The sequence below is a fragment of the Lemur catta genome, chromosome 13 (genome assembly GCF_020740605.2).
Source record: "Lemur catta isolate mLemCat1 chromosome 13, mLemCat1.pri, whole genome shotgun sequence".
Lineage (NCBI taxonomy): Eukaryota > Metazoa > Chordata > Mammalia > Primates > Lemuridae > Lemur > Lemur catta.
In genome coordinates, this window is record NC_059140.1 from 58,161,867 (window position 1) to 58,233,955 (window position 72,089).

At 43.6% G+C, this 72,089-nt stretch overlaps 1 protein-coding gene across 1 annotated transcript; it reads right to left on the minus strand.

The window, feature by feature from the left end:
* Nucleotides 1-15,447: 15,447 nt before the first annotated feature.
* On the minus strand, nt 15,448-37,218 carry OLFM4 (olfactomedin 4). Its single transcript, XM_045566890.1, has 5 exons — nt 37,012-37,218; nt 32,051-32,203; nt 25,280-25,492; nt 24,116-24,275; nt 15,448-17,521 (listed from the first exon to the last, which is right to left on the minus strand). The coding sequence occupies exons 1-5, from the start codon at nt 37,198-37,200 to the stop codon at nt 16,710-16,712; spliced, it is 1,527 nt and encodes a 508-aa protein (XP_045422846.1). The 5' UTR covers nt 37,201-37,218; the 3' UTR covers nt 15,448-16,709.
* Between the last annotated feature and the right edge of the window lie 34,871 nt (nt 37,219-72,089).

Consider the following 72,089-nt stretch of genomic DNA (forward strand, 5'->3'; position numbering starts at 1 on the left):
GGAGCCATGGTTATAGGTCTGACAGCATCCAGCAGCCAGACCTGCCAGCAGCTCCCAGGGGCAGCTGTGTGCCTCCAGGAAGAGTTCTGGCTCAGACATGGCTCGGGTGAATCCTGGTTCTCTCTACCAATGTGGAGCCAACAGGCAGATCTCGGACTCTCTCTGAGTCTCAGTTTCTTCATTTGTAAAATGATGATTCCTACCCTTGCGGATAATTGTAGGAAGAGGGTGAAATCTGTGATACAAGTAGGCACTCTGTACAGTGCATGGCACCAAATAGGTGTGCAATCAATTCTTTGAATAATTCATTCATTGATGGAGAATATTAACTAAGAGAAGTCTCAGCCTGGAGATGGGGGACGCCCAAGGCCGGTTCTTGTGATGCAGGTTAGTGAAAATGTTTAGGTGTCAATGCATCTGTAATCTGAGATACTGAGACCTGAATTCTGACCTAGCTCCTCTGGCACCCTGAGAATACGCTGATTAACTTTTCTGAGCCTTGACTACACCAGGTTAGAGCCATGGTTCCCACCATCTCCACAGGCTTGTTGTTTGTAAGTAATAAACCGGTACAAGGCTCTTGACTCTTAGGAAATGCAAACATATCGCACAGCCCTGCACTCAGCCCCTAGTAAGCAAGCCATGAGTAAGGGGTGGCTTTTACTATTATCCTTTTTTCCCCTCTAGATTCTAAGCTCCTTGGAGTCAGGAACTGGTTCAGTTTTGCTTCTAACTCTGTCCTCACATCCTTAACACAATACCTGACAGATGGGGAGGCTCAATGAATGAAGGAAGGAATTAATGGCCTCTCTGGTGTTTTTCAATTCTGAGGCATGGAGACTGTGATGATCAGTACTGTTTATTTCATTCTAATGGCTTTCAATAATTTCTAGTCAGATGTAGTGACCAGTTCAAGTCAGAAAGTATTTCAGCTATTGAGTCTGATTGTATTGTCTCATGAATGAAAATAAATTAACATTTTTTCTTTTCTTTCCCAATCTAGTTATTATCTCTGTGCAATAATTGGGACTTGGAGAAACTCTATGTTCCTTCTTTATTAGTGTTGACCAACGAGCTTGTGATATTGAATGCATATTAATAATTAGTATTGATTAGCTTGATTTACAGGGTTGGGCGCATAGCTTTATGCTGGGAATTCTGCAAATTTTCTTGATGGCAGATGCTGACGACAGAGGACAATCTGAATCCATGACCACTAGGAGTTTTTTCGTGATCAAAGACCCACATGTCTGACCCTGCCCAAACTCATGGCTCTAGAAGTAGAAAGGAAGAGGAAAGTGACCATTTTTAAGGTGCCAGGCCTTGTGCAGGGACTTTGCATTTACGTAGCAGTAATTTGTGCTGCCTACCAGATAAATATTTCTGGTTCTTATTCTGGGCACAGTTCCCTGACCCTTTGAAATTAGGCTTAGCCACATGACTTGCTTTGGACAATGAAATATGAGTGGAACTGACACATGTCACTTCTGGAATGAAGTTTGTAGAGCCAGCGTGCTATTTTGCACACTCACTTTCCGTCTGCCATGGCAATGTGCCACATGGAGGAACCTCCCTCAGCCTGGGACCTAGAGTGAGGATGGTCTCGAGCAGAGTCCCCAGCTGATTGCCCATGAATATGTGGCATTATCAGGAAAGAAATCTTTGGTGGTTTAAGGCACTAAGATTTGGGCAGTCATTTGTTACTATAGCATAGCTTGACCTATTATGACTGATAAAACATGTTGGCTCATTTAATTCTCATAAAACAAAATACATGAGGTGGGCTTTGGGAGACAATTCTTCACAGCTCTGATGCATTCTGTATGTCTTGCAAGCATGTGTTCCAAAATATCTTCTCAAGGACATCTGCATAGCCAGTAGCCTGGAAAAATAGACGTAGAGTCTCCAGCCAGAAGAAAGGGAAAGCATGCTTATTTCCCATTTTAAATTTAGGATGTCTAAGCTTGGACAGCTCACTGTGTGCACAAGCATCCATCTGAGCCATTTCAAGGAGGCCTGATACAAATATGGTGATGTCTGTGTTTTGCTGTGCCATGAATAATAAAGTAGGTGCATCCTGACCCAAAGTCCCATGACTTCCGCCAGCATCTTTGAAACTGTGGCAGGCCAACCAACATGTTACCTTGAGGGTAGGTAAAATCTCAGACTTTTTACAGTTCTTGACAGTGGGTATTAGCATTAGCATTTTACACGTGATGAATTGAGCCTCCGAGAGAATAAGTTACCCAAGGTCACACCACTAATAATTAGCAGATCCTCTTTTTCCCATTATTTCTCATGCTTGCCATGAAAAAAATTAAAATTTCATTCACTCCTGTATTCCTGAATTCATTCATTGATTTATTCAATTAATATCTATTAAATAACTACTTTATATCAAGCACTAAAGCGAGAGTACTGTTTTCTAGAGTTATTTAAAAATTAGCACTGAGTTCTCCCACTATAACCAGTTTTGATGCCTAAAGTACGACATTTGAGAGTATCTCTCTCCTGGCATATACAATACCCATTTTCCACTGCCTTTACCCAGCAAGCAGATGCCCTGGATAGTATAGTAAGGAGTCAGGTTTCCCACAATTTAACATCAAGAGTACATTTCACCTATTGGTACAGTAATAGATCTCAGAGATTTGGAGATCTCTAGAGAAAGCACAGAGTATAGGTAGAGGCAAAGACCTTTGGGGTCCTGTAAATTACTTGCTACTCAGCAAGGGCATTCCAACCTGAGCAAGGACTTGACTTGATTCCCTGCCCTCTCCTATGCACTGCAACAAATACAGCGTAACTAGGCCTAGCATATGTAGGCTGCAAAAGAGGTTTGCACATTCCCCCGCTACAGAAGCCTTGGGGTCATAGCTCCCAGGAAAACTGAGCCAAGGCTCACATCCACCCCATCCTTAAGTCATCCTTTTCTAGTGGGATATAGTGGAAAGGTCTTGGGCCTATCGGTTCAGCTCTTGACTCCAACTCCAATCAGTGATTTTGTGATTTCAGTGATTTTGGTTTAGGTTTTCTTTAACCTCTCCAAGCTTCTATTTTCTCATCTATAAAGCAGGAAAATAATTCCTAATTTATAAATTTTTTGTGAAGATTAATAAATGATATTCCATACATAAAGCACAGTGTCTAACACATAGTAGGCTTTCAATAAATAACAACTCACATTATTACCATCATCATTTTGCTTGGCTGGGTAGACAAAACATCCCTTTGGACCAAAAAAAAAAAAAAAATTAAAAATTAGGTGCAGAATTACTGGCTGGAAGCCAAAAGGGGAAGATAAAGCATTATAATGGCATCTCCTGGGAAGACAATAAATCCAGTCAGCTGCACCGTTCCTGCTCTTTGGCTGCTCGAGAGGAGGGCTGCATCGGACGACTTGTCTCAGAACATGTGAGTGTCCAGCACGTGCAAAGCACTCTGTGGAGGATGTGAGGGATATAGACATGAGGCAGGCTCAGTCCTGCCCTCCAGGAGTTTATTCTCCACTGAGATTGGGACAAAGGGAGGATTTGACAACCAAATAAATCAGTCTAATATGAGACAAACTGAGAAAAGGGAAGACCATGTAATAGGTATTCATACCAGGTGAGCTTTCATTCGGGTGAAGGGAGTTAAGACAGGCTTCGTATAGGGGTATCTGGGTTGGGCCCTGATAGTTAGATGAAATGTCAGTGCAGAGACCTGGGGGAAAGGAGGGCAATTAAGGCCAGGGGAAAGTAATGAGTCTGACAAGGATTGGGTCCACTCAGAGAACAGAGAACACTGAGGTTTGTCGGGAAAGCGCAATGGGGAAACCAGGAAACAGTCTGCACAATGGATGGCCTTGAGAATACGCTTCATCTGGTCATCAGTGAAGAGCACCAGCCCCAGAACTATGTCTAAAGAAGATTATTCTGGCAACTACATAAAACAGGTTGGAGGAGGAAGAGGTTGTCAGCAGAGAGACCAGTTAGGTAAGTATGCAGCAATTTAGGCATGAAGGAAAAGCCCTGAACTCAGAGGAGCAGCCATGAGAATAGAAAGGATGATTCCAGGAAAGGTAAAGATTCCAAATCCAAGGAAGGAAAGGGCTGGCTTCTGTAGGGAAGAAAGCCTAGCAGTGGTTAGCAAGGGAGGTGGTATAACAAGGCGTGTCCAATCTCCTATCCCATAATGGCCCGAATTTTAGTTTTAAGGTTTCCCTGAGGTCCCCTTGGCCGAAGGGGTCCATTCAGTCTGTTGGGACCATAGGATTTTATTTTTATTTCTCAGGATATTTAATAGATGAAAGCATGACCTTCAGGAACTAGACTCTGGTTTTCTGCCAAGTATTTCACCTTTTATGCCAATGTCATCACAACACCAATGCCAGGAACTTCTTTGTGGTGGGAGGAATGTGGATTATAAAAGGTCGAAGAAAACTACTTTCCATTTTTTGCAATTAGCTAATTAAGTAAACTATGTTAAGTAGTTAACACTAGAACTAGTCATTAGAGTTTGCAAGTAGATTAAGAACAAATAAGAAGGTTTTTTTTTTTTTTTTTTTTACTTTGTAATAAAATGAAATGAGAAAGATCTGCCCATTTTCCCCCTGGAAACCCGAAGTCTGTTAGTTTGACAGGGAGAGCAACAAAGGGCAGGCACAGTGATGCTCACCTGGGCTCCTTATCCAGCCCAGCCACTCATCAGCTGCCCGAGGACCTTGGGTGAGTCACTTTCCCTCTCTGGGTCTCAGTTTCCTTATCTATAGAACAAAGGGGTCAGTCTAGATGATGTTCTGGTTCATTTCCACTGCTGATTATCTCCTCTTTTATGCATCTAAGACAAAATCAGTATAGAGGATAAACCTGTATCTGGAAAGGCGAGTAGACAAGCAGGCACAGGGATCCAGCATTTCACATGGCCTTTCTACTCCAGGGCCCCTGCCTGGAAGCCCCACCTGAGATAATAGGCCTTAGCCAAAGCTTTTTTGCAATAAAGCAGCCCAAATGAGGGAGCTGCTAAGAAGGAAAAGAGGGGAGTCAGGTTAGATGGAGGATAGGGTACCCCAGGGATTGCCAGATTAATTCATGCCTGTGCTTCTTTTACGGAACTGTGAAGAACACTGCATTCGGATTCCTTTTTATTTTTTCCTTTTTAAGCATGTCTGTGGGACTGAGTTCATAATCCTAGAGATTGCTAAACTAATTTATAAAATGAGAAAAGGGAGTTATTTTCTGTGCAGGTAGCATGATTCACCACCCCCCAGTAATGCAGGCCCTGGACTGGCAGCACCAGCTTGCTTCTCCTCCACATTGATTGATATTCTGCTCACAGCGCAGCACACAGGAGAGTCGAGGCCAAGCACAGCGGATGCACCATAGAAACAGGCCACGAGCAGACCATTTGCTGGGGGACAGACCTTGTTTACCCTTTTACTGTTTGGAGATAGCAAGAAACAGAAAGAGGAGCAGGCCCTCAGCAGTGGCTGAAAGACAAACACCTGTACAGGATCTACCTGGAGGAACTTTAGAGAAGAGAAACATAACCCTGCGTTGCTTGGCCCCTGGTAAACCGAACACTCTCCCTGTTCTTTACCCAACCTTACTCCTTCCTTCAGCAACAGTAACAACACTTCCACATTTTGTGAGCCAGGAGCCAGGCCATGCTTGGCCCTACGGAGTATGCTAAATTGGATGAGTTGGGCCAAACCTGGGTGCTGCCTGGTAGGTGTATATAAACTGAAACTAAATAAAAGATGAATTGTGGGCATGCTACCTTGGCCGGAAGAGAGTACATTTTTCTCTTCCACGAACCTCTTCCTACTCCACTTCAAGGTTCTTAAACACTAGAGCTGGAAGACAGGATGAGGAAAAACTGGTAACTAATCCTATGGGTCAGACATGGTGCTAAAAATTGGAACATACATCATCAGTTAATCCTCACAACTACCACATTTCCTAGTTAAGGAAACTGAGACTCAGAGAGTTTAAGAAACTTGACCAAGGCAACATAGGTCATAAATTGTGGCGCTGGGAGGATTTGAACCCAGATCTGATTTCCCCCAAAACCAGATCTGTTGCCATTATGCCACACTCTCACCTCCCACGAGAATGTGGAGTGCTTGCCGTATTGTGTGTGTGTGTGTGTGTGTGTACATACTTCTGCACACCCTGAAATGTGAGCACAGGTCAGCCCAGCAGAACAAACTGCCCAGAATCTACCTGCAGTAGATTCGTCCATCTTTCCCTGCTTCCATGGAGGGAGATGCACGAGTTATCAGCCTTCATGGTTGCTGAAGCTGGAAGCAGACGTAATGTGTCCTCCTCTACTTCGAGTACCTCTGTCACACGGTATCCCTACCACATAGCCACACCTTCAGCATGTGGGACCCAGAAAAGTTCCACTTAGGCCATTGGACCATAAATAGGCTAGCCCACCATGCCATTTTCCCAGAGCCTTTGGCGGGCTGCCGTGGCCTGTAGCTTTAGTACTAAGTGGGGGTCACAGCCAGCATCAGAGGCCTGAAGAGTGGTCAAGGACCCTGGGACCGCGAGCTCCATTTCAGTCTAAATTTTTGGTGCAGCTTGGTTTCTCTTAGGCTTGCCTTAGTTTTTCTCCCATTGATTCATGTATTTGCTTGTCATCAAACTGCTATGTGAAAGTAGAAGTATGTGTCTTCTTGCAGCTTCCCCAAAACAAAACCAGAGACAAGGAAGAGATAAAGAGAAAACAAATGACCTTTTTTCTATGAGGTGGATAGGGTAATTATATAGTTTATTGTTCAAATTGGAACCCTTCTGAGAGTGAAAGGGGCCCACTGTTAATAGTTATACCGGGATAACAAGCATGAACCAGACCGTCCTAGGCAAGCCAAGATGTCACACTGCCTGGGCAGAACGGAAGTCTGAGCTAGCAGGGGCCGTATCACTGCTGTTTTCTGTGTGGCATGTGACACATTAGGAGGTGATGGTAGTCGTGGCAGTGGTGGTATTTTATAGCAATATCTATGAAAAACAAGAAGAAGAAAGCAAGGGTGTTTTCCTGGGAAGGGGTAGAGAGAGGAGGCCCAGCAAAGGTAGGAAAAGGCGTCTTTCTCTCTTACTGGGGTGGGGAACCTGCGGCCTTAGGGCTACATGTGGCCTTCTGGGTCCTTAAGTGCAGCCTTTTGTCTGAATCCAAATCTTACAGAACAAATCCTAGATTTGTTTTAAAAATAAAATAAAATATAAAAGATTAACAAAGATGTATTAATAAAATAAAAGGATTTTATTAAAACAGAAGGCCACAGGTCCCCCACCTGAAGACCCTCGGCTACCCTTAGCCCTGCTTCCCTCAAAGTCTTCATGCTCCCCATTATTCAAACTTTTTAGGCAAGGTTTAAAAAAACAAATCATTCTGAATATATTCTCTTTGCCAAAGATATTTGCATTTTAACTGTGAACAAATCCCTAAGGCGAAGGAGTGGCTCTGGACAGCCTGGAATCAGAGTCGTACACCAGGTGGGCAGAAGCCTACTGGTTCTCCTGCGAGGTCCCTTCATAATGAAAAAGCACCTCCCCCTCCTTAACTTTGCCAGAGGGTTTAAAAGGAATAACCTGGCACTCACGAATATTGAATCCCTCGGATTAACTGGCTCTAGGCTTTGTCGATACGAGGTTAATGAGACACAGACGCTGGGGACACCTGACGTGCCAGGCTGGCAGCCTCACCTGCTTGGGAGTGGGCCGAGGAACACATACCTCTGCGATGCCCCGTGGATGCGGGGGGGCTGCTCCAGAATCCCTATTTCCTGTCGGCAGAAATGAAGTTTTTCCCCCGGTCGGCAATGATGACAGCCATGGGGACCAGAGCTCTGCTGCTGGCCGGGTCTGCAGCCAAATGACAGCAGAGCAGCACCAAGAGCGAGCTTCCAGGGTACTTCTTGATTGGGTGCGCGGAATCCAGAGTCTACTAATGGCCATTTAAATACCAGCACCATTAGCTGCTTCGCTGTAGAACTACCTACCAGATGTGTAACAACCATATTTACTGGTCTGTTTGCAGCTGGCTGTACCTTCTCTGGGCTCCTACCCCATTCATTCAAATGGCTGTTTCCCCATCTGCTTAAATGAGAGAGCTGCGATATGGCCCCGGGACATGTTGTCTGACACTCGAACCCACTGGATGCCAAGTACAGGGTCAGGAGGGAGAGCAGCGTCGAGGTCAGATGACTGCAGCCATCTGAATTTTATTAAAAACAACATTTAAAAAGAACAACCATCCCATTGCCACCAGAGTACTTTATTTTTCTGCTGGGAGAAGAAAAGCTCTCTGAATGTTTTATTCAGCAAGAACTAGAACACTGTTATTATAAACTTTCTTTCCCAAACGAATTCCCTAAGCTTATGCTGCCAGAATTCCTCCTCTCCAGGGAAGTTCTGCCTTCACTCATTGACTTCTCAGATCCTGCTAGAAAATCTGCCACCCGGGCTCCAGCAAACAGCCATCATCTCAGTGGGGCTGTAGAACTCATCGCGGTGCAGCCCTGCCAGGAATGGCTCTGAGAAAACCAATAAACCGTGTGGTATCATCTGAAAGAAACACAACACTACCGTGACTTACCAGGATTCTCTTCAGGTGGAGATCAGAGCCTGTTGAAGGTCCCCCTCTGCACTGCCACCTCAGGAGTTCTGGGTAAAGTGCCACCTCCCCAAAGCAGCAGCCTATTGGCCAAATGACCCCATAGGTCGTCCCGGGAAAAATATCAGCTGGTATTTCAGGGATGATGAGCAGGGGGAAAATAGGAGACATGGAATATCTCAAATTCTGGAAGTTTCTGGGTGGTTCCACAAGTAGATGAGATTCTTACCCAGAGGCAAAAGAAGAACTGAGGAGCCTGACCCTCTCTTGGGACACTGACTGGCTGTGCAGGACCGTGAGGCTCTGATGGAGTCTGCGGAGGGGCTCCCCTTCAAAAGCCCATCCAGAGGGATCACTGTTGGAGAAACTCTCCCCTATTATGGTGGCATCAGGGAAAGCTACCACTGGGATGTGAGCATTATTTAAAAAAAAAAAAGTGACAAATGACCAGAGGATAAAGGAGATGCTAAAAGAAGCAGTGACCAAAGACACAATGGGAGCTGCAGGAATGGTGAAAGTGGGAGTTACCAAATGAAGTTGTGCCAGTTACTGTGTATTGGAACTGCCATCCATTTCCAACCTCCTCTGTCATTTTCCCTGTGTCACAGGGAAAGGAAGATTAAAACTGCATTTCCCAGCCTCCTTTGTAGATACAGTTCTGGGTACATTTTAGATTCAGTCAACAAGATCCACTTATGTTAGATTTGGAAGGTGAAGGCTTCTGGGGCATCCCAGGGGATGAATGACCACCAGCAGAGGTGAGTGTTTGTGGCAGATGGACTCCATGTGATATGGTCTGGTACCAGTTTGGGAGTTGTGGGAATGACACCAATGGTAGTGGCAGTTGCAGTTTCTTGATTTCTGGGTTGTAGGTAGTAGTGTGACCTCAAAGTCAAATTTAAATGGCAGCCTCTAGTTCCTGCACCTCCAGCCTTTCTGGTGATTTTGCAAGCATCTAATTCTCTGTATTAAGTCCTTTTTTTCTTGTAATACTTAGAGTGGTAAGGCAGACTGGCTGGCTGATTAATGACCCCTTTTCTTTTCTCCTGTGTACCCATTAGACTCTGTGTTTCCCAGCATCCCTTGCAGGTAGGTATGGCCCTATGCTAATAGACTGTGAGGGGGAATGTTGGACACCAGTCTCAGAATGGACCTAAACCAGCCTCTCACATAAGATCTTTCATGTTCTTTTCTCTTCTAGCTGCTTGAGGCAAATGAGCACAGTGACCTTGGAAGCTGTATGTGGAGATGGAGGAGACACAAAATGGGATGCGCCTGGGTGCCTGAATCACTGCTTGGAGGAGAGTCACCTTGGAAGAGAAGCTCTCTCCTATCATGGTGACACCAGACAAAGTCATGAGTAGGGTGTGTAAGTGGAGAAGAAAGGTGCTGGGAATGAGGGAGATGTTAAAAGAAGCAAAAACCAAGGACAAAATGTTGAAAGCAGTGGTCACTGAAGTGAGAGAAAATGTGCTGTTGTGCTAAGCCACTGAGAAGGTGAGGTGTACCTAATATAGCAGTTAGCATACTCCAGTTAAAAGAAGGTATTTCTGTTCTCACACTGAACCCGGACTAAAAGCACAGCCACCAAGATGAAAGACAGAGTAGACGGGTAATACCTACATAAAAACATTATTAGTCACAACCGAAAAGAAAACATGAGTTGGCAGAATCCAACTAAAAAGAGAGGAGACTTGGTAATTATATGAGGTAATGGGTGTGTTATTGAGCTTAACTGTGGCAATCATTTCACAATGCATACATATGTCAAAGCATCACATTGTAGACTTTGAAAACATACCATTTTTGTTTTCCATTATACCTCAATAAAGCTGTGGGGAAAAAGAGGAGATCTGAGAGACTTGGAGTCACTATAAATTTCCTAGGTGGAGGTACAGAAATCAAATTCCTTTGGTGGCATATAAACCCTGGCCACAGTCCATCATTTCATCCATCATCTGCCACCTTCCACATACACTGAGCTCCAGCCAAACCACCTGGAAGCTCTCACACACTGTAGGTCTTTCTTTAACAGTCCCAAGAGTGGCTGAGGTCTGAGAAACCATCCTCACAGTGGAACTCCTGGCTCTAAGAGGTCAAGGGGCAGCACCCAAGGAGAAGCCTCCCCTTTGGACAGATGGAAGGCCATCTTTCTCCACAATGAACCTTGATTCCAAGGGCTGTTCCCCCTGAATGAGTTCCAGGAACAGATGCAGATCTCAGAGACAAGTGGGCACATCCGAGCTACAGATGTGGGGCCTGGCAACCGAACTGACAACTCAAATAGCATCTCACACCAATGAGCCAGGCCAGCTGGTCCATTCCTCTGGCTAAGAGTATGCGTTAGAAATGTGCCTGCCTTTTAATTTCTGATGTGTCACAATTTACCCTTTTGTTGTTCCGGAACATTCTGGAGCACAGGAGGCTAATCACCCTTCATGGTGTGACATCTGTTTGAGATGACCAAAGGCTCAGGCCCAGAACCTCCCTACGTCATCCTGAGGGCAGTCACAGGATGACAGAGGATGACGCTTTCCCTTTCAGTTGTTCACAATCAGAAAGAGGAGAAAAACACACTGCTAAGGTTAGTGATATAAACAAATCCCAAAAGGTAAATATATTTCACTGACAGTGGAGTACAAAACAAGTGCCTTTTCTGAAAAGACTGATGCTCTTATTGGTGACAGCAAAGCGAGTAGAAGGCATATGCATTTGTTTGAGTCTTATTCATAGGGCTTGATGAAAGCCAAGCTTCATTTAGGCTGTCAGTGGCCCAGAAGAAATGGGAAACAGGTTCAATTCTGCTGCTCCCATTGGTCTATGTTTAGGAGCCAAAGCAGAGAAAACATCAGCTCTTGACAATGAATCTTGGAGTTGAGGTCAAAGAGAGAATGTTCCAGCCTTTGGAACTCGTTTGTGCCAAAATGCACCTGCTTCAAAGAGTCACTAGTTGCAAGAACGATTACAGGAGAATATGTAAACTCCGATCCCAATTAGCTTTATATCTTGTCAACCTAGTGACTATTCTGAACCTAAAATTCAAAATGAGAACCAGGGATAAAAACTCTTTGTTAAGGGCAGAGCATGTGCCAAGGACTTTACTGGACATTTTATATACTTAATATTATTTAATTCACCCAACAGGACTCTGAGGTTAGTGGTTTTATCCCACCTTTTTTTTTTTTATAGAAAAAGACATTGAGGTGGAAAACCATACCATGCTCGTGGATTGGAAGAATCAACATTGTTAAAATGTCTATACTACCCAAAGTAATCTACAGATTCAATGCAATCCCTATTAAATTACCAACATCATTTTTCACAGATTTAGAAAAAATAATTATACACTTTATATGGAATCAGAGAAGACCCCATATAGCAAAAGCAATTTTAAGCAATAAAAAAAAAGTGGGAGGTATTAATTTGCCAGACTTCAAACTATACTACAAGGCTGTGGTTCTTAAAACTGCCTGGTATTGGCACAAGTGCAGGGACACAGACCAGTGGAACAGAATAGAAAATCCAAATATAAAACCATCCTCATATAGCCATCTAATCTTTGACAAAATAGACAAAAACATACTCTGGGGACAAGAATCCCTATTCAATAAATAGTGCTGGGAAAACTGGATAGCCACATGTAGAAGACTGAAACAGGACCCACAGATTTCACCTCTCATAAAAATCAAATGATGGTGGATAACAGATTTAAACCTTAAATGGGAAACGATTAGAATTCTAGAAGAAAATGTAGGAAAGACTCTTACAGACATTGGTCTAGGCAAAGAATTTATGAAGAAGACCCCTAAGGCAATCACAGCAACAACAAAAATAAACGAATGGGACCTGATTAAATTAAAAAGCTTCTGCACAGCCAAAGAAACAGTCACGAAAATAAACAGCCTACAGAATGGGAAAAAATTTTCGCATACTACACATCAGATAAAGGATTGATAACAAGAATCTATTTAGAACTCAGGAAAATCAGCAAGAAAAAAATCAAACAACCCTATTAAAAAGTGGGCAAACGACATGAATAGAAATTTTTCTAAAGAAGATATAAGAATGGCTAACAAACATATGAAAAAATGCTCAATATCCCTAATCATCAGGGAAATGCAAATCAAAACCACAATGAGATATCACTTAACTCCGATGAGAATGGCCTTTATCGAAAAGTCCCAAAACAACACATGTTGGCGTGGATGCGGAGAGACAGGAACACTCATACACTGCTGGTGGGAATGCAAACTAGTGCAACCCCTGTGGAAAGCATTATGGAGATACCTTAAACAGATTCAAGTAGACCTACCATTCCATCCAGCAATCCCATTATTGGGCATCTACCCAGAAGAACAAAAGTCATTCTGTAACAAAGACACCTGTACCCGAATGTTTATAGCAGCACAATTCACAATTGCAAAGATGTGGCAACAACCCAAGTGCCCATCAATCCACAAGTGGATTAGTAAACTGTGGTATATGTATACCATGGAGTATTACTCAGCTATAAGAAATAACGGTGATACGACATCTTTTTGGTTCTCCTGGAGAGAGTTGGAACCCATTATATTAAGTGAAGTATCCCAAGAATGGAAAAACAAGCATCACATGTACTCACCAGAAAATTGGTTTCCCTGATCATCACCTAAATGCACATCGGGGAAGGATACCAATTCGATATCAGGCTGAGACGGGGGGTGGGGGGAGGGGATGGGTATATGCCTACATGATGAGTGCATTGCGCACCGTCTGGTGAATGGTCATACTTGAAGGTGCTGACGCGGGGAGGTGGGGGTGGGGGGAGGGGATGGAGGTATGACTACATGGGGAGTGCCAGGCGCACTGTCTGGGGAATGGACACTGCTTGAAGCTCTGACTCAGGGGGATGGGCGGGACATGGACAATATATATAACCTGAGCTTTTGTACCCCCATGATGAGCTGAAATAAAAAAAAAAAAAGAAAAGAAAAAGACATTGAGTCTCAGAAAAGTTAAGGCGCCTGCCCAAAATCATGCCACATGTAAGCAAGAGAATCCAGAGGCAAATCCAATTTTGCACGATTCTGAATCCTGTGCTCATAGTCACGCTGTGCATTCATTCATATCAGGACTCACTTGGGTAGGGAGGCTTGTGACACAGGGGCAGAGATGGGAGAACAAACCTCGAACAAGGACGGTAACAAGGAAGGCTTCATACTTTGAGAGTGCTACCAGGCAAGTTCAATCGATGCCTAGAGCTAGACCCTTCTATGGTCACTCCTGGCCACTAGGGAACACTTATAAGGGCAGTAGGACACCACAGCTCTCCACGATCACCTAGCCAACCCCAAGAAAGATGATTAAAAATGCAAGGATCCCCAAGAGCACTGTAAATGCCCAGTTACCCTATGGGGTAATTTTTAACCCACTAGTTCTCTTTTTTGAAAAAGCCAGACTCAAAAAGCTACACAGGACATATATATATAAAATTCCATGTCCATGATGTTCCAGAAAAAGCAAAACTGTAGGTATGGAAAACAAATCAGTAGTGGCTAGAGGCTGGAGGGTGGGAGTAGGCATTGACTATAAAAGGACGTAACTTTTTTAGGGATGATGGAAATGTTTTATTTCCTAATTGTGGTAACCTTTACATGACTATACATTTGTCAAAATGCATTGAATTGTACACTTAAAATTGGTAAGTTTTATCACCTGTAAATTATGCCTTGTGTAATTTATATTTGTATGTACAATTTATTTTTATATTTATGTGTGTAATTTATATTTATAACATAAATATATGTTATATATATATATATAAAAATTTCAAACAGGCACTGATGAATCTTGAGCTAAAATTTCCATGGTGTGACTGCATTGTAGTAAACCCAGCAGCCTGAATTCCTCAGCCGTTCAACCTTCCCAGTGGGGAGATTTCCTGCAGGCAGCCGCTGCAGGCTGATAATACCCCACGTCCAGTGGGAAGGAGTTTCAGAAGTGAATTTTTTCAGGCAAATGCTTCTGTAGCAGTTCAAATAAGAAGCTCGTCGCTAGGGTTACCTTGGCTCCCTGCCTCCTCTCCTGAATCTTCAGAGGTCACACTGTGTACTTGGTGGGAACATTCATCTGGAAAATTGCCTCGAGCCACATGAAATATAACATCACTGTTTTTAACTTATATCTCACATGACGTACATGTCTTTATCTTCATATCTTGTTGCACTTTGAAGGCCATATCTGTCTCTACACTCAGCCCTGAAAAAGACAGGGAAAAGTCTTGACAAAAATACTAAATATTGTAGCTGCCACCTGGCTCAAAAAGCTGGGCGTGGATGAAAAATGAGCATTTCAGTAAGACTGACTACATTACCCTAGTCTATCTGTCCTTCCAACTCTAGGTCACCTCTCCCCCTACACGCTCTCTTTGGTAAAGGAGCTTCTCTTCCTGATAACAGCCCCTCTGCTTTCTGCCCAAGACCTCCTGTTTGAGGATGATCCAAAGGCTTCTGGCCCATGTTAATAGCTCATTTGGAAAAGGAACATACGCCACATAAATGTAGTCTAGCATTGGAAATAATCAGATCAGTCATGCAAATTACTAAGTACATAAGGTCATATCCCAAAAGATAATAGGGCACTCTCGTACAGTAAAAGCTGCCAGAAAGAATGGATTTTAAAGGGAAAGGAAAACTAAAGAGCCAGCCTGACTTTGGACTCTTTTAAAAGTTATTGATATTATCTGCTGTGAGGTATGTGACCTCCTGGCCGCTGGTGTTTTGGGGGTGCCTCACAGCAAGATGTGAACTACTCTGTTACGAGGTTCTGGGGTACTTTTAGTTAAAAAGTAAATAAAACAAAAGATGACTTTTTTTTAAGCACATTTTAATTATTCATTAAAAGGGGAGGAGTAAAGGATTTCAGGAGCCAATCTTACAGACTAGGACTTGACCATCAAAGGGAAATGGACCAGCACCAGACGATAAAGCCATCTAAAAGCACAGAAGCACACACCCCTGCAAGGTTTTCAGCTACTGCACTGCTTTACTAGATACTTTCAATGGCTTTTCTACATTGCTTCTTAGAAAAAAAATAAATTTTCACTTTCTGACAAGTTCCAGGCTTAAACAAAGATAAAAATTACATGAAACAATTGATATGATTTAATACAAGTCTCACATATGCGCCAAGGTCTTTATTATGTAACCAGAAATGTCATCATTTTATCACTGCCATCTGATTTTCTTATAGTCTTAGAACCATGTAAATAAAAGTTCATGATGAGATAAAAGAAAATTAATTTTTTAATCTTATATTTATTCCATTGAAAACTAGTTAATTTTTTGTAAAAGCAAGCAGTAGAGAGGGGGTAGGAGGAATTGGTTGGTAAGTCTGATTCTAATCTTCTGAGCTGCCTTTGGAATGAAGTTATGAAGTAGAGGGTTCTACTGACTTTTACGAAGGTGACAATGAAAGAAAAGAAAAAAAATCAGGTGCCTCATTTTCAGATCCTTCTGGGATTTATTTACAGCATACAACTTAATGCATAAAACAGCCTTTCTCCTGAAAACTCAGAGCACTTTACAGATATAAGTATGCCAAATTTACTTATGTGCTACGTATAAAGCATCATTCCAGGAGCTGGTAAGAAAAACAAAGTTGGAGATTTGGTTCCTCAAGGCAGTGCAGATATTAATCTGACTAATTAAGCCCCAGATTCCTTCCAGCATGGAAGAACTTGCAGGGCTATGCAATTGAAGACCAGTCATTGAGCAATCTCTCTTGTGCAAAGAATCCCCAGAAACCATACTAAGTTCTCTCAAATTCCTTAATTTCCAGATGTCGCATTACTGTAGGCTTCATTGAATCCATAATGGCCCTAAGACCCCTGACAATCCCACCCTGGAAAGACCTTGTTTCAGTTGAGAAACACATCCCAAGAGGCAGATGGCACCCAAGGGAACTCATCAAATCAGGGCAAATATCCTGGGTCTCTAGCATGGTAGAACTATGCACCTAAATACTGCTACTAAACAAACACACTTTTAGATTCCCTGAAGATATCTAAATAAGAAGAGAAGACTATTTTTTTCCACAAACATTTTATTTCTCTTTCATTCTAACACCTAAACAGCTTCCTGGGGTTCCTGCAGGAAGATCAGATCATAATTCAGAAGGTAACCATCATTATAGACATAAAGTTTCTGGTCAAAAGGGTGGTAGTTAATGCTCTGCATGTTTTCTTGCATCTTATGTATTGTAATGTCTAGCTTGCCCTCTTTCCCTGTGTTTGTGTCATAGTAGTAAAAAATCTCTTCTGTTCTGGTGTTCAGAGTACGGGTGGCATAAAGAACCCCACATACCACGAAGGCATTAGAAGCAGATGGTTTATACTGCTTGGTATACCAAGTGTTTAGCACCTCAAGTGTGGTGTCATTGAGTTTACTAATCACCATGTTACCAGTGCTGGCTTCAGTTGAATAAATCACCCACAACCCATGCTCATCCACAGCCAAGTCAATATCTTGCCAAGCAACATTAGCATATGAAAAACGGTTATTATAAGCAGCACCAGGGAGAGTTTTAGTCACAGCAACCGTGTTGGTGGTCAGGTTAATTCTGGCAATGTTCCCGGTGTTGTACCAGTTCACATACATGTTGTTCTTGTAAACTGCTGTACCACTACCTTGGCCATAGGTAATCCGATTTTGTCGAGCATATGCATACAATAGCAAGTCATCCAGTGTGTTGTGGAGTCTGTAATATTCCAACAGTCTCGCATCTGTATTCAGTGGCGCCACCCAATACAGCCCTTTTCCTGGATGCTGGGGAGAGTAATCCCGACCCCAGGCACCATACTTGTAAGAAAATCCTCTCCAGTTGAGTTGAACCACAGCCGGTCTGCTGATGTTCACCACACCACCATGACTGCAGCTCCCTATACAAACAAGAACATAAAAGGGATTTCTTAGAGAAAATGAATGACAGGATACAAATAGTTTAATATCCTAAGAACCAAAGGAACCCATAAATATTTTTCTCCTGTCAAGGTTCAATGACAGCAGCGATTCTGATGGGAAAGAGCCAAAACCTCTGCTGTCAGCTCTACAGAGAACTGCCTTCTGCTTCCATGGATGGGCTTTCCATCTGGAAAATGGGGGTAATGAAACTGCCAAGAATCATATTTTAAAAGCTTGAAGGCCCAGAGAGAGAAAAGAGGGACTTGGTGAATCAATATATTTTCTGGTATCAGAAAGCATTTTGCAAATATTGCCCTGTTACATTTTTTCTCATAGAAAAATCAAGAAAGCAAGATGATTCCAGAATCCTACTCTATTTCCATAAATCCCAAAGGTGCTGTTCACCTGGTTCAACCCCAGGGAGAATTATGATGAAGGACAAGATTGTCCTGGGCAAGTCTTCTTGTCCTACCTCATTCTGCACTTTCCTGGGACCCCAAGTGCACATCTGCACCAGGTACCAATCCTGCTGTCAGCTATTCTCAGTAGAAGAGGTTTTAAATATAGTACTTTATAGATCCAGAAAGATGGTGGAATCTATGGTGGGATTTTAGCCTTGAGAAGCCATGAAGCTATTTTTGGGCAGTGCTGCCTGCTCTGTGACCAGTGCTTAGCCCATCACATAAATCCCGTGGCGACTGTCCCGCTGCAGAGTTATGAGGTGAGTCCTGCTGTTCATAACCCATATGCTGCAGTGCCACAGAATGACAGGCAAGTATTTCATCCTTCACATTCTGACACTGTCATTGTCACAGCGTGTACAATCAAGTGGGACCAGATCCACTGGTCCATTGACTCTGCATTTCCTGAAACACTTGGGTAAATGACTCAGGCTGGGCAATGGGCCCTTCACATCGCACTACCTCTGAAACGTCTGCCAACCCAGAGCGTTTATGAGCTATAAAAAATAAAATAAAATTCTGCCAATATTTTTGTAATAACTATCCAGAGAGTGAACACACATTTTCTGGGATCTTAATAAATAGTCTTTCAAAAACTGGTGAGAAAGTTTATTGGATAACAAAGAAAATCCAACTTCAAGTACATTTGTGGTCATTTTCCCTTATCCTGCTGCTTTAGAGCAGAGCAGAGATGAGGAAAGTGCAGAACATGAATCGCTGGATCTGGTGTCAAATGCTTGGCAGGAATCAAAGAGCCATAAAGACACACAAGGTGAGCTGGAGCCAAAAGCAGAGCTCCAAAGGGTTGCCTGAGATTAACACCGTGCGGGGTAAGGAGGGCAAGGCCTTAGTCCCTGAGTCTCTGCTGTGTCCAGCATTGAAAAACCCATTGCTTTTCTTGCTAAACACTTCCCCTCTCCACCCTCCTCACTCAAGGACTGCTCAAAGGTGAAACCGTTACTAGAAATTCTGTTTTTATTTTTCCAATCTGCTGGGGCTTTTTGGTCCCAGAATTAAATACATGCTTCTTAAATGCTCTCATAAATCCACAGTTGGTGAGAAAGCCAGCCAACCATACAACAGGTAGAGAAATGAAACCACTCTGTACCCAACCTCAAATAATTTTGCATATCATTAAGCAGAACACAGTCGCGGGTTTATTTTAATAATGCATGTGCCATTTCATAAATAAAAAAGCAACGTGTGTTCAGCCAAGAGACTGCTCTCCACTAAAGAAATAATAAATAAAATTATAAATTATTATTTCTTCTACTAAAAGTGATCTCTCAGATGAATGCTTGTTTGCTTTTGTTTATGAAACAATGCATGAATTATTAAAATGAAGTTAGCGGTGTGTTCAGTTTAATGATAACAAATATTGTTCAAGTTTCCATATGCTACAAACTGGATTTTCTAGCTAAAATATCTTCCTGAAAACTTATTTATTCAACTACACTTCACTCTGAGGAAAGTCACTTTTTTTTTACCTTCAGATTAAAAGACTTAGGGATGGTTTGCTTCATTTGAATCTTGCCTTTCTGGAAAGGAAATATTCCAAACCAACAGCAACAAAATATTTAAGGAAAATTTATGATGCGTATAACTTATTCAAGCATTTTCATGAGGATAAAGATAAACTATTCTGTCCTAGACGTAGAAATCTTTAGACATGAAGGAACCAAAATAAACTGCTCAAAAATTACTATCACTACTACTATTACTATTATTCTAATAGTACTATTACTATTAATATTAATAATTATGTAGTAATAGTATATAATATTATTAATAATGGCTCATCATTTCATAAGTTGACCAGAAAATTAAAATTGTACCCAGTATAAATATTGAAATTGTATGAAACTCAAATTTCTGTTCCTTACCTCCCAATCACTCCTAAACACTCTCCTGTTCATTTGTTATCCTCCCTTTATTCTCTGTCCCCTTTGGGCCATTTTTAGGGCCCTGGCTACGGCTGAAAGGAAGTGGAAATAGGGACAAGAACTCAGCATTGTGGCCAATGCTACACATGTGGCCACAACAGTGGCAGACCAGCGAAAAGGCTATGGCAGACCTCCCCGACTCCAGGCAGCAAACTGAAACTGACAGCCAGCCCAGTGCCCACTGCTCCTTAGGGTCCCCATCCCCCACCCCATCTTCGCTGAGCTTCTCCCCACCCTCCCTTCTCTCACTCTGCTTCCCAGCCCCTTCCTTCATTTCAAGGTCTTAGACACACTTCATTCCCCTGCTACCCTTCCCATCCCACCTTTACCCTGGCCCTGGGGCAACAACCCATTGCCCAGCCATGATACGAGAATTGTGAAAGACCAGTGAATCATTTTGCATTTGCTGGTGGAAGAGAACACAGCACAGAACTGTCACGAGCCAGAGTACCCTTTTAGCTACTCCACAGGCAAAGAAGCAAAAATAATTTGGTGTTAATCAGGTAGGAGAGTTGTTGGAACTTCCTTGTAACTCCAGAAATCACAGGTGCACCTCTCTGTTAGAGCATCTATGGAAGGCAGCCTGGTACGATGAAAATATCACCAGGTGGAATCTCATTCAAATCCTGACTCCAGTACTTACTGTGTATACTTGAGCAAGTTACTTAACCTTCTGAGCCTTGGTTTCCTCATATTAAAAGAAAAATAGTAATACCTGCTCTGCAGGACTATTAGGAAGAATACAAAGAAGGCATGCAAATGTAACTCAATGCATGGTAATTATCATCATTATAATCACATCATGGTACAACCAGAGGATTACATGGCTGTCTCCTTTCCAGGATAGTGGCCTCTGGAGGTTTCTTTACCCATCCTGGTAACCCCAAATACCCAGAACAGGGCCAGCCACACGATGGTACCAAATTATGTTTTCAGAATCGAGAAATGAAAGATTAATCAAATCACCTAACTCCAGCTTAACCTTATTTATAAAACACTAGCCCTCAGTCCTGCTACATATTTGATTTTTCAAAGAGCCTGATTTTCAGAGAACATGATAGGAGGAACCCTCTACACAAATGTAGCCTTGGTTGGCAACCTCTTCATCATGCAGTTCATTAGATAGTGTCATGGTATTCTGAAAAGATTCGAGGAAGCCCTGTTCATGAGACTTTAAAGTAGTCTAACTTAGCTTTTTAAAAGTGTCATGATTAGTAGCATTTTTTTAAAGCCAATAATTATGTGCCTGCAGAGGAAAATTAATCTTGGATCTATTAATGCACTCTCTCACCTGGGCAACTGAACTTTGTTTGAGCCGAGAGAAGAATATGATTGACTTATAAGAATTAGGCAATTAAAATGATCATAATTATAAAATGATTAAGACTAAATTGACTGTGAAGCATTGGATATATGCTACTCAACACTCTGCTCTTCTCCAGGCTTGAGATTTTAGCAGGTCACCCCATGTCTTTCATGCCCCATTCAGTCACCAACCACTTACTGACTGCCCACTGTGTACCAGCACAGAGCCTAGCCAGCATCCCCAAGCAAAATGGTGATCGGCCCCCAAGACTTCCTGTCACGTGTGGCCTATATGCAGGCAGCTAGATTTGGAGGAAAAAACAGAGAGAGACTGAAGTTTTAAGGGGAAAAAAGTTAATGAGTAGAAGGCCAATTATTTTAGATGAGAAAGTTCTATGAAATGAAGCAGAAAAGGAAGTTATTTGCAGCAAAAACCAAATCTAAAGTGTATTTTATGGAACCTGAAATACATGTTCTTGCTCTAAGTTCAAGCTGACCACAGGGTTAGCAAACTGTAGCTGCAAGGAGGAGGCCCAGAAAGCACAGAATTACTTTAGCGCTGAGACTTGCATATTAGTCTTTTTTTGTTCTGTGCAACTCTGCAGTGAAAAAAGCAGACAGGCCAGATTTTAAAGTCCCATAATAGTGAGTAACTTTAATTAAAGTCTCCACAGGCTCACAACTTTGCGGTGCCTGGGGATTTTCCAATTCTGCATTATCAACCAATCCAAACAGAAAGAGAGCAAGTGAAAGAAATTGATTTAAAAACATGACCAAAAGTCAGTTTAATATAAACATCATAAATATAATATGAACAAAGCTGGCGGAGAGCCAGGTGGCTTGGCAGGGATTCAGGTACAGCCAAGGTTGTGGGAAAGTGAGTGGAAATCTGGGTCCAATTTGCTTAAACAACACAGCTGAGCAGGGATGGATCACCAAAGCCTAAGTGTGAGGGCCTAGGGGAAAGTTCTGGAAAAAACAATTTAACAACAACAAAAAAAAAAAATCCAGCAGACTCACTTGCTTTGCTCCCTAGATGCTAAGCAGTGCATTTTCTCCCCCACTCTCCCCAACCCTGACCCTGGGTGGGTCAAGACTACCCAGCACTGTGGGTCCGGAGCTGATCAGGAGAGAAGACCCTTGCATTGCAGCTTCAGCCCTGTCACTAACTGTCTGTGTGGCCTCAGGAAAAGCAGCATCCTGGCCACACGAGTCGCCTCCTCTGAGACACCATGGGGCTAAGTCAGATGGCCCTGAATGTTAATTTAATTACCTCCTGCTCTACAATGTCCTCATTCTAAGGGATACATAGAAAATTGTGCCAGAGAAATCTATTCCCTAAGGAAGATTTTCTTGGGGCAAGGGGTCATTCAGGTATAATCAGTTGTCACAGGCAATCCTGCCTCAGTGAGCCCCCACGGCCCAGCAGATCCAGTTCACATTTCTTACACATGTCTACACCACTGATCCCAGATCAAATGTAGTCTGAGTTTAGTACAGAGGACAGACTGTGGTCTGTGCTCTAAACCTCCCCTGTATGTCATACTAGGACAGAGCCCTAGTTTTAGGGGGAGGAGAAATAGTCCCCTAAGCAAGACCAAGAGGCCTCTACCTATGGCCAGATCTGACTGAAGCCTTGAAAAAACCACCTGTATGTACGGACAAGGATCCAGAAAGGCCAGTCTAAAAGGAAACAGGAGCGAGGATTAGAACTAATTAAAATAAAAAGGCTGTATGATTTGATGAAAAGATACAGTTCCCATTCAGGCTGAGATGCTCAGGCCCTGCAGAGAAAAGGTCCCCGTGACCTCAATGTCTCCGAAGGACGGGGCTGAATGCTGCGGAGAGGCTGCCTTTAGTTCACGTGGAGGGAGCCGCTGCAGGGCACAAGGATCCCGCCCTGCTTCTGTTCTCAGCAAGGTTTTCAGTTCAATTATCATCATTACTAATAACATCTATTGCCAGTGTCTAAGTGCCAAATATACAGCTCTGAGCTTGGCAAATGTTGGTTCATCCCCACAGCAAGCCCGCAAGGCAGGTACTATTATTCTCCCATTTTACAAATGGCAAGATTAAGGATCTTTTTGCTTCAGCTGAATAGCCAGGAAGTCTTTGGGATTCTAATGCTACGTACGCTCTGCAACCCTACGTTCTATGGCCACCAGTCACGGGCATGTTTACAGGTCGCCCACCTCTGTGCTGTCCTTAAGCCCAAGTAAGATTCATTAGAGAGTGACATGCCATCCCTCCCCTCCAGGAACTCACAGTCCCAGAGGGACAGCAAGACACACCCACAAAAACCACAATATGTGGGGGCCATTCCTTCAATCCTTAAGGAAGCCCAGGCCACACAATATAGCAGGTGCTCAACATGCATTTCATGTCGAGAACAAAGGGAAAATTAAAGAGGAGAAAAGAGAGCAGGAAGTAGAGAGGAAGGGCAGGAGTATTCAGGGCATAAACCCAGCTAATCAGGTAAGTGAGCCAATTAGGCCTTATAATTCACAGGAAAGTGGATGCCACACATACATTCTGGAGGCTTTCCCGCAGGGCCCCCATAGCTCCTCCATCACCATACAGGGTTTTTTTCCTGTTAGTGAATGTGAAGGGAATACATGTAACTTGTGGGTTTTGTTCAAATCAACTCACTGTGTGTGCTCTTCCTCTGTCAGCCCCAGAATAGGAGAGTACGCAGAACTACTTGCAGTGGAGGGCGGGGTAGATTTTAAACATGGAAGAATCAACCCAGATCTGCAAGAATCCCATCCTTCTTGCTTCATCATTACAGTCCCAAATCCCTTCCCCACTGCACTCATGCCTCCTGTGGGGCCTGGCTCAAGCAGTAAAAATGTGGCACACTTACCCGGAGAGGGAGGAGGAGGGGCGGCAGGCGACCCTTCCTCTTTGGAGGCCTCACACTCCTTCAGCTTTTTCTTCAGCGCCTCGATTTCTCGACGAATGGCAAGGACATTGTTTTTGTCTAGCGACTCGAGCTTCTCTACCAGGAGAGTCATATTCCTTATCTAAGGAAATACAAATTCAGAGTAGCTTTATATTATTGTGCGATTTCTTTCATAAACATTCCAGGGCTGCATTTGTCATTTAGTGAAACATTGCTAAGAGAACACACCAGAGATTCTTCTGAATGGTTTCATTTGGAAGCATACATTTCATGGTTTAGCATGAACGCCTGTCAGATCTCAGGGAGATGTGTGTGACAAGAAGAAAATGGCAAAGATTTTAACAGCTTTAATAATAGAGCACAGGCTCATTCTAAGCATCCACAAATGTCCATTAAAGTCCATTTCTAATAACCTTCCCCTATAAACTCGTGTTTACTCATGTGGAATTATAATTAAGTTCCTAATGAATGGTGAGAGTTAGAGAAAACCTAAATTCTAAAATATGTAACCAGAATTCTCTGTTATAGCCCATGTCATGACTGTGCTAGTAAATTCTTGTTGATATAAATTACCCAACCATAACATTAATGTGATGGTCTTTATCCACAGATCTTAAAAGGCTTCACTAAAACACACTCACAAGAAATTTCCTAAAGGGGGTTGCCAGTATATGGAGAAGGATTCCAAGAAGGATCAAGGATTAAATGGTAATTCAAAAGAAGAAACAGACCTTTTGCAATCAGGTAAATTGTGGATTGCTAGTCCCATGAGGATAAATTCAGAGCAGAGAGGACACCTGATCTAGCTTGGCCATGGACAGTTGTTCAAATTCATGTCACCTCGTCACCTCCTTTCCAGAGAAGTTCAAAGTCCATTTGGTTCTGGGACAGGATTGTGACCATTAGCCAACATCTGCTCCTAAGTCAATATAGTCCCAATGTGCTTAACTTACTATTCAAAGACAGGCATCCATCCAAAACAGAACATGGGATATGCCACGTGGCCATGAGACAGTAGAGAATTAGAAGTTGGAAGAGAGAGATTCATATCCCAGTCCTAGCACTTGCTTATGGTCACTGAAGAGAATTGATTATCATATACTAAGAAGTGAGTTCTCTCCTTACCTCCACTTCCAGCTGGTTAACAATTTCTGAGCTTCCAACAAAACTCTGCTTCAGGTGAATGATCAATTTCTCCATCTCCTTCACTTCCAACTTGATCAGCTCAAAGTCCAGTTCAGTGTAAGAAATAGTATCCTTCTCCATGACCTCGATGCGGACAGTCAGGTTTAAGAGTTTCTTTTCATACACACTGATTAATTGGACGTATTCCTTCACCTGAAAGGGAATCAAAAAGCTCAAGTCAGTTCCCAGAGTGATATCACACCGCTTTCCTCCAGCCCTTGAGGACTATTTGATTCCTGAAAATCATTGTTGTTTGTAAAGAGATGGGTCAAAAATATATTTAACTAGATTTTCAAAAATCTATCAAAATACAAGTTAAAAAGAATTTATTACTACAATTGGGGGGGAAGTGGATTTTGCACTTACCTACACTAAAAATAGCTTTTCTTCAGAATCATCATTTGCAAGTATATTTTAATCTCCATTTTAACATTTGAAGACATTAGCTCCCCAAACTAAACTGGTTTGTATCAGAGTCTCTTGCCATTCCTCCTCCCTCAACGCACATACTCTAAATCAGGGTTTCTCAACCTCAGCACTACTGACAATTTGAGCTGAATTGTTATTTCTTGTGGGGCTGTGCTGTGGATTGTAGGATATTAACCAGAATCCTTGGCCTCCAAATGAAAATCCCAACCCAATTCTGACAACCCAAAACGTCTCTGGACATTGCCAAATGTTTCCCGGGGACAGAATCACCATCGCTGCCACCACTCTTCCTCCATTTAGAACCACTGCTCTAAATCAAAGCATTTTCTAGAAGAGGAAGAAAGGCACTAATTAGAATTCCTTCTTTGATCACCAGGCAATGAGTTTTGAGCCCCTCTACCTTTTACAAGTGGCATAAAGATTCAACCTACTACACAATATGTGAGTGTGTGTGCGCTGTGAAGTGCACGTTTCATTAAGTGCGCCCACATTTATTCCAAGAACTGATTATTGCAATCAGACCTTTAAATTACACATTTGTTGCATATATTTGAATGTCTGATCATTAAGTTAAAATACTTCCAAAAATCCCCTTGGTGGTTTAGTGTATAATTGGAATCTCCAAATGGATATTTTAATAAACACAGTTGGTGGTTTTTTTCCGTATCTGATCTCTAAAAGAAATGTCATGGCTTTTTTAAGGACCTGCTCATTAAAAGTTTCTGGTTTTACATTCTTTTTAAAAATTTGAACATAAGTGATACTTTGCCCCAAACTACATTAATGTCAAGTAGCTGATCCACAGTGCCTGGATGAATTCAGAGCCAGATGTTGGCCTCTAATCCTTCTAATACCAAAGGCAGCCCTAACTTCTGTCATTTTAGCCCTTCTACTTAACCCCACTGTGCAAATTAGAGTAGACTCATAGGCTACAGACCTAAAGGGCTAGGGCTTCAGGCAGAGAGGATTTTAATGAAAGTTGAAAATACAGCCCTTGGCACTGCTAGTGTATCTCCTCGGGCAACTGATGCTCACTGCCATCAGATGTACCATCACTTGGAGGCTGATGAGGCTGGTGACATTTTGGTGGATAGGAGGGTTAAAATAAATATGCAGTAGCCCCTCAGTATCCAAGGGGGACTGTTTCCAGGAACACCCCTCCCCGACCATCCCCACCATAGATACCAAAATCCACAGATGCTCAAGTCCCTTATATAAAATGGCAGCATCCTTTTATATAACCTACACATATCCCCCCGTACACATTAGATCATTTCTAGATCCTTTATGATGCCTAATACAATGTAAATTCTGTACAAATCATTGTCAGACTGTATTTTTAATTAGTATTTTTTATTGTTGTATTATTTTTATTGGGCTTTTTTCCTGAACATTTTCAGTGTGAGGTTGATTGAATCCACAGATGCAGAATCGAAGGAGATGGAGGGGCGACTATGTATAAAACCTAACAAGTCCCCCTCAAGAGTACACACAGCTATAAGGTGGCCAGGTTTCAATTTCTAAAAAATCGGGCATAAAACTTTGCCTATGATAAAAATAAATAAATAAAGTGCCAATCCATTGCAGAAATGGGAGTCTGAGAAATGAATATCCTTGTTGGCATTTGGCTTTGCCAGCTCTTGGAACAAATGAAACACCCTCAGCTTTCCTGGAACATTTTTGGTGGCACATCGCAGCTGTTGTTCTACAGAAATGAGTGATTCAACTGTCAGCCCTGCTAAATAAAATGTGGCTCTCCCAGATTCTCACAGAAAACCAAAGCATAATCTGGAGTTTGCAACCTGTGAGCATGTGTGGTGTGCCTACCCTAGTTCAGCCGCAAAAGGAAGAGTCCCTGAAGATCTGTTTGGGAAAAATTGTTGAGGTTCTTTCAGCTGACATTTCAAGGAAGCTCAGTGGTGATATTCAGGAAAACTGGAATCATCCATGAGTTACAGAAGGTGGGAAAGAATTTGAGGATGAGCCAGAAAGGCTTCACAGTGTGAGCTTTACTAGTTTAAGCAAATTATTAGTACACACCTTTCCCATGTATGGATCTGTATCATTGAGTTGGTGTGACAGTTCTGAGAACATGCCAGTTCTTCCTGGAAGGTGTGGTCTCAGTTGAGGCAGCCCTGCTTGCCCAGAGGCGTGTCTAGCACTTAGTGCATTCCTCCTCTTCTAGAAAAGGCAGTCATTCACCACAAAAACAACCTTCTTTTTTTGAGACAGAGTCTCACTCTTGCCCAGGCTAGAGTGCCATGGCGTCAGCCTAGCTCACAGCAACCTCAAACTCCTGGGCTCAAAATATTCTTCTGCCTCAGCCTCCCCAGTAGCTGGGACAACAGGTGCATGCCACCACACCTGGCTAATTTTTTCTATTTTTTGTGGGGATGGGGTCTTGCTCTTGCTCAAGCTGGTCTTGAACACCTGAGCTCAAGCGATCCTCCGACGTCGGCCTCCCAGAGTGCTAGGATTACAGGCATTAGCCACCACGCCCAGCCATAAAATGATGTTTTAATCAATGACAGACCACATATACTACAGTGGTCCCACAAGATTATAATACCATATTTTTGCTGTACCTTTCTATGTTTAGGTATATATAGATATACAAATACTTACCATTGTGTAACAATTGCCTGCAGTGTTAAGTACAGTCACATGCTGTACAGGTTTGTAGCCTGGGAGCAATGGGCTATACCACAGCTCCTAGGTGTGTGGTACCCATCTAGCTGTGTGAAAGTACATTATGAACTATGATGCTCACGGTGATGAAATCGGCTAACAGTGCATTTCTCAGAATGCCCCCCCTTTGAGTCTTTAAGTGATGCATGACTGTATTTAGATCTAGAGCAGTAGTTCTCAATGGAGGGTGGGAGTGGGGTGGTGATTTTATCCCCAGGGAACATTCAGCAATGTCTAGAGACATCATTGTTTGTCACATCTTGGGGGTGAGTGTGTGCTACCTGCTTGTTGAGGCCAGGAACACTGCTAAACATTCTAGCAAGAATATGGGTCTAGCCCTGAGGGACGCAAGCCTATATGACATCTTTACCTTGAAGCTTCTCATGACTACAAGTTTGAGAGTTAGAAGGTTCATCTATGTTTGCTTTTAAACCCCCAGTCTAACATTCAGAGCTTTCATTTTATTTTGTGTGTATGCACTTACTATGTTACTGATGTAGAGTAAAGTTTGTTTGGAGGTTTGCTTTGCAGTGGCTGTTATTGCTTCTTATAATAAATGCCATCTTGTAATAAAAAAGAATGTAGTGCAACTGGCTATTAAGCTAAAGAATTAGTCTGGTTCATGTTTCTGCCAGTCCCTCATAACTTGTGATCACAACTATGGCCAGATTATTTGAAATAAGTAAATTTACTTTGCACCATATTATTATTTTCAATATATCTTTTAAAATAAATATAACATATGAAGTATTTTGGAGCTGGACCACCTGGGCTCAAATATGACTTCAGGACTTAATAGGGCAATCACTTAATTTCTCTAAGCCTTAGTTTCCTATATACTAGGGGTGATGATCTTGGGCTTAAGATTATTGTAAAGATTAGAGATAATGTGCATAGCAAATGGAAATCCTATAAATTACGAGATTAATAAACACTGATTTCAGTGTTTTTCAATCTGACCTTTTAATTTACTATATTTCACTGCACAAAACATTGCTCAATCAATGTTGTTTATTTATGGGTTGCTTTATTGTCTCCCAGGCTACCTCAATCTTGTCACGCATGAAGATCTATTAGCAAAAGCATCATATTAAATAACTTGCCCCAAAGACCAAAAGCCTCCAGAGAAAGAGAAAATCCTCAGCTGCCTTTTGTGCCGTCCCCTTCCTAAGTGTAGTCACAAGAGGATGTATCATAAAAAACAGAAAAGTATAAAATGCTTTCTGCATCTTATGCAGAGGCAGCTCCCTGTCTTCTGTGTGTACTGGCAGGTAATGAATCAATGTAAGGCAGTCAAAAAACCTTTGCTACTGGCCTGCCCTAAATAGGCATTCTCCCAGGCCCCCAGGTAAATGATGATTTCCAAGGCAACCTAGGAACAGCTATAATAATTCACCTGGAAATTCAAAAGCCTCCAGCTAAAGAGATAACTTTGGATTTGAAGGCATTACTGACCTATTGCATCTCTTCTTGAGTCTGCCCAGGAAGATGAAAACAGTATAACCAAAAGGAAAGAGACCTGGATGGATGCAGAAGACCAAAATTCCCAACCTGGCTTAACCAGCCAAGAGAGGAATGATCTTGAGCAAGACTCTTTACTTTTATGAACCTCAGTTTTTCCATCCCTAGAATGGGAGGGGGACCACTCGGCCTACCTGCCATAAACGGATGCTTGAGAGGAGAACAGAACTGGAAGCATTTGGAAAGGCACAAACAAAAGCTGCTACTATTATTGTTGTTATTATCACCTGCCACACCGGATTGATTACGTAAATCCCAGCTGGCAAGTCCATTTTTTCTTAGGCGTCAATCACAAATTTTTTTAGGACCAGCTACTGACACTTTTCAGAACTAAAACTTTTCCCACCTTTCCCACCTACTCTGCACTTCTTCCCTGCCAATTATTAACAAAGCAGATGCTACCTGCCCCCTTACAGGATCAGAATTAAATGTCCCATATTGACAAACCTGGCAAGCCACATACTCTCCCTGAAGCAGCATGAGGTTTCAAACTGCCCTTCACACTGCAGCTTGCAAAGGCGACATGCAAATCAGTAGCTTCCGCTATTTCAAAGCAAATGACTCTAACTAAAAAGATCTTTACCTAGGATTTTCCTCTACTTGTTATGTTTTTATGCATAACTTCTTATCTGTACTTGATTATGCTGGAATAAGGCTATGAATATTAATGGTTAGAATTTATAATTTAGCGCTGTGCCTTTTCTGCTGATTAATTCAAGGACACTTTATTTCTTAAGAAGCTAGGTTCCTGGAGTAGTCAAACACATTTTCCTGGGCACTCATTTAAACCCAGAATATTTATCTACCAATTCAGGTTGAAAGTAAGGTCTCAGCCTCACTATAATTTTTGTCTTAAAGGATAACTATGTTGAATGTTGAGGTGGCTTAGCTCAAATTTCTCAGGAAAATTTATTTTGAATCTTGTAGTCAAGCCAGAGCTCCCTGTAAATTAATGGAGTTGTACTAAATAATGTATAATGTGATTATAGCCTAGGTTGGACTTCACCTGTGCAGAAAATAGGAGCCTTTTCTAATTGATTTTTAACTTGGCTGAAAAGGTGGAAGAGGTCAAAACTGGAATGCCAAGTCACATTCTTGCCTGATCCAGCTCAGAGAAGGGCAAACCCTTTAGGATCACTCCCTCTGACTGGAGAAAAGCGGTAATCAGAGAGTTCCAGCCAGAGTTTTTACCAAGACTAAAACCTATTAGTCTTGATTCAAATTCCCAGGGAAGCCTTCAATTTTGGTCTAATGTTGGAGACATTTAATGTAATGTTCCTGCTGAGACAATAGAGGGTAATCACCAAGAAAGAGAGGGAGAGAGGGAAGGAAGGGAGCAAATTGTACTAATTAAACAGGAGGGAAAAAAGGGAAAGAGAGAGAGAGGGAAGGAGGGTAAGAGGAAGGAAGTTTGGGGGAGGGGAAGAGGAGGAAAAGGAAAAAAAGGAGAAAGCATCATCTAAAAGTAAGAGAAGACCAAAAAGAGTCCAACATAAAAGAATGAAGAAGGAAAGGGAAAGAGAGCTTAGAAGGGGTGCACAAGGGATGGGAAAATGAGGTTTATAAAGGTAATGAAGTCTGTTCCCCTTGAAGCCATGGGAATAAGAAATGGAAGGAATCGGGAATGTAATAGGAATAGAAGAAAGGTGAAAGAGAAGGGAGCCAGGCTAGAACTAAAGAGGATGGAAGAGAGGAGAGAAAAGAAAGCAAAGCTGGAGGGAGGATCTAGACCAAAAGGAAGAAAAAACAACAAAACAAAATAAAAACTGCAGGTTGGGGTTTGCAGGGTGAGCTCGAGGCCTCTTCCCAACTGCATGAGTACCACAGTACTCCAGTGAGTTTTCATCCCTGGCATGAGTAATCTTGACCCCGTTTTCTTCCTGTGCTCTCATTTTCCCTGCTATAAAGAACTCCGTAGGTGTACTATAAAATAAATGCTAAAACCTCCATAGGATACAAATGTGCTGTCTTCGATACCGTGAAGAATGGTTGCTCATAAAATCCTAAGTTAAAAAAAGCTTTGTTTTGTTTGTTTGTTCTTATCAAGATCCTGCTTCAAAAGAAAATGCTTACTTTAGAGAGCTCTTTCTCAAACTTCTGGGAAAGAATGTGAGCTGTGAATTCCAAGCGTTCCACTCTGTCCGCGGGAAAGGTGGTGTCTGGCAGGGAAACGGAGCACTGGCAGGTCCCACGGTCATCCACGGAGCCGGTGAAATTGGAAAGTGACTGTAAATAATAAAAAGTTGAACGTCAGTAATAGGCAGGAGAGGGAGCTTTTTGCCAACTTGAAGGACAGAAATTGGTCTTTCAAAAGAAAACTTAGAGGGAAGCAAACGGAGTCCAATACACAATGAATAGAATCATAGAAACAAGCTAAACTGCCATGTTTTCACAGGTGGTGACCACACATAGCATTCAGCCACCTTTCCACCTGCTGGACTAAACCACCCTGTCAGCAGCCTTTACCAAAAGGACGATTCTCCATTCTTGAGGAGTCTTAAAAGAAATTATTGCTCTCTCTATGCAAGGGAAGGGAAATAAAGAAGCAATGAGAGTTCTAAGTTTGAATTTCAATTCTAGCCCTCACTAGATGTGAACCCTCCTTAAGTCTTTCATGCATCTGTAAAACAGAGATAACCTGCTTCACAGGTTGTCCTTAGTAATGTGAGCCAAGTCCCTGGCACAGGGCAGGTGCTCAGTAAGTGCCACTTTCTCTTTCCTTCTGTTACTCATTTTCCTTTCCTTACCTTCACCCCAACCCCAATCCTCTTCCTCCCACTCGGAATGAGAGAACCGTCAAGGATGTGGCTACAGTGAAAATATACAGCGCAAATTCATATCCTCTCTTCACCTGGGAAATTGTGTAATTAACATCCTTCAAAATGCAAATAAACCAGCCATGTGTTTAAAACTGAACAGTGTGTATGTTTGAATGTTTCGTGCAAAATTTTTTAAATAAAAGTTTTCCAGCTTACCACTTGCAGAAAAGTCATTTTAAAATATTTGATGTTTCTTTAAGATATTCAGGCTCACACTTCGGTGCTGCTGCATATTTTTAAATGACAGATTGGAAAGGTGCTATTTTTCTTTTGTCCCCTTTGAACTTCCCCAAGGGGATCCCGGCACGATTAACATTTTTTTATTACTACTATTGCCTTTCAGAGTGACTCTTGGCAGCTGACTGGCTGTGCCTTTTAATGATCTCATCTGAAGACCAATCCAAAACTCACCTGTGGAACATCAGCCTGAAGGGAATTTTTATGAAACTACTAAGGAGAAAGCAATGGTTTTCAGAGTTTGAAGAGACTCGGGCCATGCCTCTCAAAGTTCAGGTCAGCTGGCTGCAGCTAAGGTTGTGTGTTCTGTGCATTTAATGTCTACCAAGCTGAATGACTCCTGAACTCGCTGGGCCTAGACACTTCTATAATCAAGACCCATTTTATCAGTGATCTCTCAGCCAATCTAGGCATTCACAACTAAGTTTTTTTTTTAACCTAAGCTTCTTTAAGATGAGCAAAAAGAAAAATATGCATGTATATATCCAGAAGTCTCTATATGTATACAGTCAAAATTCCTGACATTGGTCTCAATTTTCTTTTCCAATCACATCCCCACACCTGCAGGAATTGGGGAGTACAGAAAATAGACAAGCAGGTTTATGCTGAACATGGGGGTAGGGGGTGCAGGATTGGATAGGGGAAGGGTCTTTGCCAAGGATGAATAAAGACTGGACAAGATATACCAGGAGCCTGTCAGAGAAGCCAGCTTCCCTTGAAACCAGCTTTATTTCTTTCTCTGAAGACAGCCCAAGCATGCCAAGGCTTTTACGGGAAGGACCAACTTATCAGGGACTTTTGAAGAAATAGCTTAGTATAATAACTGTCTAGAAAAAAAATCTTGCATTGCATTTTGACAAGAGGAGGTTAATTAGCTGCATAAGACAGTGTTGGACCATTCTCAGAGTTCTCTAAAAAGCTCTGCCAGCTCAAGAAAGAGTGGATAACATCAAGCAGTCTCTAGACAGTCAACTAGGAACCACTGTCTAACAACTTTTAGTCTTGAAGTTCACCTGAAAGACAGGCAAATAATTATGAGCCCTACTGACAGCCATTCCATCGGTTTCTATTGAACATTCTGTGTCAACGCTGTGGACTCCCCGGCTTCCATCCTGCTTATCATCAGCCCAGCATGCTCAGCTGACATCAAAATGGTCCATAAGTTTGATCAGTGTCTCCCATTAGAGATATTTCTGCTCCTCGCATTCAAAGACAATGAAGCTAATGGTGATGAGTCTCTCTCTGCGGTGAATGTTCAAACTCCATGTGAATATAACGTGGGGGACGGGAGGCTGCCTAGTGCATGTCCCCTGGTCTTTGGAACGTTATGTGATCCCACTGTGGAGGGCAAATAGGACCCTGCAGTTCCCATGAGACACCCTATATGGATAGGTTCTCATGCATCATGTGTTCAGTTAACATTTGCTGATGTCTGCAGCATGCCAGGCTCTGGCATCAAGGAGATGGATTAAGACCCACTTGCTGCCCAGGAGTCAGGCCCACCACCATTAGTTTTTCAATCAGCCCAGTAGCCTGATGACAAAAGCATGTGACTCGCTGTGGTTTCAACTGTGCCAGTTGCCATGTGGAGCCGAGCTTTGAGCCTTTTCCTCATCTGGGAATTGAGGACCCTGTAGCAGCTCCTCCTTTGGAGAGTGATATCTGAGGCATGGAGTATACTCTGAGCACTTACAGCAGAAGGTGCTGTTCACATTTGTGATTTAAGGTTACAATCAGCTCTAATTAGCAGCCAAGTCTAAGTGCCGACAAAGATTCAAGGCATAAAATAATGGTACTCCACATTTTCAAAGTACAGAAAATGATACGTTTGGAACTTGCTCAATGACAGTTATAAAAGGGTTTTTCCACCACTTTCCAAAGAGCTCATCAAGCTGACAACCAGCCCCAGAAAATTAGGTTTATAGCGGAATTGACTCCTGGTCCGCTATTAAAAAAAAAAAAAAAAGTTGGAGTTGTGATAACTGACTCACCAGAGGGAGATAAGTAAACTAGGAAGGAAATTAAAATCTAAGTACAATTTAACTATCATTTCTTACCTACTTTTAAATAGTTGTCTCTCTACCAGACAATAGGAATTTTGGATTTCTCTATTTCTTGACCGTTATTTTAATCTCTATTATTTCAGCTGATGATCTTACCCAAATGCTGGCTTCTGACTGCGATAAATCTTCATAATAAATTATTATTGTTAACCTCACTCCAAAAAATAAAAATGCTAACCAATTCTGATCATCCCCAGAAATTATTTAGTATCATGGAGTAAAATTATGCATCTGATTTCCGGCTACAAAGAATCCTTGTGCATATTCATGATACCCAAATCTTTCTCCTCTTAAAAATAAGCAATTTTCATCTATACTCCCTGGGAATAAAGAAATCTACATATAGAGAGATGGTGATGAGAAAGGACAGACTAATTTTGAGCTATATAACTTGCTAGCTTAGTGACTTTAACCCAATGCGTTTATCTTGCTAAGCCTCAGTTTTCAAATCTCTAAAATGGTATCATTAATTTTACCTATGTCTTAGGGCTAAATAAGATAATATATATTCTCTACTTAACCTATTTATTAAGCACACAGTAAATATCATTGCCGCTGTTTCTATCTAGGCCCTATCCAAAACATTTGCTAATCACCAAATTTTTATTGTGTATATATTCCTGATGGTGAAAATGAAAACAAACCAAAGCCTTTTCCTCCCCTTTTCCCATTCACCCTTACATTCAGACATACTCAGGTAAGCAGCTACCTGACCTGTGAGTAAAGATCGTAGAAGTACAGGATTAAGATGTTAAGACTTCCCCACCCCAAGTCATACCTTTGCAAGGATAGCCCAGGAGGTTTTGCAGAGTGGACCTCCTGCAGAAAGGCCCAGAGGTGAAGTGTATAACTGCTTCTTGTCCCCCAACCTCTCACCCCCTCCAAGCCTATTCCCACTGCTTTAAAGGAGATGGGAAGAGGACATCCCCCAAGGACTGGGCTCATTATGCTGTTAGTGTACTTAGCCTCGCTGGACCAGTCCCTTTGTAATGCATGACTTTTTGGTTTTGTTTGTTTGTTGCTGCTGTTGTTTAGAGCTGAAAATGGCCCTAACGATTCCCTATAAAGAAGATTGAAAAGAGTTAACACTCCCCTGGGGAAATGTTCACTTTCCTAACGACCAATAAGTCCTCCCCTTATTTCTGACACCCATCTCCTTTACAAACTAGGCCAAGAGAAACTGTCAGGGCTCCAACTAGAGCATCCAGCTCTCTCTCACTCCCTTGAGGGCCACTGTTCACCATCCGCAGGGTCCCTGCTGGGCAGCAAATCAATTGGACAAACTTTCCTGGAGCTGCTAGTAGTAGCAGGGCCCCTTTCCCAAGAGTTCCTAGTCCAGGCTGCAGATTAGAATCACCTGGGAAGAGGTTTTTTTAAAATGTCTGATTTTTACATAACGAAATGATAAATGCATGAGGTGATGGATACCCTGGTTACCCTGATTGGATTATTATTACACATTGTATGCCTGTATCAAGACATCACATGCACCCCATAAATATATTCAACTGTTATGTACCCATAATAATTTAAAATTTAAAAAAAATTTTAAGTCTGATTTTTAAACATTTGTGCAGGATTTTTTTTTAAAGTACAGACCCCAAGATCTGTACTTTTAGAGTACCTACCCCTCACCACCTAGTCTAACATGTAGCCGGGTTTGAGAACCTCTTGAAAACATACATTCTTTCTCAAAAGTCCCCCAGCTGGAGAAATGAGAGGTCATCTCTCTTGCTCACAATTTAATTATTTCACCTAGGTTTTAATTCATTTCCAGGGCACCTATAGTTAACAAGAGGAGCCTTAAATCTTATAGAGTGCCCAGGTCTAGCCATCCGTGAAATTGTACTCAGGTCCCCAAAAAGTGAGAGGAAGGGAATGAACACAGCTCACTCGGACTCTGGGGTCTCCTCACCTGGGATGGGGGAGCTTTGCTGCCCAAGAAGGTGGGGCTGGTGGTGGAGCCAAAGCTGGATCCGGAGTCAAAGCCCAGGAAGGAGCTGGAGTCAGGGGTGGAAGCCAGGAAATCCAAATCCCCCAAATCCCCTGCAGCCTGGCCCAGGAAGAGCAGAAGGGCTAAAAGAAAGGGGTGGCCCGGCCTCATCTTGTCCTCTGGGCAGGAGCCGCTGGCCCTGCACGGAGCCCAGGGGCTTCTTATAGTGCCCGGTGGGGATTTCCCCACGGCCCGTGTGTGGGGAAAGAGGAAGTGGCCAGGGAACGTGTGACCCACCCAGGAGGGTCAGGGCACCCAGGAACCTGAGTCACCGCCCACGCCTTGTTCCTGAGCCCCGCTCTGTGAGATGCCCCTGGCTCCAGATATCTCCTGCCAAATATTAACTCAAATGTGGTTTTGAAGCCCAATGACATTTCCAACTTGCTACTTCCTTGAAAGAGGGGGGATCAGAGTAGTCCTCATGGATGAGACAGAGTTTGGAGGCTCCAGTGGGGAAAAGCAACCTTCAGTCCTTTACCTAGAATCTGCCTCTGGTTGTTCTCCCCCACTTTGCTGAATGCTACTTTCCAGAGAAAGTTAGGAAACTCGAGTTAAAGACCGTGAGTGTGCCCTGGGGCTGTCTGCAGCTTCCCTCTTCAGTTTCTACTGTCTTTGACTGGTGCCTTGCAGTGTCTGCTGCTAGCCCAAGTTCTCTCAACAACCCCACTGTGAAGGAGAGACCTGCAAAACCAGACAGTACTCTGCATTATTGAGCACTCCCCACTGTCTGCTTGCTGGAGGGGAGAGAAAGAACCCAGACAAAGGAGAGCCCTCGGGTGACCCAGTGCCGGCTCTCCCAGGCCAGAATGCTACTGTAAACCCAGTCAAGGGGGCCCCCAGGAGCAGTTTCTCTCTCCAGCAGACTCTGCCTGCCCTCCCTTGCCCGACTCTCATGTGAGCGGGCCAGGCCTTCAGGATGTCAGGGTTTATTCTGCACAAAACTAAAAAATAGGATGCGTGCGCCCCACCCAGCTCCCTGATCCTGGCCTCAGGATCCATTCTCCCCTCTCCAACAGTTCACACACCTTTGTGACCTCCACTTTCCTACACATGGAGTGAAAAGGTGTTGGCCCGAATAGTAAAACCCAGCTCTGTCACGAGAGTCCATGGCCTTCCACATGTCACCGACCCCTGCTAGGGTTGTAACAATTCCTAAATTGTTAGAAGTAAATGAAATATTATATGGGAATTTGCTTAGAAGCTTTGAAATGCTATACAAATGTCAGCTTCTTCATTTTTCATTGAATTTCCTAAAGCCTGGATCAGTTTGTAAGATTGTTGGGTTCGAAACAGGGAAAGAAGCCCCACGTCCCCCACTCCATCCCTACCCGACCCCAGGAGCACCACACAAACTCTCAAAATAAACACGGTGCTAATGTGAGAAACAGAGTCTTAAACCCTTGCTACACTATTCAGGTCTGTCCAGGTACTCGTGGGGACACAGCCAGGGCGGGGGCAGCCATAATGCAAATGGAGGAATAGAGAGTGAAGAAAGGAACAGATGGAGGGGAAGGCAGGCAAGTCTGTGTCTTTTAGGTGCAGCCAGGGCACACTGGGGCTGTATCTCTGGTCCAGTGCCCTGAACTGCCCCCTGACTGGCAGGGCTGCGTGGACACCCCACCTAGACCAGCCTCCCCAACTTTAGGGTCCATGCTGCCTGGGCCACCCAGGCTGTCATTGCTGCCTTCCCCACCCTCCACATTGAAACCACCCATGGAGCCACTCAAAGGTGTCTTCTCAGGCCAGTCATGCCCATGTCATGTGGATGTGGGGATTCGAGGGAGTTAGAGGAGACCCAGGAAGGACAGGATCATTTTCCCAAAAGCTTTCTGGAAACAATGGATCCACCTCCATTATCTGCTCCAGAGGGAATCTGTATTCAAGACTGAGGTCTGCAACAGGTGATCCATGGCCAGCTGTCAGGGGGCAGGAGGTGTACCTTCAAGCCCCCACTCTCATTCTGCCCTATGTAGGGTTACCAGATTTAGCGACACCCAGCTTCAATTTGAATTTCAGATAAAGAACCCAATATAATAATTTTTGAGTATAAGTATGTTCCATGCAATATTTGGGACATACTTATACTAAAATAATGTTGTTTATTTAACATTCCTATTGAACTAGATGGCCTGCATTTTATCTGGGAACCCTATTATGGAAGTAGAATATGTGCTGTGAAGTTTATTGTTCCCAATGGGAAGCAATTTAGCCTTGGCCTTTTTGACCAAATGTTCTACCTACTTAGATGCCCGGTTCGGCAGGGAACACATAAGCATGTGCACTGGATCCATGATTCTGAGATTGAATTCTGTGAATATGGACATAAGAGAGAGAGTGTCTCTGCCTCCCATCACAATTCCCCTCCTCCTCCTGATTCCCACCGAAGCAAAGGGCAAAATCTGTTCTCATTTGCTGGTAGCCTCTGCCTGTGGCTGTAATGAACCTTCCTTGTCCCTTTTCTCAAGGAGCATGTTGGTGCCCTTGTCAGGAGGAAAAAATAATCTCATTAACAATGGTAGCCTGCAGTCACAACTACCCTTAAAGGCTTCGATGGCCAATTCTTTAGAAGACCCCTTACCAGAGGGGTTGCATTCCTGCAAAAATGAGGCAGCAGTTCTCCCAAGCACAAAGTGGCTTAGCCAGGAAAGAATCACCAGCTCCCACTGTGCTCGTAAGCTGATTTGTTCCTGTATGCTCCAGAGTTTCCAGAATAAAACTTTAATCTATTTGGTACCCTCAACTGCACAAAAGCATTGGTGATGCCTCAGTAATGAGATTATTAATAATAATAGTTTGATCAGTTTCTCTGCAAATACCTTTGTCCTGAGAATCAAGCAGCCTCCTGGTTATTTGACAGCCTCAAAGACAGGAGAAAATTATTAGAGCTGCAAAGCAAGCAGTGTATTATATGTTAAAAAAAAAAAAATGTGTTCAGACCCTGGGCTCCCTTTAGAGTAAAGGGGTCACTGAAACTCACTTGAGTAATGCAGCATTCCTCACTGACAGCTTGAAAGAAAGCTGCTATTTGTGTACTTCATTAGAGGAACTCCCCAAAGCTGTACTTCTTGAACAGTTGCAACACACAAGGAAGATATCCACACAGATATAGCCTTAATTTAATCCTCCTGTCATTAAAAGCCAATGTCAAACACACACTGGTATTTTCAGAAGAGAATGTCTCTAGGGTCTCTGGTGTATACAAGGACAATAGAGGCTGTGTTTAGTCTACGCAGAATCAACAAGAGAGGCTTTCTATGTCAGTTGACTTCGTCCTCAACACCCCTCAAATCTCTGTTAGCAATACCAGTAATCACGTGTAAAAGTAATAATCCACTGACACCATTTATGTACCCTGGAAAGTGGTCCTTCAGTGAACAATGTGCATTAGAGCCTACTGTGTGCAAAATAGCAGGCCCTATGATGAGTTATGAAGAAAGAAGAAAGCAGAATTTTTGCTAATGAGTATATCTAGTCACTTAGGGGAGCCAGGCCACTCCAGGGAGTATACTAGCAATATAAACAATAAATTGAACACAAAACCAATTACATGAATACTGAAAAATGACTGGGTAGACTATGGCAACCCAGCCCAGGTGGGTTAAAGTGTGAGAATTCACCAGGTGGTGAGCTTCTTGAGGACAGACGATGGATGGCTTCCTTAGCTTCAAATCTCCAGCATCCAGCCCGGTGCTTGGCACATGGTGTCCAATAAACGTTTGGGGACCAAGGAATATATTTAGTAAACAAACAAAACCATGAATGCATGCATGCATGAAGGAATGGGTTGCTTTAATAAGAATTGTGAAAGAAATTCTTAAATAACTATTGGAGAAAATACTTATTTTTTAAATTAGTGTTGGAGAAAGGGGGTGAATTCCAAGCAAGAGAAATTGCACACACAAAACAACTCAGGCAACCTGAATTCTCTCCAGGGCCGGGATTATGCCCATGCCCCTGCAGTCTCACGTAGCCCACCCTGGCAACTCATCCTTGGATTACAGTTCCTAAGTTGTTCTTCAGCCTGACCCAAACCCCTAAATCAACATCCTAATTCCCTAAGCATATCTTACATCAGGTACTACCAAGATTTAACCATCTCATCATGGTTTAGTAGATTCAAACCTCAAATTACGGAACTTTCAACCAAATACTTAATGTTTTCAATCTGCAGCAAAGTCATCCATGTTGATAAAATTCAGAACCAAACTAGTATTATAAAAAGGGCAACTAATGGGCCACTTAGGGCAAACTTCTGTACCAATGTGGAAAGGGAACAACAACAGGAGTGTTGAAAGGTAGCATATACTCATTTTTTTAGGAAAAAGAGAAACTTTATACCCTCCACAGAAGAAGTTTGGACTAATGAGCTGTAACAGTGTTCAAAAATATATTGATCAGTCAAGAAACACCCCACCACCATTGCCAGCAGTAAATGGACTCAGGAGTCACCAAACCTCAGGTTAATCTCTGGACATCACTAGATAGAATCTGCCCAGAGACCTAGAATCAGAGCCGGCCCCCTTGTTGTCCCCTGGCTACCTCATTGAGGCACATCTTCACTTCACCCCCGCATCAACATCTGAGTTTTCCATACCTCTTGGACACTGTAAATCACGCAGTTGCCCCTCAAAGCCCGGATAAGTTGGTTTCTCCAACTGGAAGTGAAGACCTTCCTCTTCTTGCTGATCTGCCCTATCGCAGACACCTCTACTGACCTCACATCCCACCCACCCGAGTTTTAGTATCTAAGTTCCCAGTGAGACCAGTCTTCTCCCTAGTTAGTTGCATGTGTCCAGCCCCCTACACCTCTCACTGTGGGAAAGAGGCAAACTTTCTGCATCTATGGGACCTTGTCACCTGGAATTCAATTCATTGTCACCTGCAACCACTCAGCATTTTCAGATTTAGCCGTAACTTGTATTTTTCTATTTCCGTTACTTCCCTGCCCCAATCTTCTCAAATCCTGGGTTATGGACTGGATGTTTGTATCCCTCCCCACCAAAATTCAAGGTTGAAACCTTAATCCTCATGTGATAGTATTAGAAGATGGGGACTTTAAGACGTGATTAGATCACGAGGGTGACACCCTCATGAGGGAATTGGTACCTTTATGAAAAGAACACCAAAGAGCTTTTCTGCCCTCTTTCCTTCATGTGAGGAAAAGTCAACAGTCTGCAACATGGAAAAGGTCCTTCACTAGAACCTAGCCGTGTTAACACCCTGATCTCAGACTTCCAGGCTCCAGAACTATGAGAAATAAATTTCTATTGTTAATAAGCCACCTAATCTATAGTACTTCATTATAGCAACCCAAACTAAGATACCCTTTACATGCTAAGCCCAACCTAGGTGTCAGAATTCTATACTTTAGAATGCTTGCACTAGGGGCAAGCCATTGTAGTGAGAAGGGCAAAGAGTCCAAAATAGTGAGCAAAACTATTGGATCTACCAAATTCCTAGCTTGGTAACTTTGGGCACAGAAGCACAACATGACCTGAACTTTACAAGATGGTAGCCACTAGCCACATACAGCTATTGAACACTTGAAATAAGGCAAGTCTGAATGGAGATGTGTTTTAAATACAAAATATATGCTGGACTTCAAAGATTTTATATAAAAGAAAAGAATTTAAAATAATCTCATCAATAATCTTTATATTAATCACATATTGAAAGTAATGTTTTTAATATATTGAGTTAAATAAAAGATTTTATTAAAATTAATTTCATTTGTCTATTTTTATTTTTTATGTGGCTACTAGACAAATTTTAATTACATTTCTGTCTTACAGTCTGTTTCTATGGCACAGTGCTACGTAGAGCACACAGCATGATTCAGCTATGATGGAGAAGCTTCTGGAGGTTACCAGAACATTGGAAGTTGTACCAAATGTCTCTTCCCACTCACACACAGGAGGTTAGCTAACCTGTGGGTTGCCATCACTGGATTTCAAACTTCACATTTCTTCACAAGTGTTAAATGTTACCAAAGTTCTCTCTCAAGAGCCTCAAGATGAAAACAGGCATAGTTTTGTCTTTATCTTAAAAAGCTTATCATAGGAGAGAACTGAAAAATGTGTCAATGCTATTTGGGACACAGTGAAGGAATTATGTCAAAAATTACCTCTACAAAAGCAGCTACATGGTGTTTTATTTGAGCCCACATTTTTAAAAATCAAGGGATTTCACAAAAATTTCTATGTCTGGGTTCCTTTGTTGGGGAAAGACAGATCTCACACGCTCGTCTACGTTCCCTATGATCTTGGTGAGCTGGAGTGGGAGCAGCCACCCCTTAAGGGCCACACACTCCCCAGTTTATCGCCATCCTCATCATCCCACACCTGGCCTTTTTCCTTTACATACGTGACCTGCTAGCTTTTATAGGCTTTCAGGTATGCAATTACTGCTTTAAGATTTCAAAGTTGAAGAACCTGATTTTTAAAAGCAAAGAAAATTTTCTCAAAAAAAAAAAAAAGAATGTAGCAATTTGGTTATTACATTTCCCCCTCCTTCATGGGAACAGCAGCATAATGTTAAAATGTATTACAGAAGACAACATGCTATATCACTAAACTCAGATTTATGAGTTCTGGGAAACAATCAGAACACAATGAAATCAATTTTGAAACTGCTATTTAAATGGAACAAAATTTAATGAATCATTAAATGATACCATGGCCAAACATGTGCAGGAAATTTATGCAAATAAATTTCACAAAACTACCAAATAACTTGACCTCATCTCTGATCATATAAACATAATTGAAGTTGGCTATTGCTTTTCCACCCTGGTCTTCACTTAGCACTCCTTACCTCACTCAGCTATGATTTATTGGCAGGACTTGGCCCCTGTGCAACAGAGAGAAAAATGAAAATGTGGGGCCTTTATTCAAAAATGACTAAGAATTTTAAGACAGCGATAGCAAAGCATTAAACTAAGTGTGAAGCCCTTCTAGACGTGAGGCCTCGATAACTCACACATTGCACATCCATGAAGCAGCTACAGCAAGGGGCATCTAATCAATTCTGGGCAGCTAAGAAAGTCTTCCTGCAGGAGGAAGTATCCCAGAATGAGACGTGAAACATTGTTTTCTAATCTGTATCATCTAAAACTGGACTTTGCGCATCAGGGTGGAAGAAGTACTCTTTGAGTTGTCATCTGTGCCTATCCAGCGGCAATTGGCAATTAATTGCTAGAACCTCAGGGACCCAGAAATCTTGGGATGACAGTGCCTGGGGCTTCTCCAATTTAATCTCACTTTTGAGGATTTTGCACTTTTCTTCCTATATAATGACATTATGCAGTTTCAAATTTTCTCATAGTATGTAAATTTTGCTAATGTGCTTAGAGTCGGAATGACTATTGCTTTGATGTTATGAAAATTAATATTTAATGAAAAGTTTACAAGATTATTTTAAAATATACATCTGTAAAACATTAACCTGAATTTTTTAAGTTTATTGTTTAGTTACAACCCTCTCTTGGTAACCAGACCAACTAATGGTCTATTCTCTATCTTGACCCAGTGCCCCCACTCCGTCCCCGGGTCAAACACTTTAGTTATCCCATGTCTGTGCTGCATCAAGTTTTGTTTTGTATGAGAGAGAGAGAAAGAGAGAGTGTGTGTATGTGTGTGTTTGTGAATGTTTCCTTTTGTTTTGAGTCTTATTTAGTTCCCAATTCCTTCATAAAGTGGACAAAAGAATAATAATAATGTGATTTGATAGAACTGTTCATTCATTTATTCACAAATATTTAATGAGTGCATCCTATAGGTAAAGCACTATTCCAGGTGTCAGAGGATATAGCAATGAAAATAAAAAAACTCTGCCCTCATGGATCGGACGGATTGAGACAGACAATGGAAAATACAAAAATAGGTAAAATATATAGTATGCTAGATGGTGTTAAATGCCATGGAGAAAATAATCAAGCAGCAAAGGGAAACAGGGAAAGGTAGGGGGCAGGGGTTGCATGCTGAAGTAGGGTGGTCAGGGAAGATGCCTGTGGGCAGAAGACAGTTGAGAAACAGATGCAAAGCAGATAAGGGAGAAAGACACGAGGCTCTCTGAAGGGAAGGCATCCCAGGGACTAGCAAATGCAAGGCCCAAGGCAGCCGTGCCACCTGGAATTGAATGACACCCCAAGGAGGCCAGTGTTGCTGGTGTGGAATGAGGAGAAAGAGAGCAGTCTGAGGTCCAGGAAGTGCCACATTGCTAAGGCCTTCAGGGTCACTAGAAGCATTTGGGTTTTTCCTCTGGGCAAGCGGGAGCTGTTTGAGTAGAGAAGCAACATGACTTGGTTTGCATTTTAACGGGATCACTCTGACAGCTCTGCTGAGATTGGACTGTACAGAGCAAGAGCAGAAATGGGAGACCAGAGTGGAGACTTCTGAGATAACCCAGGCAGGACATGATGAGGGTGCAGACCAGGGTGACAGCTGTGGAAACAGTGAGACACTTGGGATGAAACTTGATGCTAGAGAAGGAGCGAAGACCACAGAAGGAGCATGTTCAGAAGGGGAGCCCAGGGGCTCAGGGTGGGAATATGAAGTTGGAGATAGGTTTAAGACAACCAAGGAGCAATGGCGTGTAGGTAGTTAAACACGTGAGTCTGGAATTAAGAGGGGAGATCTAGGCTCATGCTAAATATTTATAAATTGTTACCTTATCAATAATATAATCACCAATGAAGTGAGTATAGATAGAAAAGAAAAGACATCTGAGGTCTGAGATCTGGGAGACTCCAGGATTGAAAGTCAAGAAGATGCAGAGCTCACAGCCAAGTTAGCGAGAGCTGCCTGTGAGGCCAGAGGAAAGCCAGGCAAGTGTGATGTCCGTGAAGTCGAATGAAGAAAGAATTTTGAGGAGGAGAGAGCGATCGACTGTGTCAATGATTTAGATGGGTCAAGTGAGATGGGAAGACTGAGAATTGACCACTGGATCTAGCAATGTGTCGGTCATGGTGACCTTGTATTTGAGTGGTGTCCACAGAGGGGGGTGCCTGGAAGCACAAGTGAGGGGCGTTACCAAAGAGTGAGGAGAAAGAGACTGAAGACAGCAAGTGTAGAAAACTCTGAGAAGAGTTTTGTTTCAAAGAGCACTGAAAGTAAGGACCAAATGAGATTCTGTGTGTGAAAGCACTTTGAAAATTGTAAAAGCACTATGTAAATGCTGGGTATAATTGTAAGAACTGGGACCTGTTGTGTACTAAAAATATGGCTTTGAAAATGTCAAGCAGACACGAGAATTTCTGTGCCCAGTTGGAGCTATAGCATCTCCAGAAAACTATGTTCTCACTGTGCCCATGGCTATTCCAAGCAACCACTAAATCCTCAGAAAGTTAGAGTTCAAAGACTCCGACGGTGATAAGCAGTCTATTAAACTCCTCCTTTTCCCAACCTGGTTACACAATCAGCCCACAAAGCACAGGATAAGGAAAAACTCAAAGTTCTATACACAAAAGAAAGCTCCAATTACTCTTTAAGAAAGGGGTTCTTTGTTCTTCAAGATTGCAGAGGCTTCCTTGGGAAATTCTCAAGCTAGTCAGTACATCTTGTTTGATTACAGTATCAAGATATTGCAAAATGAAGGATTTCCAGTAAGAAAAATGTCTTCACCCACTGCTACTAAGAATGAACTCCCCTTATGGTGTCATGGGACGTTGCAATTATTCAAAATCAGCATCTATCCTGTTCAGTTCAGGATGTTGCATTGATATTTTATTCCTGAAAATACGGGCACAGGTGCACAGCATTCCTGCAAGACAGAGTTCACAGGCTTGTTCCGTCCCAGGCTGCCCCATCCCTTAAGGACTCAGGCCCACAGACCACTGCCAGCCAGGCTGCCTAGCTCAGCGCACAGAGCAGGAGAGGGCTGCAGGGTCACACCTGGAGCAAAGCAACACGCGCTGAGCCCGAGGTGGGAAGACAGTCACCTGCCCCTTCATAGAGATCCCTCTACCAATTCATTCATTTAACACACAAGCCAGAAAATACACTCTAAGCCAGCACAGCCCAATAGAAATACAATGTGAGCCGCAAATGCAAGTCTTATAGGTGATTTTAAATTTTGAATTTTCCAGTAGCCATATGAAAAAGAGTAAAATGAAACAGGGAAAATTAATATTAATATTATATTTTATTTAACACAATACATATATTCGAAGACATCGTTCCAATAAGTGGCCAACATAAAATATTATGAATGGGAATGTAAAATTATTTTACCTGTTTTTTAATACAAAGTCTTTCAAGTTGGGAGTGTGTTTTACACTCCTAGCACATCTCAATTCAGAGTAGTCACATTTCAAGTGCTGTGGCCACCTGTGGCTCATGATGACCATACTGGGGACAGAGCAGTTCCAGGCGCAAGGAATCTACAGGAACAAATCATGTGCCTCGCCTTTGAAAAGTTTATAGACCATTAGGGGTAAAGAGGATGCAGACAAGCAAACGGGCCATTAGAATCAGGTTAAATGGAGTTAAAAGCAGCACATTAGTGGCCTGCGAGGAAGTAGCATCTAACCAAATCTGGGGGTCGGAAAGGCTACCTCAGGGAGAGAAGTCTTAGCTGAGAATCGAAAGGACTGAAAGAGGCAGGAAAAGGGATGGGAAGGTGATGAGGACAGAGGAGCAGCATCTGCAAAGTCCTGGGAATGAGAGACAATGGGGCATGTTCTGGGAGCTTCTACTCATCCTTTAGTGCCAGACCGTAGAGTTTGAAGAGGAGAGTGAAGACGGAGCCCGCAAGGCAAAGAGCGTCCAGACCACGAAGGGCTTTGTGAACTGTAGTGGGGAGGTCGGTTTCCTCCTCAGGGTGACGGGAGTCAAGGAACTCTGACCAGGGTTCTCGGCTGCGCCAAGTCCTAGGCCCATCTACTCTGAGCCCCGCTGTGTAAGTGAGGAACCCAGAGCCTGCAGAGGTGAGGTGGGCTCCTTCCAGTCCCCAGCTGGCCGGTGGCAGCACTGAGGCCAGAACCCTGACTGTGACCCTGATCCACAAGGCCCTTCCACTGCCTGCTCGGCAGGACCGAGCTCGGCAGGAGATACCAGCATCCCTGCGAGAGGAGGGGCTTAGTCTCTGTGATGCCTCCTGCCATCCAGTTCTGGGCATTGTGTCCCACAGAAGTGGCACCAGCAAACTTGGTGGGAGGGGAAAAGGCAGAGCTGTGAGGGCGCCTGGGAAACAGGGGTTCCCCACTGAGAACAGTCGCTGGGGACGGGTCATGGAGGGCTCTGGACGGAAGTGAGGCTTTGTGCCCTGGGCACTGGGCAGAATGGAAGGTTGATCCCAAAAAGGCATAAGATGATGATGCAGGGGATACGGGGACGGAGAGTGATGAGGCAGGAAGGGCAGCCAGCCAGAGCTCCCCAGGGAGAGGGGGGCAGTGGCAGGGGCCTGGGAAAGGGGCGGACACACAGGGGTCCCCCGGCAGCATGAAGAGCACTGGGGGCAGGTGGGCTGTGAAGAGCCAGACAGTGGCACAGCGATGGCATGAGGGGAAGGGGACAGTCTAGGAGCAGGAGCCTGAGGCAGCGGCCAGAACCCCATGAGGAAGGGGCCCGGCTGGCAGCGGAGATGCAGGCTGGGCCTGGGGTAGTGTCGGGTGGTTGGAGGTACGGGAGGAACTAGCATCTGTGATCAAAGGTAATGGAACAAAGGACTCGACCTCAGCAACACCCTATTTAGGGTCTGGAGGAGGAAAGAAGGCACAATAAACCCCCTGGGTGGCCCCGCTGGAGCCGAGCTGCTCGTATGGGGAGGGTGCAATGCGGGGAAATCCTTATCAACCCCTAGGCTTATCAGTAACTCATCTAGCAAGACCCAACAGCTCACAGAGAACAAGGAGGGCCCTGAGACTGTGAACAGGTGGTTCAGGGTGACAGAGATCACAGCTGGAACTCTGCCAAGGAGGGAAGAGATGAGAGAGCACCTCTAGCACTGTTTCTCCGCGGGGCAGATCGGGAGCACGGCTCTCACTCCGGGGGCTTTCTGAGCAAGCAAACAAAGGGGACTGAGGCCAGCTGGTTTTGAGACCTGTTGCGACTGTTCCGCAGGCCTGAGCCTGCTGGGCTGAGGCCGGGCCCCTTCCCAGTTTCCCCACAGAGCCTCGGGTGGCTGTTCTGTAACATCTCTTGGGCAACTGTGTGTGTCCACAGTCCCTGGCACAATGTCCCGTGTGCAACACAACAGCCACCCTTGCTGTTTGCAAGACAGATGCAAGGAGAGTGTTTCCCAGCATGATCTTTCTCCACGTAGAACTGCGTTGTGATGAAAGAAAACAGAATGTATTGCCCCATTATATAAAATCCAACAAAAAAGGGCAAAACTAATGTCTGGTGCTTGGAGTCAGGATAGAGGTGACCCTTGGGGCAGGGGAGAGGGGACAGAAGTAGCATCCCAAGGAAGGCTTCTGAGGAGTGGTGACCTTCTGCTTCTTGGTCTGGGGTTGGTTACACGAGGAGGCTCAGAATGAATTGGGTGAAAGTTCATCACGCTGCACTCAGGGTTTGTGCATTTTTCTGCACGTGTATTATACTCCTATTAAAATGCTTATGTTTTAAAATGCTGTTGTGGGAGAGGCCCTGTGTGTCTGAGTGGGAGGTCAGGCGGGACGGCTGGGAGAGGAAGACAGGAAGTGATGCCAACAGACAAGAGGAGAAGCACAGACCTTGGCCATCCTGCAGGGACCACGTCTAGCTCCTCTCTGAAGGATGGAATCCGGCTGGCAGAAGAAATCGCCACGAGGCCCGGCTCACCAGGCACAGTCGGCCTGCGAGGCACCCCTCAGAGCCCACTGCTTGTCGTGTGAAGAAGGCACTGCAGACTCCACGTCAGCGGGACGCTTGTTCTCTGTGACCGTCAACTTCATGTGTCAGCTTGGCCAGACAATGGTGCCCATTCATTTGGTCAGACACAAAGCTAGATGTTGCTGTGAAGGTATTTTTTATATGTGATTAACATTTACAATCAGTTGACTTTGAGTAAATCAGATTACCCTGTATAAGATGGGTAGACCACACCCAATCAGTTGAAGGCCTTAAGAGCAAAGACTGAGGTTTCCCAAAAAAAAAAGGAATTCTGCCTCCAGATGGCAACATAGAAATTCTGCCTGAGTTTTCAACCTTCCGACTCAAGACTGAAATATCAGCTCTTAGCAGACTTTCCAGCCTGCCCTACAGATTTTGGACTTGCAGCCTCCACAGTTATGTGAACCAATTCCATATATATGCACACACTATGGGTTCTGTTTCTCTGGAGAACCTTAATACAATCTCTGATGGTTTCTTCTTCCGGGAGCCCAGAGCGTCTGTCTCAGGCCTCTCCTGAGAGCAAACAAGGTAGAGGCAGCCCCTCAGTTTGGGGGCTGTGGCCTCAAGTCAGGAGCTCTTGTTTAAGGGAAAAGAAATTCCCAGCCAGTCTGGGGAGCCAAGTGCTGGCTTTGTCCACTTTACTGTCATCTCTGCTAATGTCACCAGCACTTTCTAGCCAGCACCAGTCTGAAAAGGGGGAAGTACTGGGAGAAGGAAATATTGAGAGAAACACGCACATTTCCAGTTTCTCTTGCGACATTTGCCTACATGACTTTTTCAGAATCCCCAGAAAATTCAAATAAACAGCCGCATTCCTGACAGGGTCTCCAAACCCACCTAAACTCTGACCCAGTTAGATGCAGCCGAGGGAGTGGATGAAACAAACACGCATGTTTGCGGGTGCTTTAATCTTCTCCAAACACTGAAATATTGTTGAGATGTTTTATCTTCCATTGCACACGGAGGAGATTAAAAAGCCGTGATAAATGGTGTGCTCTCTGGGAGGGAATGCCATATATAGGGCAATACATAATTTCCTGCTTCTGGTACCGTTCAGGATAATTGTCCTGGTAACGTGAAAACAGGAGGGATATTAATTTAAGATTAAAGCACAATTATAAGCTCTGTCATACTGTTAATTTCTTTTAAACGTTCCTCTGAATAATTCCACCTTTGCAAGATGGAATACGCATACAATTAAAAACTGCATTAAATAAATGAATAACTAATTAATGAATAAAAAGAACTCTGAAAATAAAATGGGCCATGCAAATGCCAGACTGTAATTTTAACAACAGGCCAGATGTTAATCCTTCAGATCTTTGAAAGAATAGCATTTGGGTGGAGAAAGGTAGCAGCGCTCCCTAGATTTAGATCTGGAATAGCTGTGGTTTTTGTTCACACACCACCCAGGAACAGCTTTAGGTACAGGCACTGCAGGTAGCTGGACTGCTACAGAACTGGGCATAACAGACCGACCTGAACACCGTTCTACCTCTCCACCTTTAACACCAGTGCCTCCCCCATCGTGCCTGAAATGCTACACCTTCCTTTGTCCTCCACAGAAATTCTACCAGGGCGATTCGATCATTGATTAGGAATTCTGTTAGAAAATGCAAATGCTCATGTAAGGGAAACATTCCTGTAAGAGCTAAAGGTTGATCGTTCATTAGCACCTTGATAATGAATTCCTTTCTTCAGATTGCTGATGACACCTCAGGGAGGCCAACCTCTTTGGGGGAGGGGGAGAAGGGAGAGAGGGATGGTCATTCTGCAGCCAAGGGAAATAGTAGGCTGAAAATGGCAGGACTGCCTGGATATGGCCCAGAGCGGGAGCATTCTGAGAGCCCAGAGAACATGAGAGCATAAGACGCCACAATGAGCCTCCATTATCTATCCACAAGGGAAATAAGACTTCCAGGACAAGCCACACGCATGAGGAAGGGGGGGAAACCATCCAAGATTGCCTTCTATGTGCCAAATGAAAGTCAGTCTGACTATGTGCGTTTTACCAGTTGAAACCGAGACTCTTAAAAAGTTATTATAATGATAACCCAAGACCACACAGGAATGTGGTAAATGGGAGAGAAGAAATTAAAACTTTGTCTATCTGACGCCCCCAAATCCATTCTCTTTCAACCACACCACCCTTCTTCACAGCAACCTTGTGAGTTAGATATAATTGTTCCCATTTTTAAGATGGGCAAATCAAAGCTTTTGGAGACTAAAGAAGAGGCTGTATCTGGGCATAAAAACATCAGATATGTTCCATAACTGTGAATACTCTTGTACTGAGTGTAGGCGTATCAGGAGATGGGGCTGCAATGTTGTAGGTGAGACTGTGGGAACCAGGAAAAACCTCTAATCTTGACCACAAACATGTGAGTCAAGCTCAAATCCTCACTTTCAGACCGCCATAGGATGTTCTGACCTTGAACTAAGTCAAGTTGCCTAACTTGGGAAAGAGTCCAAACTACAACTGGAAGCATTGTTTTCTCTTCAAACCAGCTAACGAGCATTGATAAGAGCTGTAATTAACAGGTCTGTTATCAGGGGCGAATTACCAACATAAAACCCTGCAGTTATTATAATTATCACCTAAGGCTGGGAAAGGCTTGTGAGATAACCCACTTTACCAGGTGCCAGGGAAAGAACAAGAACGCTGGGCTTGGGGAAAGGCCTGGAACTCACACCCAAGGAGCAGTCTCATGAGGCCGACAGCAGACATCACAGAGTCCAGTGCTGCCTGGGATGGTCGGCTTCCCACTTGCCTGGCAGGAGCCCGTGGGAACCTCCCCACCCCCAGGCTAGGAGCCCGCTGGCAGCCCAGGCTGAGAGCCCACCTGGCTGAGCCTTCTCAGCCGGCCACCACCAGCCCGACTCGGGCCTCAGAGCTGCCCTGCCACCTGCTCTGACCCAGATTCTTCTCCCAGTTCTGGCTCTTTCCCGCCTCTCACTGCTTCTTTGCCATCCTCCTCTCTTGGGGAACCCACCCCCCAAGCTTCCCAGACCTGCTGGAAGTAGGAGAGGAATCTGAGCAAGACCCCTCTTTCCTCATCAATCCCTACTCCCCCAACCCACACCTACCTCCCCAGTCTCTTCTGCCTTCCAGAGCTAACCTGATAAACTCACTCAGTCCCTGCTGCACGTCTCTCTCAGCACTCGTCATGCTCTGCAGAGGGTCGTGGCAATGCCTATGCCTGTCCATTTATTATGTTCACTCTGTTCTGGGCACTGGGGGTGCCAGGAATACAGTGGTGAACAAAAAGCCACCACCTTGGCCTTCCAGTCTCCCACTAGATTTTAAATGCCTTTGAAGGCAGGGCCCAAACTGTGTTCACCTATGTAATCCCAGTCCCTAGTAAGGGGCCTTATATTAATACATAGTAGTAGTCAACTAGCAATATTAAACCTAAAGGGTATAATCACAATTTATAAAGGTTTTGATTACTTAAAGTGCTTAGGTGCAAATGGCCAAAAGAGAATCAATAAATTTTCCAATGTAGATAAATAATTTGCATCCTAATGAAAACCATTAATCCCTTAAACCTCACTCTCAGACTCTACTCCTCCCAAAACCCTAATCATTAAGATTTCAGTTCCCAGAAGGTCCAAAATGGAGATATTTAAGGGAGAAGCCTCTCCAACCTATACTACCTTAGTAGCCTTCTACTTTAGGCACATAAAAAATAGGCCTTAGTTGTCCCATCTGGACTCCCCACACAATAGCTAGTAGAGTGCTCTACTTTACATTTTTTAGGAATTTAACACTTGTAGGCCAAAGCCAAATTTAACCCACAGATGTTTTTGTAAAGCTACACATTGTTTCATAAATTTGAAATTTAAAAAATGCATGTTTCAGTTAGCCACAGGCCTCACCATTCTCTATTGCCTTACATCTGGGCTGAACCAGCAGATTTATGTTACTTGCCTACCCCTACCCCCAGAAACATTTTAGGTTTTTGATTCTCACATAATACACAACAGTTTAAAACTAATTTGATGCCCACTAACACTGCGAGCTAAGTAGGGAAATGTTATTATCTCCATCTTGTAGTTGAAGAATCTGAAGCCCCAAAGAAGAGGTGAATGGCTTTCCTGTTTTTATTTGTTGTTTTTTGTGGTCTGTGTCAGCCTGGTTGGTGGGGTTTGATAGTCTAGGTTGGTGGGAATGACCAATGAGTGCCTCCAAGGCAGGGATGACTTCTAGGGTCCAAGTTCCCTCAGGGATTTTAACTTGGTCTCCATGTACCGCTAGAGGTTCTAGAAATGGGACTTCAAAGGTTCCATGGGCCCCTTGAAATAGCACACAATTTTGTGTGCATGTGCATATGCTGGAAGAAATGCCTGTCACTTTCATCACCTTCTTGCAAAATATGTAATAGCAGAGTGAGGTGACCACCTGGTTGGCAATTGTTTCCTGGAGAAAATCTCTCCCCAGTCCATAATATGTAAAGCCACCTGGCAGGGCCTGGGAAGGTCCCTGGGGGGGTTACAGTTAACCAACTAAAAGAGACATTATCTATTCTTGCTGATAATCTCCTGGATTATCTCTGTAACTGAAAGGTGGGACCGGACGGAAGGGTTGAGCCGGCCTTTAGGAGTGCCTCACCTAGAAAGGAAGCCAGGCCCTTTCTGAATTATCTGCCAGTATCAGCAACATAAAATATTGTCCAGGAACAGAGAAAGGAGGATATAGTGTCTCAGCAAAATTTATCAAAACCAGCAGGAACTTAAGGCATTGAAAGTTTCCTGAAGATGGGGCGAGAGGAGCCAATCTAGAAGGCAAAAATGGCCATAATACAAGTTCAATGGGCCTCAGCAAGATGAGCCTATGGGCTCCTCCTCTTTGGGGAACTTCTCCCTAGACTTTGCCCCATTCTGCACACTCAGAATCTTCATGATCAAGCCACCTTCCCTCCATCCACCAAAATCAACTCCAAACAAAGAATGTAAAGCTGGTTTCACTAACGTCTTAAAGGATGGATGAGGCTCAGTAACGTCCTACCATGTTTTTCCCTGTGGAAAATGAAATGTTTTGTGAGGATGAAATGTTAAGACAAAGGAATTGATCTCTACCTGTGGAATGTGTAACATCAACCCACCAGTGGGTGGGAGCAAGACATTTTTGTTGCATTTGAGAGAACATCTGGACAAGCATGAAAAAGGTGGCCAAATACAGATGACCTGGATTTGTAGCCAAGAAAACAATTAAATTATCTTACATGTTTGGTTTCTTATAAGCTTCCACTTAGGAAGAAAAAAAAATTCCTTGCCTTTGAAAAGCAGGGAAGAGCAGTTAAAACCATCAGTTTAGATATTTCTAAAATAAGATCCTTTAGTATCTGGATACGAACAAATCTATGATTCCAAAGCTTGTATCTCACCTACCCCTGTTATGAGCAAACCCCTCCACAAGCCTGGCCAAAATGTCCAGGTGCTTAAGACACAACCCAGAAGAATTAAGTTAGGGGTTTCACACTCCTTCCCTGAGCAATCCCACCCACCTCTGGGGCCAGCCTTTCAGCAGCCAAAATATTCACCATCTTATAGCTACTGGCTCAGGCCCAACCCCTAGAGTCATCTTTGACTCTTCTCTTTCCCTGGCCCCTACATTCAGTCCATTAATGAATCCTGCTGGTTCTACCTCCAAAACACATCTGAACCTGACCGCTTCCCACCACCACCTCCCTGGCTACCCGCCCGGGGCAAGACATCAGCACCTCTGGCCTGGACCCCAAACAGCTTCCTCATTGGCTCCCCGGCTTCTGCTCTCTCCACGTTCCCATCTGTTCTCTCTCAATAGTCAGAACGATCTTTTTAAAATGTGAGCTGAATTGCACCTTTCCTGTGCTTAAAACCATTGCTCTTACCTCAACTCTTACCAAAGCCTGCGAGACTGTACGTTGCCCAGCTCTTGCTTGTTTCTCCTCCTTCATCCCCCACCCACACTCCGGTTCACTCCCTTCATTGTACTTAACCACTACCTGAACTGAACTTATCTTTTCCATTCATTTATTAAGAAAATACTTATTAAGCACCTATTATCTAGCAATCAGGGCCTATTCTAGGTGCTGGGAATACAGCAATGAATAAAACATTAAAAAAAAAAAACCTTCCCTTGTAGAGCTTACATTCTGGTGTAGACAAACAGGGGAAATTGTTCTCTTGTTTATGGACTGTCTTTCCTGCTAGAATGGAAGCTCCTTGGGAACAAGGACCTTGACTGTCTTGATCACAGCTGTATAGCCTGTACTTAGAACTATCATGAATTATAGATGCCAAAAAAATATTTATTAAGTGAATGAATGAAAGAACATTTCTTGATTCAAGACTAGCTTTGTCTTCTGTTCAGAATAGATCTCTGATTGTACTTTGCTCTGACCATCCAAGAAGGAACCATGAGAAGACTCACCTGGTCCCCAGCCCACACTGGGACACCCTGGGGCACAGGTACCCCACCAATGAGCCCACTTCTGAGCTTGGGCAATTGGCCTGGCCAAGAAGGAAATTGGACTCTCGCAAGCCACCTTGGTCTGTCCCTCTCCCTTCCAGGAAGCCAGGTGGCAACTCCCATCTTGGGGTCTCTGGCCGCCCAAGCCTCAGTCACAATGTCCTGTTCTATCCTCACCAACTCCTAAAACAAGAAACCTCAGAGGGGGGCCTGCCTGCTCTGGCCTGGGCGGCATCTGCTCTCTCCCTCGGGTGTGTTCAACCCACACCCACAGTTCATAAAAAGCCCTCTTCCCATTTGAAGGGAGCCAAGTAAATTGATCGCTGCTTCCGACATCACAGCCCCACTGCCACCAGCACCCTGGAGCCATTTCACACTGGAGAACGGGAGGCATCCCACCCAGACGCTAATTAATGAGTGAAGATCTCTATTTCACAGAATGGGTTAAAGAAACTCACTTTAGAAATAATGCTTAGCACCTTCCTCTGCCAGGGCTTAAAACACTTCATAGGCAGCGTAAATTAATCTTCACCAAGTCCCCAAGAGGAAAAAAGAAGATTTTATTATCCTCTTTTAGCTGCGGAGAAAATGTGGAGAATCAGCATTTTCGTCCACAGGGTGGATCTGGGCCCAAACTATGCGGCTGCTACCTCCACAAGCCAAATGCTGCTCATTGGACCACACTACCCCGCCCTGGGGAGCTGCAGAAGAGGAAGGAACACAAAGCAGAAATCGAAAGACTCCTCCAGCTGTGATGGGAGATGGTGTCAAAGAAATCTCATGTCCTGCAGCTGTTGTCACTCTACCTTCTCACTCTGTCCTCGGGAAGCACCAGTGTGCTTTCTTTGAGACATAACAAGCTTTCCTACTGAAGGATTCCTTTTTATCTCCCTGGGAAGTTGGGATACCTGGAGACTCTGTTTTGAAATACATATATTGACAACCAATTACACAGCTCTGCTTCTGTGGTGTAGCTCCTTTTTCGGATCAGTCTCCAGTCCCAGCTGTGATCTGCTCATGCCTTCTTCATTTTCACTGGGAAGTCTCTCTCCCTCTCCGGGCTTCTCTGCAGCTTGCTGCCCCCAGGGAGAAATGACTCTTAGCGTGACAGGAAGTAGGAGAGAGAGAGCCTCAGACCTACCCCGGCTGCCGGGGAGAGCTACGCAGCTGGAAGGTGGGGCGGACAGGCGCCCCCGGAGAGTGATGATGCTAGGAAAGTTGATCTCTGGAGACACCTGTCCCACCGTCTGTATCTCCTCTATCTACGTCAAGATGCTTCTCGAATATCCCTCAGGGGGTATGCCAGCATCCCTTCCAGTCTGCCCTTCCAGTGCTCCATGTTCCAGTTGTGACAGGTCAAATAACTCCTCTGAGTGTGGTCGCAGCCATCAGTGGCTTAATTTGATGGTCCAACAGGGGACAATTTAATCTGGGCCTTCTGGAAACACACTATCCTAACCTAGAGATTCTTGAACTGGAATTTATAAACTCCCCGAAAGTATAGGCAAAAGTGTGCCTGTGAATGTGTACCTTGCTCTGGAGAGAGGGTTCACCAGTTTCATCTGATTCTCGTAAGGTGCTATCCGTTAAAAATGGTAAGAATTATTTATCCAAAAGAGCAACTCCAAAGAGAAATTTTCAAACATTCTGACCAGAAAATTGAGGGAGAGGTGAGGGACACGCAGATCCTTTTGCGATTCCTAAGTAATAACAGCCCAATATACAAAGGAGGCTTCCCAGGTGCCAGAAATTGTTCTAAGCACTCTCTACTTATATTATAAACATATTTAATCCTCATCATAGCCCTCTAAAGAGCTGCTATGACTAACCCCATTTTACAGATGATGAAACTGAGCCACTGAGAGTCACAGCAAGTAGGAAGCAAGACGGCGAAACCAGGCAGCCTGGCTACAGGGTCTGTGCGCTCAATCATGGCTGCCACAGACAGACAGAACTCTGGGCTCCTCCTGGTGGCTTCTCTGTACATTGAACCATTTGCCTCGGGTTGCAAAACTGAACTCGACATAGTTAGTCACTGTGCCAGGAGAGACAATGATTTTGGCAAGTCTTTTCCCAGAAACTATACACTTGAGATGATCTATTATAAGCAAGTGCTTTGTAAGCTGCACAGTGCTGTTCAAATGTGAATTAGGGTAACAACTACGGTCTACATTTTGCCTGATAAAGTATAACTTTAAAAATCATCCCAAGTGCTACAGGATCTCTCCACTTCAACTAATCTGCTTTCTGCTTTCTTTGCAGCTGACCACATTTTATACTTTCCAGCCACTCCTCACAAAGTTAATTTAAATGCATTAAATCTGATACTCTTGTTTAGAAGTACTGGATACATAAAACTCCCACAACTGGAACATCTGGCCTCCCAGCAGCACAGATGTGTGTGCCACATATTTAATGGGTTTTGGGTTTTTTCCAGTGCTCTACACCCAGTGGGTGCTCAAATATTTTATCAGTGCCAATGGTGACATTATACAAGGTTGTATTTTTCCTAATGCTGTTTTGCTTAGTTTCAAATTTCAAAATTTCTAATATGATCCAATAAAGTAGGATTCGACAGCAATTATTCTAATTAAAGATCCTATTCATCTGACTGAAATTTTTTTGCACAAGACCGCAAAACTTTACAGACATAGAAAATACAGCCTCAGTCCAACTCAGTATCTTATTTTCCAGGGTTAAAAACAAAACGTATGACAAAAATCGGGCTGCCAAAAGATCAGACCAAAGATCAGAACACAGTTGAATTAGTCTTGCTTCTCACTTCAGTGTTAAATCTACTTTTGGATGGCTTTCGGCAGACTTCTTATTTATTTGTTCATTCATTCGTTCAACACACATTTACTGAGTACTTCCCCTGTGCCAGGCACCGTTCTAGATTCTTGGGCTGCATTCGTAAACCAAGCAGGCAGATTCCAGCCCTTGCAGAGCTTATATACTAATGAGGCGGTCAGATAATGAACAAAAAAGCATACATAAGTGAAATAGATAGCAGGTTAAAAAGTCATGAGTGCTCTGGAAAAAGCAGAGCAAGATAAAGGGTCACCATAACTGGCAGGTCGGGGGAGGTTACAGTTTTAAATAGGGTGGTCAGAGTGGACTTCATCAGGGAGGTGAGAGTGAGCAGCAGGCATGGAGCTGCTAGGGGAGTGAGCCACATGGACACCCGGGAGGAAGGGATGCAGCAGAGCGCTAAGGTTAGTGTGCTGCTACCTTCCAGAAACAGCAAGGCACATGGGCCAGGGATGTGGTGCTCAGGGATGAGGTCAGAGGTTGGGGGTGTCGGGGAGAAAAACTGAGCGTGTAAGGCTTTGTCACCATGGTGAAGGCTTTTGGTTTCCTCTGTGCGGTAGGGGAAGCCACTGTCAGGTTGAAACAGAGAAGAGGCAGGATCTGACTTTAAAGAGCATCCCTCTCTAGCTGCTGTGTTAAGGCCAGACTGTATGTGCATGTTTCGCTGGGGGCGGGGGGAGGGGGTTAGACTCGGGGACTGAAGCAGGAAGACCAGTTAGGATGCTACTGAACTCACCCAGGCAAAGAGAGACGAGTGTCTGAAGTAGGGAAGGTAGCCCTGGAGATGGTGAGAAATGGCCAGATTCTGGAGATATTTTAAAAGTAGAGCCTGTGGGATGCTCTGATGGATTAGGTGTGGGACACAAAAGAAACAAAAGAACCCAGGATGACACTGAGGTTTTTGGCCTGAGCATTTTACTATCAAAGGCAACCAATTCCTCAGTTCTCTCAATGAAGAAGCAAAGAAAGCAGCAGTAGGCAGGGATTGTCATGGCTTGTAATGGCAGATATGGGCTGTCAACGACCAAGGGACAGTAGCCAAGGACGCCCTTTTCTGCCCACAGCCCCCCCCCCCCCGAGAAGGCACCATGGACCTGCATTCTCTCTGCCCCTCCCGCCCTTCCCACAGACCCAGGGCACCCTAGACTTAAAGGGCGTCACACATATCTGGATTTGGTATTTCTTTTCTTTCATGGTGGCATGTCCTAATTTTCATTCTTCCAGCTTCCAGGAGACCTTGGAGTCCTGATCTCATGGGAGTAATGAACAAACGTACCACTCACAGTAACTCTATTCCCCCCTCCCACTTGCAACTCTACAGACGGAATGGGTTAAGCACAAATTTTATGGATTTAGGGGACATCATGGATTTTTCTGAACATATCTGTAAAACCAGTTTAGAAGGTGACATATTAGTCACAATATAACCCAGGCCCAGAAGTTCATATTTGTTCTTTTTACAAAAGGCACCTCATTAAATCACTGTCTAGTCTGTAACTGGCTTTATTGGGACATAAATTCATTTCACTAAACCAATAAATGTTAATTCTTCACCCTGGAGATTCTAGTCGGTCTGGTTTTATCCTGCTCAAGCTCCTGAGGCTGCCATCAATTACTCATGTTTGGGTTTATATGTCATTATGGAATCACTTTAGCTAGAACTAACGGGAAGTGAAAGGACAATAAAGCTAAGCCTCATTCCAGAGAGAATATACAGAAGAGGGCATTCACCTGAACCCCATTATTCTTTTCTATAAATTAAAATATCCTGGCATTCCGCAGCAGCAATCCATTATATTTAGATTCTCTGCAAAAGCCAGGGCAGGCAAGTGGTGGATACTAATGAAGGCAGCTGGAAGGTCTGGGGAGGCGGACAAGCTTGGACTCAGAAGGTTTAGGCTTGAGACTTGCTTTGCAATAACTAAGTGTGACTTTGAGCCAACTGCTTAATGTCACAGAAACTCAGTCTCATCTGCAAATGGAGCAGCACAATACCAGTTCCACAAGCTAGGGAAGAAGTACGTGAGGTAGCTGGGGAGTTGGGGTGCAAAAGTGATCCCCCAGGCTCAGAGGAGGGGTCTCTTCTCTCTCTCCATTAACCGGTCTGCTGGGGCAAATTGCTTGTCCCACCAGCCTTCCACCGTGGTCTTGAACAAGTGATTTAACCTCTTTGAGCTTCAATTTCCCCATTTGAAAAATGGGGCTGATCATATCTAGCCTCCATTTTACCCTAGAAATGTACCCCAATACCGATCATCTCTGTAAAGTTCTCAGCATCTGACCGGAAACAGGGTCAGGTTTAGAGGAATGTAATACCACTGATACGGGATTCCATTGTTAAAAACAAAGGCGTTATCTCTTCAACCAAATGTTCTTTCCTATGATGGAAGGTTTCTCTTTAAAGCCGTCAGCTCTTTTTTTTCCCTCAGATAGAAAATGGCTTCCTCTCTCAGAACCATATATAACTTCAGAGGCAAGGGGGAAAAAAGCAGAGTTGGCAAAAAGTAGAGGTGAATTGAATGCCTGTACATCCCATTCAGGATAAACTGCCCTTGGTGTAAAACAGTCAGTAACATTTTACAAGGAAAAAGTGCGGATAAATGACTGCAGTCCCAGGATGGTGCTCCCGATGGCTTTTTATAAACCATGCACGCTGCCCGGACGCCACTGTGCCTGCTTCTCCCGCTCCGGAGAGAGTACGTGAGCAGGGCTTCAAGCCAGCCATGCCCACGGCGCCAGCGGGCTCCAGCCAGACCTCGCTCCATCTGCAGGCCGGAGAGCCTTGTCTTAGCGCCAGTCCTAGAGCTAGACTCAGACCCGGAGTGGTGCAGAGAACCTTCGTGCCAGGCCCCAAGCGGGGCACTGAACAAAGCAGGGGCTGGCATGGGCTTGGCGTCACACCGAGAAGCCAGTTCTGCCATTTACAAACAGTGCGACCTTGAGCCATTTTTCTCCTTCTATAAATTGGAGATTAATAAAACCTACCATATCCCAGTGGCTGGGAGGATAAAAAGCTATGACATTATGAATGCACTGACACATAGTTGATATCCAATATGTTTTTATCTTTTCCCCTAGTTACTGGGGTTAGCTCATCTAGTCCTCACCAGAATGCTGCCAAGTAATGAGGAATTTGTAAATAAGGAAACTGAGGCACAAAGTGACTTGCTCGACAGTAGTCATCTGTCTCCGACTCCACATTCACGCGCTACACAGAGTTCAGCCTCTTCATCTAATACAGAAACTTGAGATGGAGAGAAGAGAATGGCGTCAACACCCTTCCCAAGTCTCTCAGCAGATTCAGGTTAGGGCTACTTGTTTCCACTTAGTGCTCTTTGCCTTAGCCTAGCACCTGAAAGATCGTCCTCATTTCACAGACAGGGAAACCGAAGCCCAAAAAGGCAATGCCTTGCTCAAGGCCGCAGTTCGAATATTGACAAAGGACCTTGAGATCTTTCAGAGTCCTCTAAGGTGTCTTGATGTCCTATGAGCTCACAGCCTGTAATTCTTGAATTGATTTATTGAGAACCTGCTATGTGCCAGACACAGTCTCTGCTGTCATGGAGTTTATGACCAAGTGGGGAGAAAAGAGCCCATAGGTGAAGACACCTAAGTTGCAGGTGCTGCCGCAGGGGTAATCCCGGAGGGCCTAGGAAGGACACCTAGTCCAGCCTTGAGGGATGGAGATTGGCCTCCTCAAGGAAGTCAGATCGCAACTGAAGGATGAGTAGGAGCTCGTCAAACAAAGGGAGCAGAGTGTCCAGGTAGCAGAAAGCGGGTGTTAATAATCAGAGGTTTAAAAAGTGTGACCTATTAAGAAACTCGGAGCATGAGGAGAATACAAAGAAAAACAAAGCTGCAAAGGTAAGCCATCTAACTGAGGCTTTGCAAAATGCTTAAAGAGTCTGAATTCAATGCTGTTAAAGGCAGATGTTGCCTGTCACACAGTGAACTGGTGGGCATGCCTGTGATGGGAAGGGCTAGACCTACAGGACCCAGAAACAGCCATGTGTCTGTCTGGTAGAGCACACTTTCAGTTTCACATCAAGCTCAGATTCCTATGAATAGAAATTCATAGAAAGAAATAATCAAGCCATTGCATAATGTATCTTGATTTTAGTAAACCATTTCAATAGCCTTCTTGATTACCCTGTGAACAAGATGAGAAACACAGGCTGGAAAATAGTCCTACTCTGTGAATGAATAGCTGGCTGCACGTTTTAATTCCAAGAGTTGATTACTTACTCAAGGCAAGTCCCTAGCACCAAGCCACAGAACTCTTTCTCCCTGGTCCTTTTCTGATGAGCCTGTTCAAAGGCTTTGAGGAACCAATGGAAGACTTGTTTATCAAAGGTGAAGATGACTCTGAGATAGGAGGAATACCTAGCACTTCAAAGAACACAATCTTAAAAACATCAATAAGGTCATATAAATAAAATTAAAGGTAGTAGGGACAAATGTAAAATCCTTCTATTCAGGCTCAAAGAAGTTACTGGAATATGTGAAGAAATTTAATTGACAGTGGTGTGTGTGGAAAACGAAGTATTTTCATCAATTATGTGACATGATTGCCAAACAAAACCTGACTAATGCTATTCTTTATTGGGAATAGGAAAGAATTGAACAAATGAAGACAATCTGGCTCATATTTCCAAGCTAGTGAGGTCTGAGGGGGTCAAGGGTGGTCCCAGTAAGTCATGAAGCACTGATTCCCCCTCGCCCACCCCACAGGGATGCCTTCCTTACATTCCCAAATACAGTGTCCCTTAAGATCTCCTCTCCCCTTCCTAATCTAGGGAGACATGTGACAGGGGCTGCTGTGACATAACCTGAATCTCCGTATTTAATCCCATTGATATGGCTGAAAAACCAGCTTTGGCTACAGCATTCAGTGACTTAGAGAAATTATAGGCCCAGCCCTTTCCTGTTCCTAACACCCTCCCACCATGCCCTTTCTTGAGAGTCTGTTATCCTGCCCAACTGGCGCTCATCCACTATTTTTTACATTAGAGTGGGCTTCTTCCTGCGCCTCCTTGATCCCACATGTAAATAGAGCAAATGGATCTGCCAGCCCAGAGTTCCAGGTATACTGGATTTGTCTGACTGCTCAGAGTGTGAACTCTTAGGGACTTGCCCGGCACACATGGCCTCTCTGCCCAGATCAAAAGAGGTCATAGCCCAGGTGTGGTTTATAAGGATCAACCCATTTCTCTAGACACGGTGTCGTAAGCACGTTCTCAAACTGGAATATTCATAAATGATGGTGAAGGTGGGAGAGACCATACCTTTGGAGAAGTGGCTAAAGGACTTGGGCTATTTGTCTCAGAGAAAGATTAATGCAGACATGATATTTGTCTCCAAACATCTAAATAGTAATCCCACAGGGAAAAAAATAACAAGCATATTTTGTGAAGCTCTAACACACACAAAAAAAATTTGTTGGCTTTCTAACAATTAAAGCCATCCATAAATTAAATGAGCTGCTTAGAAAAGTGATGATTTCCCAAGCACTGGAGTTGTTCCCAGCATATTCCTGAATGCCACAGGGCAGAAATATTGCAGAAAATACTCCTGCATTGGTGGGAGGTTGGACTAGGTGTTGGGTTTTTTCCACATCTAAGGTTCTATAAGCTGCTGGATCTTTGCTGAGATTGCTGGGGTGCTATGTGCCTCCCGTGTAAGTACATGGGTCCCTGAATATCAAAAGACAGATGAGAAAATACAGGGAACATGAGTTATTATCTAGTCTATCCTCCTGATTTTACTACATGAAATGGATGAGACTCTGAAAATTACATTATTTTCCTAGATAAACTGCTCTAGTTTATATCCCTTATCAGAATGAATTCCTTTTTCTTCCTCCTAAATCTCCAGGCCTAACTCTTAAGCCCATTTCTTCTGGCTCTATGCTCAGCGAATATGAAGAACAATCAATCACATCCCTCATTATACCAATTCATATAACTAAAAATGTAATGCATATAGCTTCTCTTTTCTAAGCTGAGAAATTCCAGTTCATTTCCTGTTCTCTTAAAGTGTTCTTTCTAATGATCACTTCCCCAAGTTCCTCTAAAAGTTCTCTAAAACTGAGCACAGAACTTATAATGACACCCTGTTCTGTAACAATATTCCCCAAATGTGTTCCATGGAACATTAATTAAGAGTTGTTTTTTAAGTGCTTCATAGCCAAGTAAATTTGAAACATTCCAGACTCGGTAAGGTTAATCAGACACCCTAGAGCCTTCGATAGGCACTGTGAATCTCCTAGACCATGATACAGTATGTAGCATCTTCCAGACTTATTAACACAGAGATCTCTTTCAGAGCATCTCAAAGACCTAATGTTCTGCAAAACACCAATTAGGAAGGGCTCTTCTATAAAACAACGTTGAAAACCCATCCCTACCCCACAGAGCCCTGCATACAGAAACCCTCCTCCATCCATGGGACCAAGTCTCCCTCTCCTTCCCTAAAGGAATCCCCACCTGAGCCAGGCCATACTCAGTCTCACCTTCCCTCCACCACTCATGCCAGCCCTCCTCTCACCTTCAAGCCAGATCCTTCAGCTTGAGCTGAAATGATGTAATGAGTGATTATGAGAGATGGCGGTGAATAGAACCTCAACCAATGCAACTCGCTCAAAAGATGGATGGGACAACTAATAATAGAAAGGTTGGCTGGCCCCAGCCACACAGCTGGGCAGGACAATTGCCGGGACTGAGACCCCCAGGTCAGGGTTCTTTATGCCATAGCAATGGGCTAATCTGCTGGCCAGAAACTCACTGAAAAAATAAATTCCTGAGCCTGACTCCAAGCCTCCTGAATCAGACTCTCTTGAAAGTCAGTTTTTTAAAAAGCTCATGAGATCGCCTGATACTCCGCCAGGTTTGGGAACCGCCACCCTGTACAGCACCATCTCCCAAAGCAGGGGTACATGTCTAGTCCAGCCTGGCACCTCCTCCCAATTTATTGAGTAATTTGGGCAAGTGATTTTATCTAAGCCTCTGTTTCTATATTGGTAGAATGAATTGGTTGGACCAGTTAACCTCTAAGATCCCTTCTGGCAATTTGAGTCTCTCATTTCTAAGTGCTACTCTAGTTATGCTCCAGAGTTACCCAGCTATTTCAGCTGGTACTATTCACTCCAGCCTCTGCACATATATATAACTACTATTAAGGGCTAAATTATAATATACTGCATAACATACCATCTTAGAATAGCATTTTTGGAGTGTCTCCAATGTGGCAGGTACCCTACAAATGTTATTGCTAATGCTTACAACAATCCTAAAGGTGTTAATATCCCTATTTTAACATAAAGAAATGGGGTATCTAAAATGTGACATGTAATTTCCAAAGTCTTACCACTTTTAAGCTGTGGACCTAGATTTCTAAACCAGTTCAGCTTGATTGCAGATGCTGTGCTCTGTCCACAATGCCAGGGTGCTTGTGAATGTGAGTCGTGTTCCTCATTAAAAGTGAAAGCTCTCCTCATCATCATCCGCTACAACACTAGCACCTAGCCGAGCATCAAGTAGGCGCTCAATAAATATTTGTTGACTTGATGAGTGGATTAACTCTCTCCTTCTACCTGGAGCACAGACCACATCTTTTCAATGTTGTGAAAATGTGCTGAACCCCAATACCATCTGCAAGTTTTTGGTTAGCTCAGAGTGGAAAATTACAGCTGTGTAGACTGCACTGGTAGACTCAAGCTTAATTAATAGGCTTATCTTGGATTGAATCGCAGACACAGTACCTTGTGCAAAAGGCACTGGGGAGCATGTTGACGTGGAGGAGGCATGTTTCATTTCTCTTGTTTCATACTATTAAAACCATGTTAATGAAAATGTATTATTAGTTAGTAATAATAATAAAGATGAAAATCCTCCCCCACCCGATCTCTTACAAATGTTATTTTTCATTTCGAATCCCACATCCCCCAGAGAGAAGAGGGAGGGAGTGTCGCAAATCCAGATAATGATCTTGGGTATTACACTGTTCATTTGGAGCTCTGATTTAGCTAAGCTGACAGATGTTGGAGAAAAACATGTCTAGCCTGAAAACTCTCTGGTGGCCGCCCAGCTGTGGCTGCAAAGAGGAGTGAGGTTTCTTTAACAGAGCTTCACGTTCATTTAAATTCAGGATTTGACATGCAGAATTGCCCTGCTCTAAAGGTAGAAGTTGAAGTGCCGTGATGTTAGCAACTGACTCCAGCCTGATGCTTTGGGGACTGACTAGCGTCTAACCACACAGAGTATTTCCAAAGTCCTTGAAATTACTGTCGCTGATTCTGCCCTGCTATCTTGACAAAATCTGCCTTCATCATGACACAGTTGCCATTTACACCAGGGAAAAAAAGGAAAACACCCCTTTATGTTAACCACCATCGTATGACACTTCCTTTGTTCTCTCCCCAGAGCAGTTTAGAAGAGGGAAATATTTAACTCACCTTTAAATAATACCAATTTCCCTAATGACAGTCTGCACTCATGTGGGGGGTTTTTTTCCAAAATAAATAGGCAAGAGGCACCATGGGAAACGACCCACTCTAGAGAGATAAAACAACTTAAAGGGTGACCTTTGATGTCCTCGGGTCTTAGTTTTCCCACTTGAAAATTTTTTAAAAGGCACTTTGATTTCAAAGGAGAAAATCTGCTAATTAAATATACGGCAGAGACCCGCTCCTTCTCAGCAATGGTCGTCAGAGGTCAGCCCTCAGCTCAGCCTTCAGAGAGCAAAGGTGAGATGGAGACATCACAAAAGGCTGTCTCTAGGCTCTAAACACCAAATAAACAAATGAGCCTGGATTTCAGAAACCCATTGCACAAAATTTACAGCACCTAAATGGCCAACACGTTTTCTGAGAAGCAGAAGCCTTCCTGTAATTTAGCATATGTGGCTTCCAGCTTTGAGTGCTAATTTTTATCACACTGAAGGCTGCGGTAAGACAAAAGTGAGGGAGGTACTTGTAAATGCAGTTAAACTAATTCATAGAAAAGAAAAAGACATCGATAGTTAATTTGTCACCGTAGATGAATCCTAACCACAGGTCTCCTGGAGATACTAGTGGCCTAAACATGCTCTTGGAAATACTAGCCTCCTCACTCCTGAACCCCCTCCCCTAAATAAATTAAAGTATATGCAAATAGCATTTGAAAAGAGCATTTTAATAAGAAGACTAACTTAAAGGCCAATGATGCCAGTGGAACAGAAGGGCTGGGGAGAGACCACAGGCCTCCACCCCTCCCCCTGAGTCATTACTGGAGTCTTGCAACTACGCTCTTGGACTGCTAGTTCCTTCTCAGACTCTAGGCCCTAGCGCTATTCCAGATATTTAAAAGTCAGCCATCTCATTTAGACGACATTCGTAGACCATCATACCAGCAGCAATAGCAGCGCTCCTACAATCTCATCAAAATGCACCTATGTCTTGATCAAAACGGGAAAACAATGGTATCACCCCAGGGTCAATTATCCCTGAGAATGCCTAGAATTTGCATTGCACCTTTGTTCTAAAAGGACTTCAAAATCATCAGGGGAGGGTATCTCCATCTAATATAGCCATGCAGAGTGCTTATAAGGTAACGGAAAGATAGCATAATGCCTTCCTACCCCCATCTTTATGAACCTGGAGACAAAAGCTCCTAAGCAGGGAGTGTACATACCTTGCTCAAGGTCAACCAGCTCATTCCTTCACTTCTTCATTCAACACACATGTATGGAGCCTCTTCTTTGTGCCAAGTTCTGAGAAAAAGAGGATGACTAGAACTCTGTCCTAGTACTCAGCGAGGCTCCCAGGCTTGTGGGATGAATAAATTTGTAAAGAGATTGTCATAGGGAAGTGGTGAGGCTATAATTGAGAGATATATCTACAAGGAGCTATTGGGGCAGAGAGAAGAAAGCCCCTATTTACCTGGAGAGGGACAAAATCCAAAGTAGAATCCAAAGTGGCCTGTGACTGATTTGGTCCCCCAAAACCTGGCCATCTCTCTCCTAGACCAGTGGTTCTCAGCAGTGCACTGGAATCAGCCAGGAGTGTTTCCAAGTACTACTTACTGCCCAGGCTCTTGCACAGATCAGTTGAATCAGGGTCTCTGGTATAGGAACCTAAACATTTATCTCTTTAAAAGTTTTTGTGATGCAGTATCAGTTGATAACTACTGTGTTAGCCTGGGCCAAGGCCATCTACCCTGAAGCCCTTAGCTTATGTGATAATGCAATGTTATCTACCTCTTTATGTGTGTGCCTCCTCTCACCTTCTAGATCATCAGCCCGTTCACGATGGCAGCCAGGGCTTTCAACTCTTCCACACCCCCACTCAATCCCCATGGGACCGAGCACACCATAGTTACTCGATAAATAGTCAATGAACACAACTACTTCAGTAAAGAAGATAACAAAATGATGCTTGAAGTCCATGAATGTCTTACACTCATAACTCAGGGGCTGAGGTTCTGCCAACACAATAACGAAGAGTAACAGGTAGATTGCGTTCAGCTGGATCAGAAAGATGTGTATGATTCGATCCAAAGATGATGACTGACTCCACCACCAGCCACTATCTGCTAATGAGTTCTTCCTCTGGAGAAGTGAAAAACAAAATATGTTGCCCAATATGGCCTGTATCGGAGGGCAAAGGACCTCAATTCCAGTGAAATGGGATTTTTTTTGAAAAATGAAGTTGACCGCATCCAGCTCTCAGCTGGCAATCAATGAGTATAGAGGGAAATGAATTCCGGCTTTTGTTGGATTAACTGCTGGCCTTGTAAAACGGAAGCCACTGGGAAGTTGTGCCAAGTTTGGGGTCCACTAAATCAGTCAGAAGTTTCTAGTGCTAAAATCTCCCTGACAGTAGCAGTTGGGGTCAGCAGGACAAACAGGGGCCGCTGGCTGAGGCCTCCCTGGTGAGATGCTACGTGGTCAGGTGACCACACTGGCTCAGCTTCTCCTACGCCCAAGACAGTGGAACTTTTCTGACCGAACAAAATCCTGCAAGCCTCATTAAATCACGCTTTAGTACCACATTGTTCGGCCATCGCCACTCCCAGTGTTGTATGTCAAACCTGTCCCCTCACTGTCTCGGATAATAAAATGTTTTATGGTTTTGCTGGATGATTGCTCCGCGTCCCTTTTATTTTCAAAATGGCACATAATAAATACCCACACGGAGAAAAGACTGATTGGATAGAAAACGCTGCACCGGGTAGAGCCAAAAGCAATCAGGCTCACCCAGAAAAGACAGCACAGCTGGTGGGGGTTCTGCAGCCAGGTCATTTGCAAATGTTTCCTCAGCCATTCATGAAAGGCACAACCAGCAGGATGTGGCTCTATGCCCCCCAGATAAGTGGCCTGTGACTGATTTGGTCCCCCATATGGTCAGCCCCCTCCAGGATACAATGACTAACCCTAAACGCAGCCAAAGATACCTTGTAGAATGATTAGATGGCTACAAAGATGGCAGGCTAAAGAAGAACTGACAGTTCTTGGTCACCACGGGAGAGCCAGGGAGCTCGTTGTCATTCTCAGTGCATCGGTACCTCCCCTCTTGAAGGCTAATCACCTGAGTCCCATCATTGCATTGTCTGATAGCGCAACCTCCATTCCCTCTCAAAAAGCCCAATTTAGCTTATAAAGGAGGAACCTGTTATCTATAATCAAGAACATATGGAATTCTGATTCAGCTTCAGTCTGATGTTTTGATAGCCCAATTCAATTATTTTAATAATGCATAGGTTTGGATTTCAATCCAACCTAGTTCAGTCAGCTTTTAAAAAATGAAACTTCGATGGCTTTTTGTATTAAAAATTAGCATTCAACTATAGTTTTAGGTTCCTAAATTGATGTGATAGATTCCATTTTAGCTTTGGAACTTTAGTTAAGTGCTTCGTTGTAGTCAGACTCTTTATCTTGGATCTCACCATGCTCGTGAATTATATCCTCAATAACCTAATCACTGCCAGTAGATTTTGCATATAATTTAGCCAACAGTTAGCATTGCTCTCCCATTTAAGAGTTACAAGTGGCTATCTCTATATTTGTTCAATTCAGGTGTATTTAAATAATTTCTTTTTTCGATGATTATTATTTAGAATGGAGAAGCTGAACTTAAGATAACTTGGAAACACATGGGTTACCCAGAGAACTGTCTATTTTGCTTCCTAGTGTAAAATGCAAATGTCAAACATCTTTGAAGGGTGAACAGATGCATTTATTCGTGGTCACTAATAGCCACCTTTAATCAGTGACACTATCTTTTTAAGGAAACAAATGAGTCCAGTTTGTCTTGTAAGTAAGAGATAATTCATTAATGAGATTATTGCTCTTCCCAGCCAGGACATTAGCCAGCAACTGGTATAATAAAATGTGCCTTCTTTGCCAAGGTCCTATCAATCAAACAAAAGCAAGTATTTCTCCATCAAAGTCTCAGCTCCAGTATAAAAACCTTTTTGAGAGCGAAAGAGGTTTGTCTCAAGTAAAACCAGCCAGGGACAGTGCACTGGAGCAGGGGCAGGGGCACAACAAGCTGAGCTGCTGGCTTTGTATAGGGTATGGTGTGGTTTGGATGTTTGTCCCTTCCAAATCTCCTGTTGAAATTCAATCCCCAGTGCTGGAGGGGGCCCTGGTGGGAGATGTTTGGTTCGTGGGAGTGGATCCATCATGAATGGCGTGGTGCTCTCCCCACAGTAATGAGTGAGTTCTTGCTGTATTAGTTCCCGTGAGAGCAGGTTGTTTAAAAGATCCTGGCACCTCCCCCTCTCTCCTTTTGCTCCTTGTCTGGCCATGTGACATGTCTGCTCCTGCTTCACCTTCCACCTTGATTGGAAGCTTCCTGAAGCCCTCACTAGAAGCAGATGCTGGTGCCACACTGCTTACACAGTCTACAGAACCGTGAGCCAAATAAAACTCTTTTCTTTGTA

Coding starts and splice junctions, on each gene's coding strand:
- OLFM4 (XM_045566890.1), bottom strand. CDS start 37,200: ATGAGGCCGGGCCACCCCTTTCTTTTAGCCCTTCTGCTCTTCCTGGGC. Junction 25,493..32,050: donor TTGAGAAAGAGCTCTCTAAA/GTAAGCATTTTC, acceptor ATTCCCTTTCAG/GTGAAGGAATACGTCCAATT. Junction 17,522..24,115: donor CCCTCCTCCTCCCTCTCCGG/GTAAGTGTGCCA, acceptor TTGTTTGTATAG/GGAGCTGCAGTCATGGTGGT.